Genomic DNA, 71,052 nt, shown 5'->3' with positions numbered 1-71,052 from the left:
TGGAAGCAGTACAAGACTGTTGTGTGCTGAACTCACCCAGCAACATGTAACACTAACTGGGGAGAAGGGCCCTTCGCCAGTGCTCTTTAAAGGTTCCTGTGCCAGTAGTTAGAGTCATTCTTAGCACAAAGGAAGATGATTGTGGTTGTTGGAGACCAATCACCTCAGCCCTAGGACATCACTGCAGGAGTTCCTCAGGGTAGTGTCCTAGGCCCAACCATCTTCAGCTGCTTCATCACTGACCTTCCCTCCATCATAAGGTCAGAAGTGGGGATGTTCACTGATGATTGCAGTGTTCATTCACAATTCCTCAGATAACAAAGACAACGCTTGGGTCTGAGAAGAGGTAGATTTGTGTACACAAATGCCATGCAATGACCATCCCAACAAGATTCTAATCGCCTCCCCTTGACCGTCAATGGCACTATCATTGTCGAATCCACTACTGGGCTCACTATTGATAAGGAACTGAACTGGAGCAGCTAATGAACATTAAGCAGGTTGGAAATGGGCCGTCCTGTGTCAAGTGATTTACGTCCTGACTTCCAACGCCTCCAATTAGGCACAACTCAGGAGTGGATGGGCACTAAGTGCTGGCCTAGCCAGTGAGGCCCACTTCCCATGAATGAATAAATATATTTTTTTTAAATTAGAGCTTAGCAACTGTTTTGCCATTTCAGTATGCTGGTTAACTGATTCTCTATTAGTTTCTGAGAGAAGTCACTGGACAGTAATCAGGAACACTAATCTTAGCTAATTCTCTTCTATAACTCAGGACCACTGCAACTTTGGTGAAAAGCAACTAACACAGCAAAGAAAAATGGTCAAATCTTTACTGTAAGTCATTGGATGCCACCCTCATTTTCATGCATTAAGTTATTGAGTATAAAATACACATTGCTACATCCAGCAAAGTGCTTCTTCTAAAGCTATTGTAACAACCTAGACAGTTCACTAGACCTTATCTGACGATCTGAGTTTAGACCTTAAGGCGCCTTTTCTGTAGTTACAGTTCATCTTTTTTTTAAAAAAAAAAGCTCACGAGTGCTTCTAGAAGAATCCCCTGATTTAAGAGCTCTTTAGGAGGCAGAAATGTTGAGGATGTGAAAAAACAAACCTATTTCCTGTGAAAGAGCTTTGCAATGGATGATACTAGTGTTTCACTTCCTTTTAATCTGCTTTCCCAATTTGTTTTCTTCTCTGATTCAGAGTTAGGAATGACGACTGGGAAATGACCAGATTGTTGTAAAATCCATTCGGTTCGCTGAAGGAAATCTGCCATCTTTATCCCACTTGACCTATATGTGATTTGGAGACCCGGCTGCAATGTTGGTTGACCCCTAACTGGCCTAAGTGGCCTCGCAGACTTATTGTAAATGAAGTTCTCGATCTGCGGCCTGCAACTGACGGGCAGAGTGAGCCATTTGCAAATTAGTTTCATGACGTCGCGAAACAGATTTTTGGCCTCTCTGCCATAATGTCCACTCATGCCCCCGGCGCCAGAGGGCATGGAAAATCCCTATGGGTGAATAGCTCCACTGCCTCGTGGATACCTTGGGAGAGTTGAGCACTGGGGGAGTGAACCCTGACAAAAAATCTGGTGTGGAACCCAAAGGATGACTGATGTCTAAATAAGTCATCTTTCCAGCAACATCTGCAACTAAGCCGGTGCCAAACATAGTGCTCTACGTTCCTTTGGATTCAACCGGGGAGGTGAAGAGGGGGGACCCTCACATCTGGGAAACCCAGGGTCACCATCAATTTTGCCCAGGCTTGTGTTCTGAAGAGAACAATCCAGTTTAGCTGCAGAGCGTTAACACAAGATGGGAGGTAGGAGTTATGAGTGGTAAGCCCAAATTGATTGGCATGGAGGGTGGGTGCAGTGGACCGTCTCTGATGGTGGGAAGGACCACTGTGTCCCACTAACCAGCCACTGCCCACCTCAAATCAGGCAGCCCCCAACTAGTAAAGATGCTGACTCGCCACAATCCATCCGCTTAGAATCATTGCTCAGTAAGTGGATAGAATCGGATCCACAACTGCTCGCGCCCACTCTCAGTCCGCCAACCTCCCACCATCACAACCTCCCCCCCCGCCACCAACCCCTCGCCCGCCAAATGGAAAATTCAGGCCATAGACGTTTACAGCACAGAAGGAGGCCATTCAGCCCATCATGTCCACTCTGGTCAACAAAGATCTGACAACACTAATCCCATTTTCTATTGCTTGACCTATAGCCCCAGAGGCTATGACAATGCAAATGAATGTCAAAAACTTTTTAAATGTTATGAGAGTTTCTTACTCAACCATCTTTTCAGGCAGTGAGTTCCAGACTCCCACCACCCTCTGGGTGCAATTATTTACAACATATATTAATGATTTGGATGAGGGAAATGAATGTACTATTACCAAGTTTGTGGTTAACACAAAAATCGGTGGGAAGGCAAGTGGTGAGGATAACACAGAGAGTGTACAGAGGGATAGAGGAAGGTTAAATGGGTGGGCAAAAACTTGGCAGATGGAATTGTTGACTCTGTCTTTGAGTACAATTGATGTACGGACCAACAAGTCTTATTACCGGTAGTTCATTTTAAGTCAACTTTATTACATCACACAGATTTACTTAAAAGCGCTTTACAAAAAATAACTCTAAAAGCATGCACAGTTTGGAGTGTAATGATACTACCCGTTCAAGGAGAGGTGATCAGTCTCCGCCTTGACCGTAGATCTTGTCGTGCCCCTGACTCAGGGTCCACTTTGCGAGGGTTTTTCCTGCAGCTCTTCGTTGTCAACGTCTCCGAAGTTCCTTCTTTTATAAAGTTGCACCCAGCATTGAGAACGTTCTTAATCACAAACTCGTGTCAGTCGTGGTCATCCGTTTAGTTAGTGATAAGTGTAACACAGGTTACATCTGTTAAATTGTTCCTTGTGATGAAGTTAGTTTCTCATTTGTTTTGATTCATCCAGTGGAGGGGTTGGTGGATACCTTCTGTCCCCTGCAATCAACTGCTCCTTCCCCTTTTGCTGATAGCACACATTCCATTCCTGTGCACTGCTCCTATGTTGACATCCTTTACCATCAAGCTCCATGAATGTTGCAGCTTGCTTAGTCTTTCCGGCTACAGAATATAATGTGGGAAAATGTGAGGTTCTGCACTTTGGCAGGAAGAATAGAGGAGCTGAATATTATTTACATAGAGAAAGCCTGCAGAAAGCTGCGGCACAGAGGGATTTGGGGGTCCTCGTGCATGAATCCCAAAAAGCTAACATACACGTTCAGCAGGTAATAGGGAAGGCAAATGGAATGTTGGCCTTTATTCCAAAGGGAATGGAGCATAAAAATAAGGAAGTCTTGCTAAAACTATACAAGGCACTAGTTAGACCACACCTAGAATACTGTGATCAGTTTTGGTCCCCTTATCTAAGGAAGGATATACTGGCATTGGAGGCAGTCCAGAGAAGGTTCACTAGGTTGATCCCGGGTGTGGAGGGATTTTCTTCTGAGAAGAGGTTGAGTAGGTTGGGCCTGTACTCTCTGGAGTTTAGAAGAATGAGAGGCAACCTTATTAAATCATATACAATTCTTAGGGGGCTTGACAGGGTAGATGCTGAGAGGTTGTTTCCCCTTGTGGGAGAGTCTAAGACTAGAGGGCATAATCTGGAGTAAGACGGTGCCCATTTAAGAGAGAGGTGAGGAGGGATTTCTTCTCTCAGAGGGTAGTGAATCTGTGGAATTCTTTACCGCAGAGGGCTGTAGAGGCTGGGACGTTAAGTATATTCAAGCTGAGAGAGACAGATTTTTAATCAGTAAGGGAATCAAGGGTTATGAGGAAAAGGCAGAAAAGTGGAGTTGAGGATTATCGCATCAGACATGATCTCATTGAATGGAGGAGCAGACTCGATGGGCCGAATGGCCTACTTCTGCTCTTACTTCTTATGGTCTTATGGTACTCTATGCCCCCATTAATAAGATACTGTATGCATTATTAACCGAGCTCTCAACCCATCCTGCCACCTTCAATGATTTATGCACATAGACACACATGTCCCTCTGCTCCTGCACCCACTTTAGAATTGTACCCTTTATTTTATATTGTCTCCCCATGTTTTTCCTACCAAAATGAATTACTTCACATTTCTCTGCATTGAACTTCATTTGCAACTTGTCCGCCCTTTCCACCAACCTGTGTGTGTTCTCTTAAAGTTCTTCGCAATCCTCCTCAGAGTTTACAATGCTTCCAAGTTTCATATCAACCACATCTCATAACATCTTCTCAGCCCATTGTCTTCCTCTGCAGTAAATGTGACAGTGACTGCCATGCCAGAGTGAAGCTCCTGAGCTAGACCAGAATCACAGAATCACACAGTGTAGAAGAGGCCCTTCGGCCCATCGAGTCTGCACCGACACGTGAGAAGCACCTGACCTACCTACCTAATCAGACGATGCTCAACACAGAGTTGGCCATCACGGTGTAAACTTACAAGGCAGAAGGCTGCCACAATCCTTAAAAATATCAAGAAAATGTGGCAAAGGCCTAGCTTCATTTGACAGGACTAATCCTGAGGACAAATAAAATGAGCAAGTCACAACCAAAGTTGTAAAGCAGTGGTTCCCAAACCGTGGATTATGTAGAAACAGCAAATGAGGTTGTAACTCCTCATTCTTCGAGACTACACCCTACACTAGCTCCGAGGCTCAGGCAGCCATGCCCTCATCCGACTCATCTCTCGGTCTCTTTCTCCGGGCCATGGGCTCCTGCTCATGGTCCCTTCACTGGGACTTCTGGAGAGCTTGGCTGAAACCTCAGTGGACATTAGCTCTTGCGCATTGTGTTCTAACCCTGTTTAGAAGCGCTCCGCTTTCTTCATTAATTCTGTTCCCGACCATGAACCTGGCTGCCATCCCTCTGCTGTTTCCGACCATGAACCTAGCTGCCATCTCTCTGCTGTTCCCGACCATGAACCCGGCTGCCATCCCTCTGCTGTTCCCGACCATGAACCCGGCTGCCATCCCTCTGCTGTTCCCGACCATGAACCTGGCTGCCATCCCTCTGCTGAGCTGCAGCCTGTCTGAGCCCTTTACCCTGGCTCTGCAGAACAAGCTGGGCTCCAACAGTAGCCTTCATAAGGCCTTCGGTCTGTGCTCCCATTACTTCCTGGCAAAGGTCCATGAGCTGGAGTGGCTCAGATGAAGTAATGGCCTGATGAGTACATAAAATAATAACATTGTTGCAAAGTATTTTAAGAACACAGATTTTCATATTTGTGTGATATTTGATATGTTGATCTACAATATGCAAACTTTAATAATTATATACTTCATGTTACTCTGCTGCTTTATTGCTGTTTTGTTTCGGTTGGTGTCTGGGGCCATGTTAATTTTCAAGTGTCAAAATGGGGTCGCGTTGGAAATCAATTTGGGAAGTGATGCTGCAACGTGTGGGAGATGAGAGAAGACTAGTCAAAAAATTGTGATCAGGGGAGATAAGGAGGTCTATAGTCTGGAAAAATACCTGTGAGAGAATGCAGGTGAATATTTGCATCATTGTGTAATAAAATTGTGAACACATCCTGCATAAATCTGTTTACAGTTTCCCTACACAGCAAGCACTCCTCCTAACTCTCCATGAATAGGTGAGAAAGAAGGTCTATGATTTGGCAACTCAAGGTGAGTGAGAGGGGAGAGCTCAGAGCAGGGATCAGGGTAGTGTAGGGAAAATAGAGGAACCAAAACGCACCTGAGAGAAGTTACAAATCAAACAGGGAAGATGGTTGTGTGGTGCTGTGAGGAAAGAGCATAGAGGTAACAGCCACAACAGCTGCAGCTTAGTTTGGGCATGAGTTGCACTTTGTACTGGAACAATATGACCTAAACTTTCCACAAACCAAAACCACTTCCCCACTCCAAAACTCTCTGATTTCAGTTCTGAAACTGGACCCTCGGATAAGCAGTGGCCCTTTCAGTGTGGCCTCTTCCATCCAGACTGTGCTTGATCAAACTATAGCAAACAATTAGCCAGTCTTTGTGGTCTTGTTGAACTATCTTCGCTGAGCCTTTTCGATGGCTCAAAGCAGCTGGGAGGAGAATGCCGGATTTGTTGGCAATGTCCGAATTCCCAGTCCCTTCCACCTGGCAGCCTGATTTCATTCCTGTGTGCTTCAGGTGGGAAGTGGGTTTGGAACTTGAAATGAAGCCAACAGGACAGTTTCCAATTGTGGGCTTTAGTGTGTTGGTTAGCTCCCCCTAACTAATGCCAGAATGCTTGCTAATGAAATCTCAGGGTTATCTTTAATTCAGGGGCGATCAGTACATGAGGTGGGGTGCTCAAAGCAAGGGGTGCAACTATGAGGAAGTGAAGTCTGGATGCTTTTAATGGACGGACCTCACTTTATACTTGTCTCCTGCCTTAAACGGGCAGGAATGGGACCAGGGCTGGAGCAGTAATGGGAAATTCAGGTGGGAGCCAGATATTATCAGGGACCTCAGGGAACGATCCCCAGTGTCATGCATGCTGGAGAGCTGAGGGTCAATAGACAAATGCTAGTGTGAGGATGGAGGTGGAGGGCAGTGAACAAAGAGGCCTAAGGATTCTTTCAGGGTCCCAGGGGAGTACCTCCTGCACCTCCTATCGCCCAAAGAAGCAAAGAATCGATCTGAGCTTGGCTTCTGCTGACAACTGTGCTGCCTCCTGCCAGGTTTCTCTGACAGTTCGGACCCAGCAGGCCTCACTCTGAGTCAGAGTTAAAATAGCGTCAAGGGATTGATTCAAAATGGGGCCCCCAACACTTTTAACAGGAACCAGCTCGAAAGTCAGGGGAAGTGACGATGAATGGAGACCAGGAAGGGAACTGCTGCAGGGCAATTGTTTTTCCTCGTGATATGAGCGTGACTGGTAAGGCCAGAATTCATCACCCATCCCTAATTGGCCCTTCTTGAACCACTCCAGTCCATGAAGCATTTTCTTCTCCAGCGGTTTGATATAACTGAGCGGCTTGCTAGGCCATTTCAGAGGGCAGTTAAGTGTCAACGACATTGTTGTGGGTCTGGAGTCACATGTAGGCCAGACCACGTAAGGGTGGCAGATTCCCTTCCCTAAAGGGCTTTAGTGTACTGCATGGGTTTTATAATAATTCGGTAGTTTCATGATCATTATTAATGAGACCAGCATTTTATTCCAGATTCACTAATTATTTGAATTTAAATTCTTGCACCCACTGTGGTGACATTTGAACTCATGTCTCCAAAGCGTTCATCCAGGCCTCTGGTTTACTAGTCCAGTTGACTGTGCTACTGTTCTTCCAAGTGGACTCATCCAATTTTAAACCCTCACTGTTCCTGCCCAGGTTTTGCTTCAGTCTAGCTCCCACAATCGTAAAGGCAACATGTAGCTGAGAAGTAGAGACCATGAAGGCCTCAGTTTGTGCTGAGTTAGTTGCCCTCACCAGGGGTAGCCGCAGAGATGCTATGACTGGCCTCAAGGCCCCAGCATTCGGAAGAAGAACGTCATTCAGACGGAGTTCCCATTCCTGTTTGCTGGCCAACAAAGTTGCCAAGGGGTGGGTTGAGTTGTTACCGTTCTGTGCGACCAGGATACAATGTCGGTGATGGTCCCTCCATGCCAGCTGACACTCACTATCTCAGATCACCCACGAGGCCATGAGGCAGGTTATACGTATAGAATCGAGCAAGATCACGCAAAGGCAGGAATTAATTCTGACGTAAAAACACAAAGTTTTAGGGGGTAAACCTTCTGACTTTGTGTTCCAAACCTCAGCCTCAACAAGCTGGGGATCAAACAGTTTTTGCATGGTTTACCAACCATTTACTTTATTGGTTGGATAATTAAGCACAGTGCATTCCAGAATTTCAGTCACATTATTTTATTCGTTATCATAGATGGATTATGTAAACCCTTCCAGCAATAAATTGCATATGTTTCCTCATTTCATGTTGTGAAATAACCTTTCATGTTGCATTCTGTTGAGCAGACACTAGAAAATGCACTTAAAACTTTTGTTTAGGAAAGGAGCAGTTTTTATAGCAGGCCTGAGTGATTGCTTTAAAGGGTGTAGGACCAGGTGTATGTGAATATTGAGCAAAGCAGGTCCAGTCATGAACTCTTTCGCCACCATTGACCCTGATTTTAACTCTTACAGAATTGGTTGGGTTGGGATTGAGCTGAATGAAAACCCCCCGACCTTGAAACCCAGCAGGTTTCAACTCACAGCCTTATCAGCATTGGCCCCAAAATGGATAGCCGCTGGGCAGGGGATACGGTGGGGCAGGAGGTTGGGTAAGAAGCTGGTGAAAGGATCCTGCCAGTTTCCTCCAGGCACGCAGGGTTAAAAACGCCACTGAAGATTTAGATGCTGCCTCCACATGCAATAAAAAACAGAAAATATTGTAAATATTCAGCAGCTCTGCTCGGACCTGTTATGGGAAAGGATAGGTTAAACCTGCAGGAACTCAGCAGTATGTGGAAATTTAACCTGTCCTTCCTCACTGTGGGATCTGATAGATGCGATGAGTTTTTCCAACGTTTCTATTTCCTTTTAGGAGTGTCAGCCCTGGCCTCTCGCCATTGAATCGCAAGGTTCCGGCTTATTTAAATGGTGAGGGATTGCAGAGCTCTGAGATGCAGAGGGATCTGGGTGTCCTAGTGCATGAATCACAAAAGGTTAGTATGCAGGTACAGCAGGAAATTAGGAAAGCTAATAGATTGTCATCATTTACTGTGAGAGGAACTGATTACAACAGGAAAGAGGTTTTGCTTCCGTTGTACAGGGCATTGGTGAGGTCACATTTGGAGTCTTGCATACAGTACTAGTTTCCTTATTTAAAGAAAGATGTAAATACATTACAAGTGGTTCAGAAGGTTTATTAAACTAATACCAAGAATGCGTGAGTTGTCTAATGAGGAAAGGCTGCACAGGTTAGGCTTGTACCTACTAGAATTTAGAAAAGTAAGAGGTGGCTTAATTGAAACCTTTAAGATCCTGAGGGGACTTGACAGGGTGGATGTGGAGAGAATGTTTCCTCTTGTGGGAGAATCTAGAACTAGGGGTCACTGTTTAAAAATAAGGTGTAACTCACTTAAGGCAGAGATGAGGAGAATTTTTTTCTCTGAGAGGGCAGTGAGTCTTTGGAACTCTCTTCATCAAAAGGTGGTGGAAGCAGAACCTTTAAATATTTTTAAGGCAGAGTGAGATAGATTCTTGATTAACAAGGGGATGAAAGGTTGTCAGGGGTAGGCAGGAATTTGGGGTTGAGGTTACATTCAGATCAGGCATGATCTTATTGAATGGCAGAGAAGGTTCAAGCAGCCTATTCTTGCTACTAATTCGTACGTGCGCATGTACAAGTTCCACTCCAGGGCTTGAACACAAAAATCAAGGCTGACACTCCAGTGCAGTACTGAAGGTGTGCTGCACTGTCAGAATTGCCAGCTTTCAGATGTGACAATAAACTGAGGGCCCCATCTGCCTGTTAGTGCGGATGTAAAAGATCCTATGGCACTACTTCAAAGAAGTGTAGATTTGAAAACAGGAATGAAAATCTCAGTGACCACAATGGGTGATAGGGGAACAGGACTTGGTGTGAGTTAAGACATGGGGGCAGAGTTTTGGATGAGCTCAAGTTCACAGAGGGTAAAACGTGGGAGACCAGCGAGGAGTGTGTTGGACTAGTCGAGTCTTGAGGTAACAAAGGCAGGGATGAGGGTTTCAGCAGCAGATGAGCTTGGATAAGGTCAGAGTCAGGCAATGTTACAGAAATGGAAATAGATGATCTTATTGATGGCACGGGAATGTGATCAGAAGCTCATCTCAAGGTCAAATGTGACAGCTGAGTCACAAACAGATACCGGGGAGAGGGATGGCATGACTGGGGAACAGAGATCATGGAGGCAACCATAGACAATGAATTTGGTCTTCTGAATATTCAATTGAAGGAGATTGCTGCTGGTGCAGCACTGGATGCCAGACAAGCAGTCAATGAAGGAGTCGAGAGGGATGGTGGTGAGTGGAGCTGGGTATCATCAACATACCTGTGAAAACTAACACTGCTCCTTTGGATGATGTCACCGAGAGTATGTAGGTGAGAAGCAGGTAGGGCCAAGGATAGATCCTTGGGGGACAGTACAGGCAACAGTGCGGGAGAAGGAAGAGAAGCCACCATAGGTGATTTTCTGGCTATGATTAGATAGATAAGAATAGAAGCAGGGGAGAAGAGTCCCACCAGCTGGACGACAGTGTAGAGGCATTGGAGGAGGACAGTGTAGTCAACCATGTCAAATGGCACAGAGAGGTGGAGGAGAAAGAGGAGGAATTTATTGTCGTCGCAGTCACATAGGATTTCATTTGTGACTTTGATAAAAGCGTTTTCAGTGCTGTGGAGCTGGGAGTGGGGTGGGGTGCAAAATCTGATTGGAGGATTCAAACATGGAGTTGTGTGACAGGAAACTGGTAGGTGACATCACATGCAAGGACATTGGAGATGAAAGGGAGGTTGGAGAGGGGATAGCAGCTTGTAAGGACAGAGAGGTCAAGATAAAAGCAAAATACTGCAGATGCTGGAATCTGAAACAAAAACAGAAAATGCTGGAAAAACTCATCCGATCTAACAGCATCTGCGGAGAGATAAACAGAGTTAACGTTTCGAGTCCGTATGACTCTTCTTCTTTCAACCAATGTGAATATATTTAGTTCCTTGACCATTCTTCACAAACCTAATCTCCTTTCCATTGCTTCCCTGTATCTTCAGCAATCTGGGGACACAAGAGTCAAGAATGAGGAAAGAACATTAAAAATTTTCTTCCAGATGAAATCTTTCCCCATGCCATCCAACACCAGAGACCTTGCCTCTCAATTTGTTTCACTTTATTTGTTCTTGGGATGTGAGCATCGCTGGCAAGCCCAGCATTTGTTGCCCATCCCTAATTGCCCTTGAACTGAGTGCCTTGCTAAGGCTACTTCAGAGAGAAGTTAAGAGTCAACCACATTGCTGTGTGTCTGGAGTCACATGTAGGCCAGACTGGGTAAGGACAACAGCTTTCCTTTCCTGAAGAGCATTGCTGATGGGTTTTTGTGACAATCTGGTAGTTTCACGATCATCATTAACAAGATTGGCATTTAATTCCAGATTTATTAATTAATTGAATTTAAATTTCCCCACCCCAGACCCCCGTCCCCCTCCCCCCAACTCCCATAGTGGGATTCAAACTCCTGACTCCTATCCTAGTAACATTACCACTATGCTACCATATCCACGGGTTATGTCATATGGACTATCCAGTCACTTATAAATAATAGATAATATCAGGCTAACCACGACTCTATGAACATTTACACAGGTTGGGATGAATTTACACATGAGCAGGGAACCCACAACAAGTGATATCGTATTGCTCTCCAGTTATAAACTTGTCGCAATATTCAATTCCACTGCCTGCTTTAGAAAACTGAAAACTGAATATAATGTGTGTCTTATAATGCTCATTAAATCCCAATTACCACAACTGCCCCCCAAACACCTGTCAATGTGTGATGCAACTGCTCACAGTGTGAGCTGAGAAAGCTTATTTTACATGAGCTTATTGAGCTCATAGCGAAATGGCATGCCTCAGTTTCCTGGGATCATTCTCTCAGGGTAAGAGAGGTCTGCATTGTTCACTCCGTCATCTCACTTAAAGGAAGTTAATACCACTGACCACTCTGTGCAAAGTTGAAACCAGGGCTGATTATTCTATACTGAGCCGGACAGTTGGATTACACAGGTGGGGACACCATGGTTTGCATTTTTGAAAGAACCATCCCTATTTGTACAAGAGGCCGGATATATTTCCAGTCCTTTGAAAGCACAAAACATTACCTCAGGGAATGTCATCTAACGCAAGAACACACAAAGCCCAGGAAGTGAGTCACTCCTTTTTTCTACCTGTGCAATTGTACTTTTAGCGTCTCATCTTTTGTCTCCAGGCTTAGGGTATCCGGAAGAAATGGGGAAGCATAAACTCATGGAATTGTACAACACAGAAGGAAGCCACTTGGCCCATTGTGCCTGTGTCTTTGGAAGAGTGATTCAATTGGTCCCACTCATCTACTCCTTCCCTCTAACCTTGACAATTTTGCCTTTCTTAAGTATTTATCCAATTGCCTTTTGAAAGATATTATTGAATCTGCTTCCACATATCTTACAGACAGTGCATTCCAGATCATGACTCACTGCGTTTATAAAAACAAAATCTCCTCATCTTTCCTCTGGTTCTGTTGCCAATTATCTTAAATCTCTGCCGTCCCTCCACATTATGGAGTATCAATCCTACCTTGGCCAATGCATGTTCATCCCTGGCATAGGTGGATTTGCAGCCCCTGAGATGACCTGAATTGAGAAACAGTCTACAGCTGTTCCCATGAGCGTGCTAAACATCAGCTGCTGCTGGAAGACCATCAACTCAGTGCAAGACGTTCTTTGATCTTCCTGAAACTTCATAGAATAGAAGTCACAGAAAGTTTACAGCACAGAAAGGGGCCACTCTGCCCGTCATGCCTGTGCTGGCCAAAAGCAACCCCCGCCACCCACCCCGCTCCCCTCCCCCAGCCTAATCCCACTTTCCAGCATTCAGTCTGTAGCCCTGCAGGTTACAACACTTGAGGTGCACATCCAGGCACCTTTTAAATGAGTTGCGCATTTCTGCCTTCACTTCCCTGTCAGGCAGTGAGTCCCTGACCCCCACCATCCCTCCAGGCGAAAAAGAGTTTCTTCATCCCCACTCTAATCTTTCTACCAATCACTTTAAATCTGACAGAGGCCCGAACAATCCCCATCCACCACTACTCTCCTCCATCTGGCTGAATTTGTTCTCTCACAGAACAATTTCTCCTTTAACTCCTCTCAATTCCTCCAAATAAAAGGTGTGGCTATGGGTACCCGCATGGGCCCCAGCTATGCCTGTCTCTTTATGGGGTATGTGGAACATTCCTTGTTCCAGTCCTACTCCAGCCCCCTTCCACAACTCTTTCTCCAGTACATTGATGATTACTTCGATGCTGATTCATGCTCTCGTTGGGACTTGGAAAAATTTATTAATTTTGCTTCCAATTTCCACCCCTCCATCATTTTCACGTGGTCCATCTCTGACACTTCCCTTCCCTTCCTTGACCTCTCTGTCTCAATCTCTGGTGATAAACTGTCCACCAATATCCATTACAAACCCACCGACTCCCAAAGCTACCTCGAATACAGCTCCTCACACCCTGCTTCCTGTAAGGACTCCATCCCATTCTCTCAGTTCCTTCGCCTCCATCGCATCTGTTCTGATGATGCTACTTTCAAAAACAGTTCCTCTGACATGTCCTCCTTCTTCCTTAACCGAGGTTTTCCACCCACGGTGGTTGACAGGGCCCTCAACCGTGTCTGGCCCATCTCCCGCACATCCACCCTCACGCCTTCTCCTCCCTCCCAGAAACATGATAGGGTCCCCCTTGTCCTCACTTATCACCCCATCAGCCTCCACATTCAAAGGATCATCCTCCGCCATTTCCACCAACTCCAGCATGATGCCACCACCAAACACATCTTCCCTTCACCACCGACAGCGTCATTCCGCAGGGATCGTTTCCCTCAGGGACACCCTGGTCCACTCCTCCATCACCCCCTACACCTCAACCCCCTACCACGGCACCTTCCCATGCAAAGGCAGAAGGTGCAACACCTGCCCCTTTACTTCCCCCTCCTCACCGTCCAAGGGCCTAAACACTCCATTCAGTGAAATTGCATTTCACTTGCATTTCCCTCAGCTTAGTCTACTGCATTTGTGGCTCTCAATGCGGTTTCCTCTACAGTGGAGACACCAAACGCAGACTGGGTGACCGCTTTGCAGAACACCTGCGGTCTGTCCTCAAGCATTACCCAAACCTCCCTGTCGCTTGCCATTTCAACACTCCACCCTGCTCTCATACCCACATGTCCGTCCTTGGCCTGCTGCATTGTTCCAGTGAAGCTCAACGCAAACTGGAGGAACAACACCTCATCTTCCGACTAGGCTCTTTACAGCCTTCCGGACTGAATATTGAGTTCAACAATTTTAGGTCATGAACTCTCTCCTCCATCCACACCCCCTTTCCGATGTTCCCACTCCTTTTTGTTTTTTCTAAAAATTTTATATAGATTATTCTTTTCCCATCTACTTCCATTATTTTTAAGTGTATTTCCATCCATTGTTTTATTTCTACCTTTTAGCTTTTTTCGATCCCTTCCCCCCACCCCACCCCCACTAGAGCTATCTGTACCTTGCTCGTCCTGCTTCCTCCCCATATTTAGCACATTCCATAGATAATATCACGACCTTCAACACCTCTTTGTCCTTTTGTCTGTGACATTTTTTGGTTGTCTTCACCTATCACTGGTCCTCTATCCAGCTCTACCTGTCCCACCCTCCCATCTTAAACCAGCTTATATTTCACCTCTATTCTATTTTTACTTAGTTCTGTTGCAGAGTCATACGGACTCAAAACGTTAACTGTGTTCCTCTCCGCAGATGCTGCCAGACCTGCTGTGTTTTTCCAGGTATTTTTGTTTTTACTTTAAATCTGTCCCCTAGTCTGCTTGCTGGTCTCCCAGTGCAAATGGCAGTCATCAAGTGTTGCAGGCTGACACATTCCAAGCTCCAGGACTATGTGCTGAGGAACACACTTGGGGCAGCCAGTACAAAGTTTCACTGGTGAAAGCACATGGTCTAAGGCCCCCCACCATAGTACAGCAAGGGGCTGGTACCTGTGTAAAACCTCTCGGGCTGTATGCAAGAGAGAATGTTTGACATGAGATGTAAATGTACATTGTAAATACAACTTGTAATGGCAAGTGTAGTGAGGTACCTCATGCACTAGATTGAAAGACACTGACCTGTATTGTATTTTATCTCGTGCTAAATGTGAAATGTCTTGTATTGAGGCTTCACAATTTTTGTTTCTAAAGTATATTTCTGAGGGGGAAAAATCTGAATTGAGAAACAGAAAGAAACATGCTACAGGTGCAAATGGAAATCTGTAAACTCATCGGTTGAAAATAAGATGTCCACCTTTCAGAAGGTGGGTTAGAGGAACATAGAACACACGGGACTAGGAATTGCAGAACAAAAATAAAAATACCTGGAAAAACTCAGCAGGTCTGACAGTATCTGTGGAGAGGAACATAGTTAACATTTCAAGTCCATGTGACTCTTCAAAAGAACTAAGGAAAAATAGAAAAGAGGTGAAATATAAGCTGGTTAAAGGGGGGAGTGGGACAGGTAGAGCTGGATAGAGGGCCAGTGATAGGTGGAGATAACCAAAAGATGTCACAGACAAAACGACAAAGGGTTGTTGAAGGTGGTGATATTATCTAAGGAATGTGCTAAAGGTGACATTGAGGATCGAAAGCAGGACAAGCAAGGTACAGATAGCCCTAGTGGGGGTGGAGTGGGGAGAAGGAATCAAACTAGGATAAAAGGTAGAGATAAAACAATGGTTGGAAAAGCATTTAAAAATAATGGAAATAGGTGGGAAAAGAAAAATCTACATAAATTATTGGAAAAAGGGGAGATCGTAATGGGGGTGGGGATGGAGGAGAGAGTCTGGGTCATGCCTGCGGACAGACCAAAGGTGTTCCAGTCTGCGTTTGGTCTCTCCAATGTACAGGAAACCGCATTGGGAGCAGCGAATGCAGTAGACTAAGCTGAGGGGAGTGCAAACGACATGCTGCTTCACTTGAAAGGAGTGTTTGGGCCCTTGGACAGTGAGGAGAGGGGAAGTAAAGGGGCAGGTGTTGCACCTCCTGGGGATACATGGGAAGGTGCATTGGGAAGGGTTTGAGGTGTAGGGGGTGATGAATTGCAGTGATCGTCCGTGGTCTGGCTGGTTTTCCAGGATTGTTACACTCAATACATTACACTGCGGGGTTAAAATGAGAGCGAGGTACCATCAAAAATAATGAGTTTTCGTTTTTAAATCTTCTCGATTTTCAACAATTAATTTGGGAATATGCGCTAAGCTGAGGAACTTTTCAGAACCCACCACGCAATCATAAAATTTCCAACCACAAAAAGGAAGGGCAAACTCAAAGGGGCGGAGCATGTGGAACACACACACTGTATAAAAGGAGGGCTGAGGGCTGGTTGTGTGTAGAACGACACAGCAAGATATAACTCAAACAACTGATAGGTTCAAACTTACCGTGGACATAAGAGAGATGAGAACTGAAGTTGGATCTGTGACCATTCCAATGGTTGAGAATGAATCTCGCAGGTAAGATGATGGATTTATTTAATGTTTATATGCAAACTGAGTGATCATAGTCTCTCTCCCTCTCTAACCTGGATATGTTTGCAGCTGCAAACTGCAGAATACTTTTCTGTGACTTTTTCTTATCACAGGGAAAGTTTGGAGAAATGATTTGATGTTAGCAGGGCTTGACTGACTTCATGTTAAAATTTTAAGGCATAGTTTATATTCCAGCCGTCGGGCTAAGAAATGGAGATGTGGGGAGTTCCACTGGGACGTTGATTCTCCATAACGTTAGCGGCAAAGCTTAGAGTTTTATGAAGAAACTGCAATAATTTCCGAAAACAAAAAAAAAACCTAGCCTCTCGTTTTATGAGAAACAGCCGTGAAAGGAATTCTTCCTGCCCACACCTACCCAGCACCTGTAAAATCCCAGTCTGGTTCTGTGATCACCACCAGCAGCAGCAGCAGTGTGCATGTGGTGCAGCGGTCACTGTCTCCCTTTCATCCCCTTCCTGTACAATACTCCTGGCCTTCACGGTCACACAGGTGGTTGAGGAGTGCAAGAGATAGTTAGTGCGGATTCTGCGTGTGCATGTGCCATCACACTGCTCTTAACACCACAATGCGATAAGTGTATATTTCAAACTACAGTACCAGACACCAACAGAAGAGTGTTTTATATTTACTGTTGAACCAGCTGGTTGCTGCTTTCCTGTGTAAATCAGCCACTGAAGCCAAATTTAGCTTCTTTCATATAAGCTGACTGTGATGTTTGCTCTATCCACAGAACCCTCAGTTACAAATGCAACAAGGATTCACGTCTGACTTCTCCGACTGCCTGTCCCCAGATCAAGGTAAGAATCTTTCACTGCAATTCCATCAGACTGATATTGGGAGGGGGAGAACATGCATTCGGCTAAAGTGAGAGTAAACTTGAGTCAGTAAATGTTCAGCTCCTCTGAAAGAGCAGAATTCACAAAGCAAACCAGGGCACAGCAACTTGACAGTGCAGGGTTTGAATTCCCAGGACAACAGCTCATCTTTCCTGGTGTAATCTTTCCTGTTGTAATCTTTCCTGGTGTAATCTTTCCTGTTGTAATCTTTCCTGGTGTAATCCTTCCTGGTGTAATCTTTCCTGGTGTAATCTTTCCTGGTGTAATCTTTCCTGGTGTAATCTTTCATTTCGAGGCCCTTTTACAAGTAAGTTTGGCTGACATGAAAGGAATCTGCAAGATCTGATCCCACTCTCTCATTTTCACAGAGCCCCTTTCAAGAGACTTCACTCAAGCTAATGGAGACCAGCAGCGCCAGTTGCCAAGCAGAGCCAGAGAGTTACCAGCTGGAAATCACCAGCACATGCTCAGCTATCAGCACAGTTGGCAATGCCAGCCTCTCACTGGAACAGGCTGTCATGTTAGTCCTGGCTGTTGAGAAATTCAAAAAGAAATTGAAGCAGGCGTCTGGTGATGGCTGGGAATACGATGGAGACTCTTTCATGGACACTGACTTGCTGGGGAACTTCAGGGCGATCATCGAGGGTAAGACGTGCTTTCCCCTTCAGTGTTGCCTTTCTGTTAATGCTGACCTCGGTGTGGGGGTAGGGTGGTGTGTGACTTGGCGGGGGGGTTGGGTGTGGGTGTGGGGGTAGGGCGGTGTGTGACTTGGCGGGGGTGGGGGTGTGGGTGTGGGGGTAGGGCGGTGTGTGACTTGGCGGGGGGATGGGGGTGTGGGTGTGGGGTAGGGTGGTGTGTGACTTGGTGGGGGGGTGGGGGTGTGGGGGTAGGGCGGTGTGTGACTTGGCGGGGGTGTGGGTGTGGGGGTAGGGTGGTGTGTGACTTGGCGGGGGGATGGGGGTGGGGGTGTGGGGGTAGGGTGGTGTGTGACTTGGCGGGGGGATGGGGGTGGGGGTGTGGGGGTAGGGCGGTGTGTGACTTGGCGGGGGTGTGGGTGTGGGGGTAGGGTGGTGTGTGACTTGGCGGGGGGATGGGGGTGGGGGTGTGGGGGTAGGGCGGTGTGTGACTTGGCGGGGGGATGGGGGTGGGGGTGTGGGGGTAGGGCGGTGTGTGACTTGGCGGGGGTGTGGGTGTGGGGGTGTGGGTGTGGGGGTAGGGCGGTGTGTGACTTGGCGGGGGGATGGGTGTGGGTGTGGGGGTAGGGCGGTGTGTGACTTGGCGGGGGGTGGGAGGGGGTGGGGTGTGGGGGAGGGTGGAGGAGGGCACAACTTCCACTCACCAACCTGGCATCTGGGACCATCGTCGCCTGCCACTGGTGACTTGAGTGTTTCTGTTGATGGTGATCCTGAGTCCCAGGGAGAAGCCATCTCCTGGTAACTCAGGCTGGACATCGGACATGTCCTTATGCTGCCCCGCCCAGCAACAAATAGTAAAGAAAAGCAGTGGCCTGAGGGTTATTTTATGCTGATTCGTCTCCGCTCCCCAGCACTGGTGAATAAACCATTTGGATTTGTGCCCACAGAAGCCACCACCTGCAGCAGCTATGATGATGCTGAAAATGTGAGCAGCACTTACAGATTCATGTCGAGCGAATGCCGCCAGGTGAAGGATGATCAAGACAGATCCCTGATCCTCTCGGAGAATCTCCGGCTCCTGGCCATGTCCTTGCAGCAGCCAAAGAATGCAGGTGGGTACATCTCAGCCCTTGTCCCTCTCTGCAGCAGTGAAAATAAGGGGAAAGTTGGTGGTGGGGGTGTGGGGAGGGTGCGGGCGGGGACAAAGGATACCGGAGCTTCCCTTGACACCCCCGTTGGGCAGGCGCTGACCCTTGGCTGGGATGCAGGGGTCATTTGAGCTCAGTATCTCACTCGAATGGGCCATTCGTAATGTGAGGCAAAAGTGTCATCAAGCCCTTGTGGCATTGTGTGGGCACGGCCATGCCTAACTAATGGGCATGCACAGCGAGTCCCTGACTCAGTTCCCTTGGCAGAGCAGGGCTGAGACCAATTGCAATGCTCCTGTGACTGGTTTGGTTAGCCTGGACCTGATGACCAGCTGGTCTGCAAAGCTCACAAATGCTGCGACGATGCATTTGCCCAGTTAAAACTGGAGAGCTGCACTTCTATTCACCTTGCTCGCAATGTGCATTGACTACTGTACTAAAATGGGGCTTCTTTGATTTCCAGTTCAATTGGATATGAGGTACTACAAGACAGCTGCAGGCAATGACGTTGAAGGTTTGCCTGTTGTTCTGAAAATCAGCAGCCAGAACCTGTACCTCTCATGCACAGGACCACAAGACAGACCCATCATGCAGCTGGAGGTAAGAGATCCCACAAGTGCACACAGTTAACTGACAGGTGGCAGTGGTGGTGAGACCCGGTACAGCCAGGGAGTCCAGTTGTTTTGGCAGGCATGTCATAGTCTAGAGCTATGGAAAGGAGAGGCTCCAGTTTTCTCTCCATCACCAGGAATCTCTCCTGCTCTTAACCACCTTGGTGGTACCACTATTAGTGTGTGTTGGAAGGATTTGCAGGTTGATATTTTATCTGTTAGGCCAAGCCATGAAAACAGCTTCTTTGGTCATCAAGGGCTGGGGTGGGAATTGAACCTGGAGCTTCTAGGCTCGAAGGCAGGGATATTACCCAATGCACCACGTGACCTTCTAGCTGACAAATAGACAGTCGCATATCATTGCTATCTTGAGGATCTGCCCGTTTGCCCTTGTTCATACCATACAAGCTGCATGTATCAGAGGACTCAGTCCCTGTTCCCTTCACTCTGGCTGTGAGCCCCTCCACGGCGTCCCTGTGAATTCTGGCTCTGCAGCCTTGGGAAGTCTCCCCACTGGGATATGGGTTCCACGGATGATGACCACAACTCATGTACTTCAAGGAGTCTGTCCAGAGCCCTAATATCAGGGCACCAGCCCTCGCATTCACGCGAGTTGACTGCCCCCAGGAAAAAAAAGGGATGGTAACAGGATTAGGGCTAAATTTGCTCATATACTGCAGGCTCAGAACCATCAGCCCTTGTTCAGGAATCAGGCCTGATATGAAACCAACCGCAGCTCCCTCTCTTCAGATTTAGAATGGCATTTAACTTTGTCATTTTCTTCTTGTTTCTCTTTGCACAGAAATGGGACCAGAATCTGCAGAATATCAACGGCGCCACTGACCTGCTTCGATTTGTGTTCTTTAAGAAGGTCTTCAGCTCTGGCCTGCACTTTGAGCTTGAATCAGCCAAGTACCACGGCTGGTACATCAGCACCTCCAGAAAGAACAGGCAGCCTGTCGAAATGGATGAGAAGGAGAACCACAAGCGAATCACAGTTTTCACAGCTGACTGAGACCATCCCAGTCTCAGGACAGTTCAGAACCCAAACCAGAAATAGTTGGTTTAGAGAGAGAGTGTGTATGTACTAAGTACAGAATTTTAAATCCATTTGGATCAGATTAGTCTAATGGGTAGCTGATAAAATTGTCATTTAATTATAACCTAACCAAAATAATTTATGTAAAAACATCAGTGAAGTACAGGTGGCAATATTTGCTATTGTTTTACACGTGTGTTATTTACATTTAAATGTGAGTGTGACTAAGTTCTCATGTTTTCTAACTTGAATGTAAGTTATTGTTTAATTATATAAATACTTATTATTATTATTATTTAAATTCTTCATTAATTTATTATTGTACTGGATACAGTCTCTTCCTTTCTTGATTAAATTAAGTTATTTTTCAAACACTTTGGGTTCCATGTATATTTTTACACATTTCCATGAAAGTTTTGTTGGTACAGAAGAAAATGTGGAAGATCACAGCATTTCTGAAGTGCAAAAAGCTGCCACATTCCCTTAGACTCTTTGGAATATCCGCTGTTTCTTCATTTCCCACTTCTCTCACACTCTGTTGGATAACTCGTGAATGTTTTTCATCCAGTCCTGGGGACAAGGTTCGTTAAGGCCTAAAAAACAGGCACAGTGACGGCAACCCACAATTAACGTGCTGCTTGCTCATCTAAACGATTGCAGCAGGTTACAAGTGCTGTCCGCATGTCTCAGCATCCCCCTCACACTGAGCAAAATTTCACACTGATAACCAACTGTCAATCACTCCTCCCTGACTCACTGATTTGTAAGAGTCCCGGGGTTGAGCCGATTAACCCTTTCACCCTCCAGTTCCAAAATGATGCCAAGTGGTAAGCCTTATTGGTGACAGTGGTTGGAATTTATTCAGTATAAGTAAGACTTGACACATGCTAATGCCTGAGCAGTGGAATGAAGACCTGACAATTACACAGCCCATTACGCCCTGCTTAGAAGTGTGATGTACACGTGACTACCTACTGGCCTGGCACCAATGGCCACGCCCGAGGTTCCATTGCCCCTCAGTATGGCATACGTACTCCCTCCACCCACGATCAACTGCAGAATGGCCCCAATTCCCAGCCAAATGCATCTACACCTGAAGTGCTTAGGGAATCTTTTCTTCACCTTACGCACACTGCAACGTCTATGGTGACAGACTGAATGCAATCATTGGTTTGATATTGTCCAATTATAAGATGTTTTCCTCAGAGAAGGGAAGGTTGTGAGGTGATTTGATCATGAGCGTTCTGGACAGAGTAGATAGGGAGAAACTGTTCCCATTGGTGGCAGGAGCGTGAATGAGAGGGCACAGATTTAAGATAATTAGGAAAAGTGTAATGAGGGAAGCACTATCATACAGCGAGTGGTTAAAGTCTGCAAAGCATTGCCTGAGATTGTGGTGGAGACAGGTTCAATCCATGGTATTCAATGGGGAATTGGATTGTTGAGTGAAAAGTAGGAGTGTGCAGGGTTACAGGGAGAAGGCCGGAGAATGGCACTCGGTGAATTGCTCATTCGATGAGCTGATGCAGGCACAATGGGCTGAATGGCCTCAGTCTGTGCTGTAACCAATCTGTAATTCTGTCATGTAGCCATCTACCAGTCCAGATCAGGTCAGTGTTCAGTCACTTGTTTTCCCACCCTCGACCCACGTCAGCCAGTAAACATACCAAAGAAGTTCAGTAAACTCACATGGGCAGTCAAGGTCAGTCAATTCCTTCTCAAAAGCCATATCATACCAACTGCACCAGCAGCCTCACACACTGCTCAATGGAGTACACCCACATCACTCACCTACCTACAATATCTATCACTCACAATGCATCACTCACATTCACAAGGCAGTGGACACGCTTTGGGGTGTCAGGAGGTGAGTACCTTGCTGCAGAATTCTCAGCCTTGCTGACCCGCTTTACTAGCCAGAGTATTTATATGGCTGGTCCAGTTCAGTTTCAATGGTAAGCCCCAAGGAAGTTGATAGCGGAGGATTTGGCTTTGATAATTCCATTGATTGTCAAGAGACAATGATTAGATTCTCTCTTGTTGAGATGGTCATTGCCTGTGTCATAAAAATATAATAATTTTCATAATATTATTGTGATCTATTATAAAACTGGGTTCATAGTGGGGTTTGGAGCATTTTCTCTGTGTCTATGTGTGTCGGGGATTTAACTGAATGAACACAGCTGGCCTGGAGGTTTTGAGTTATCAACAACCAGCTAGGCTTGAAATGCTAAATACGTAAACATGGCTGAAGTTTTATAATGTGAGGTGTGAGAATCATTTGCATTTTTAGATAAATTAGAGTAGTTTGAATTTCAAAGAGATGGTAAGGTGCTCCACCTGGTCAAAAGAAGCTACGCCAAACAGTGTCTCTATTTTTCCCAAAGGTTACTGATCATATTAGTACTATGACAGATTTATATTATGAGAAAAACAAAGATGCAAAGATACATTGGAACAATGCAATTTGCATTAAAAAGAGAGAAACTTGTATAAAGGAGATGAGGCTATGTGTAAGAGGAGAAGGCTTTCTAAGATCTAGCACAAGTGTTAAAAGCCTCCAGCCTCTGTGGATTAGGTTGCTGTCTACAGGAACCGTAGCTGAGAAAGCTCATTTTGAACGTGACTGTCCAGGGTATTGTGTTGCTTTACCTGGGTATTTTTAAATTTATTTGTTTTTACTGTTGCCTTAACAGAGGTCTAACTGGGAGTCAGATCAATTGGGGCTTTTAGAAGTTATTATAAGAGTAATTTATAGACTTATGTATGCGCTTGATATCTTTCCTTTTGTTAATAAATGTTTAATTTAGTTTTCTGAAACCTCTGAAGTCGTGGTAGTCTCATTACTTCTGATTTCAAGGCACACATCTTGAAATTAAATACAAATTGCAAAACAGTTGTGACCACGTGATCAAGTTTCTCTGGGGGATTTGACCAATGTGACACGCATCATAAGCCAAACCTGGCACGTGTGGCACTTGTTACTTGCAGCCCAAGCCTGAATGTTGTCCAGGTCTTGATGCATACGGGCACAAACTCCTTCAGCATCTGAGGAATGGTGAATGGTGCTGAACATTGTGCAATCATCAGAAGACATCCATACTTCTGACCTTATGATGGAGGGAAGGTGACTGATGAAGCAGCTGAAGATGGTTGAGTCTAGGACACTACCCTGAGGAACTCCTGCAATGATGTCCAAGGGCTGAGATGATTGGTCTCCAACAACCACAATTAACTTCCTTTGAGCTCAATTTGACTTCTTGCAAATACTCAGGAACTGCAACCTGCAGGAAGGGAGCTACATGTGATCAAGGAAGAACAGACTGATGATGATGAAACACCATCACTCACTCACATAATCACAGTGACCAGATCAAGGGCTAACACTTTGTGTGCTTTATAAGATAGCTTTGAAGTTGGGTGTGTATGTGGTGAACTTCATTGAATCACTGCCTAATGAAGTGTCCCAATGGGGCTCAATGCATGTTCGAGGAAGAGCACCTCGTCTTTTGATTGGGCACTTAACAGCCTTCTAGACTCAAAATTCAGTTCAACAATGGCAGACTTTATCCTCTGTGCACTCGCTTTGGTTACTTTTCTTTACATGTGTCAGCCTTAATCTTGTTGTTTCTTGCTTTTGCTTTTGTTCATCATTCTGCCATTGACACCTCCTCCAGAATCATCTTTTCTTAATTTGCTTGTTTCATTGACACTCCCTTTGGCTCTGCCCCAACAACTCTTTCATCAGTTGACATCTCCCATCTTCTGCCCTGTCACAGACAATGCTTTTTCTTTGTTAATCCACTCTTGTCCCAATTCACTTGTTGAAGATCTATTGCATCTCTAACTTTTCACACTTGACATGCAAGGCTGTTGGCCTGAAATGTTAACTCTGTTTTTTATCTAACAAGTGTTTACAATTTGAAATGCATTGTCGGCACAGGTGGTGGATTCAATATTAGAATTCAAAGGGAATTGGGTAAGTACTTTGTTAAGGGGAAGTAAAGGAACACAGTAAAGGTCAAGGGACTTGACTTAACATATCCCAGCATGCAAAAACCATAATTGCTAAGTAGTTAACATTTAAAGTTCAGGCTGTGACAGAGAGAATGTTGAATCTTGCACATTCTTAGGTCTTGCGAGCATCAGCAAGGCCAGATTGGGCAATGAAGAATGAAAATATGGAAGATTGGGAGTCTTGGGAGTTAGACTGGAATCAGAGAATGGTAATAATATAGATTAAGTGTGCTCTTCAACAGTTAGGGGAAGGACAGATGGTCCCAGCTTAAATAAGAAGGCAGGGCTCTGCCTGGGTGAATGTGGGGTCAGATGATGCATGTACCATTGTACCAAAGACTTGTCTGTTCAATGTAAACCTATATATTGAAGAGATAGAAATCTGGAAACTGTTCTTGTACGTGACCAATAATGTATAAATATGATGAACACTTGTAGTTTAGCAGAGTACTGTCTCAAGATGCATTGAGGTGGTGCCCTCCTTGCAATTGCTTGAATAAACGATTGTAACCTGTACCTGAGTCTCCTGTGGTCTGTTCATCAAAGACACCACAACAACTTAAAGTAGCAAAATATACAAGGACATGAGGGTAGGGGTTAAAAGCAAAATACTGCAGATGCTGGAAACCTGAAACAAAAACAGAAAATGCTGGGAAACCTCAGCCGATCTAACAGCATCTGTGGAGAGATAAAGAGAGTTAACGTTTCGAATCCGTATGACTCTTCTTCTTTCAACCGATGTGAATATATTTAGTGCCTTGACCTTCCTTCACAAACCTAATCTCCTTTCCATTGCTTCCCTGTATTTTCAGCAATTTGGGGACACAAGAGTCAAAATGAGGAAAGAACATTAAAAATTTTCTTCCAGAGGAAATCTTTCCCCATGCCATCCAACAACAGAGATCTTGCCTCTCAATTTGTTTCACTTTATTTGTTCTTGGGATGTGAGCATCGCTGGCAAGCCCAACATTTGTTGCCCATCCCTAATTGCCCTTGAACTGAGTGCCTTGCTAAGGCGACTTCAGAGAGAAGTTAAGAGTCAACCACATTGCTGTGTGTCTGGAGTCACATGTAGGCCACAACGGGTAAGTACAACAGCTTTCCTTTCCTGAAGAGCATTGCTGATGGGTTTTTGTGACAATCTGGTAGTTTCACGATCACTATTACCAAGACTGGCATTTAATTCCAGATTTATTAATTAATTCAATTTAAATTCCCCCACCCCACACCCCCCCCTCTCATAGTGGGATTCAAACTCCTGACTCCTATCCTAGTAACATTACCACTATGCTACCATCTCCATGGGTTATATCATATGGACTTTCCAGTTACCTATAAGTAATAGATAATATCAGGCTAACCACGACTCTATGAACATTTACACAGGTTGGGATGAATTTACACATGAGCAGGGAACCCACAACAAGTGATATCATATTGCTCTCCAGTTATAAACTTGGCGCAATATTCAATTCCACTGCCTGCTTTAGAAAACTGAAAACTGAATATAATGTGTGTCTTGTAAAGCTCATCAAAACCCAATTACCACATCTGCCCCCCAACACCTGTCAATGTGTGATGCAACTGCTCACAGTGTGAGCTAAGAAAGCTTATTTTACATGAGGTTACTGAGCTCATAGTGAAATGGCATGCCTCAGTTTCATGGGATCATTCTCTCAGGGTAAGTGAGGTCTGCATTGTTCACTCCGTCATCTCACTTAAAGGAAGTTAATACCACTGACCAATCTGTGCAAAGTTGAAACCAGGGCTGATTATTCAATACTGAGCCAGATACTATTACCTGGAAAAATTCAGCAGCATCTGAGGAAAAGAAAAGAGTTGACGTTTTGACGTTTTGAGTCCACATGACCCTTAAACAGAACTGGGTGAATCCAAGGAGGGGGTGAAATATAAGCTGGTTTAAAGCCGGGAGGGTTGGGGGGGGTGGTGGGGGGGGGTGGATGGGGGTGGTTGGGTGGGGGGAGAAAAGTGGAGGAGGGTGTGGTGTGGTTGTAGGGACAAGCAAGCAGTGATAGGAGCGGATAATCAAAAGATGTCACAGACAAAAGAACAAAAGAACACAGAGTTGTTGAAGGTGGTGATGTTATCTAAACGAATGTGCTAATTAAGAATGGATGGTAGGGCACTCAAGGTATAGCTCTAGTCGGGGTGGGGTGGGCATAAAAGATTTAAAAATAATGGAAATAGGTAGGAAAAGAAAAATCTATATAAATTATTGGAAAAAAGCAAAAGGAAGGGGAAAGAAACAGAAAGGGGGTGAGGATGGAGGAAGGAGTTCAAGATCTAAAGTTGTTGAATTCAATATTCAGTCCGGAAGGCTGTAAAGTGCCTAGTCGGAAGATGAGGTGCTGTTCCTCCAGTTTGCGTTGGGCGTCACTGGAACAATGCAGCAAGCCAAGGACAGACATTTGGGCAAGAGATCAGGGTGGAGTGTTAAAATGGCAAGCGACAGGGAGGTTTGGGTCATTCTTGCGAAGGTGTTCTGCAAAGTGGTCGCACAGTTTACGTTTGGTCTCTCCAATGTAGAGGAGACCACATTGGGAGCAACGAATGCAGTAGATAAACTTGGGGGAAATGCAAGTGAAATGTTGCTTCACTTGAAAGGAACGTTTAGGCCCTTGGATGGTGAAGAGAGAGGAAGTGAAGGGGCAGGTGTTGCACTTTTGCGTGGGCATGGGAAGGTGCCATAGGTGGGGGTTGAGGAGTAGGGGGTGATGGAGCAGTGGACCAGGGTGTCCCGGAAGGGAACGATCCCTACGGAATGTTGATAAGGGTGGTGAAGGGAAGATGTGTTGGTGGTGGCATCATGCTGGAGTTGGCGGAAAAGGCGGAGGATCATCCTTTGAATGCGGAGGCTGGTGGGGTGATAAGTGAGGACAAAGGGGACCTTATCACGTTTCTGGGAGGGAGGAGAAGGCGTGGGGGTGGATGCCCTAACCCTAACCCCCACCCAACTCACCCCCACACCTCCATCTTAACCCAGCTTATATTTCACTTATCTCCTTGGATTCTCCCAGTTCTGTTGAAGGGTCATGAGGACGCGAAAAGTCACTCTTTTCTTCTCCGCCGATGCTGCCAGACCTGTTGAGTTTTTCCAGGTAATTTGGTTTTTCTTTTGGATTTCCAGCATCTGCAGTTTTTTGGTTTTATCTCTTTGTTTAATTGACTGCCACTGCTCTTCAAGAAATGCCTACCTTGAAGAAGTTTTGTTCCTCTCTGCGACAAGATTTCCATAACTCTCTTTTGCCTTGTTCACCTTCATTGCTTTCCATTTCTCCTCTGGTGTATGACAAGGTGTTTACTAAAACCCGCTTTCACAGCCATATCTCCTTTCTCAGTGATTGTCTCCATCTCCGACTTACCCCACATGGATTTCAACTGAAATTCCATCCCTCTTGTTTCGAACCCAGCCAGGATTACAGGTATCTCCAGGACATAAAACGTTTCTCCGACTGCTGTTCCCGTCACATTCTGAGATCCACACTCAGTGCCATGCGCTGCCATATGAACACACTCGACCTCTCCCTCCAGCAGCACCGCCGTACCCTTTACCAAAGCTGCACGTGCCCCCAGTTTCATTTTGTTCTTCGTCTCATCCAACGCCTCAACAAGTAACTATTTCTCTTTCTCTCAAGTGCTAAGGAACGCAAGCTCCAACAACTCATCGACACCAACACCCATCTAGGACCCTCCACCCCTGCCTGACCCTTCATCCACACCCCATCTTCCAATCCCAGCCCCAGCCGTGTATTCACTATATCCCCTGACATTGCCCTTTCCAACGCTGAACGTTCAGTGCTCAGCAAAAGATGTAGTTTCATAACCTTACACGGTCAACTCAATGAATTTTGGGCTCGGCACGATGCTGAACTCTTCTTCCACTGCCTACGTCTCCGGGCTCACTTCTTTGGGCAGGAGTCCTCTCCCCCTTCAATGGATCCGTTCGTCCACCTCCAATATTCTCCCTCCAACTGGACCCCTCCCTCTGGATTCTTAAATTCTCTTGATCTTTTCATTGAGAACTGTCGGCGCGACATTAGTCGTCTCAATTTCTCTGCTCCTCTCACCCATTCTAATCTGTCTCTCCCTGAACTTACTGCACTCCGTTCTCTCAGGTCCAACCCCAACATTGTCATCAAACCCGCTGACAAGGGTGGTGCTGTTGTTGTCTGGCGCACTGACCTCTATCTCACGGAGGCTGAGCATCAACTCGCAGACACTTCCTCCTACTTCTCCCTGGAACATGACCCCACCACTGAACATCAACCCATTGTTTCCAGGACTGTCACTGACCTCATCTCCTCTGGAGATCTTCCTCCCACAGCTTCGATCCTGATAGTCGCCCAACCTCGGACGGCCGGCTTCCACCTCCTACCCAAAATCCACAAACAGAACTGCCCCGGTAGACCAATCATGTCAGCTTGCTCCTGCCCCATGGAACTCATTTCTCGTTATATTGACAACCTTCTCTCTCCCCTTGTCCAGTCCTTTCCCACCTACATCCGTGATTCTACTGACACCTTACTTCACATCAACAATTTCCAGTTCCCTGGCCCCAACCACTTCCTCTTCACCATGGACGTCCAATACCTCTACACCTCCAACCCCCACCAGGATGGTCTGAGGGCCCTTAGCTTCTTCCTCGAACAGAGGCCCGAACAATCCCCATCCACCACTACTCTCCTCCGTCTGGCTGAACTTGTTCTCACGCTGAACAATTTCTCCTTCAACTCCTCTCACTTCATCCAAATAAAAGGTGTGGCTATGGGTACCCGCATGGGCCCCAGCTATGCCTGTCTCTTCATGGGGTATGTGGAACATTCCTTGTTGCAGTCCTACTCCGGCCCCCTTCCACAACTCTTTCTCCGGTACATAGATGATTACTTCGGTGCTGCCTCATGCTCTCGTCAGGATTTGGAAAAATTTATTTATTTTGCTTCCAATGACCACCCCTCCATCATTTTCACGTGGTCCATCTCTGACACTTCCCTTCCCTTCCTTGACCTCTCTGTCTCAATCTCAGGTGATAGACTGTCCACCAATATCCATTACAAACCTACCGACTCCCAAAGCTACCTCGACTACAGCTCCTCACACATCGCTTCCTGTAAGAACTTCATCCCATTCTCTCAGTTCCTTCACCTCCGTTGTGCCTGTTCTGATGATGCTACCTTCAAAAACAGATCCTCTGACATGTCCTCCTTTTCCTTATCCGAGGTTTTCCACCCAGGGTCGTTGACAGGGCCCTCAACCATGTCCAGCCCATCTCCCACGCATCCGCCCTCACGCCTTCTCCTCCCTCCCAGAACCATGACAGCGTCCCCCTTGTCCTCATTTATCACCCCACCAGCCTCCTCATTCAAAGGATCATCCTCCGCCATTTCCACCAACTCCAGCATGAAGCCACCACCAAACACATCTTCCCTTCACCTCCCACCGGCAGCATTCCGCAGGGATCGTTTCCCTCCGGGACACCCTGGTCCATTCCTCCATCACCCCCTACTCCCCAACCCCCTACCACGGCACCTTCCCATGCATTCGCAGAAGGTGCAACACCTGCCCCTTTACTACCCCCTCCTCACTGTCCAAGGGCCCAAACACCGCTTTCAAGTGAAGCAGCATTTCATTCGCACGTCCCTCAGCTTAGACTACTGCTTTCGTTGCTCCCAATGTGGTTTCCTCTATATTGGAGAGACCAAACGCAGACTGGGTGACCGCTTTGCAGAACACCTGTGGTCTGTCCGCAAGCATTACCCAGACCTCCCTGTCACTTGCCATTTCAACACTCCACCCTGCTCTCATACCCACATGTCTGTCCTTGGCATGCTGCATTGTTCCAGTGAAGCCCAACGCAAACTGGAGGAACAGCACCTCAACTTCTGACTAGGCACTTTACAGCCTTCCGGACAATTTTCGATCATGAGCTCCCTCTTCCAATCCCCACCCGCTTTCCGATTTACCCACTCCTCTTTGTTTTTTCCAATAATTTATATAGATTTTTCATTTGGCACCTACTTCCATTATTTTTAAATGTATTTCCATCCAATGTTTTATCACTTGCTACTCTTAATTAGCTCATTCCATAGATAATATCACCACCTTCAACACCTCTTTGTCCTTCTGTCTGTGACATATTTTGGTTGTCTCCACCTATCACTGGCCCTCTATCCAGCTCTACGTGTCGCACCCTCCCCATTGAAACAAGTCTGTGATGTAACCATTCTGTGATTCTGTCATGTAGCCATCTACCAGTCCAGATCAGGTCAGTGTTCAGTCATCTGTTTTCCCACACTCGACCCTCGTCAGCTAGTAAACATACCAAAGAAGTTCAATAACCTCGCATGGGCAGACAGGGTCAGTCAATTCTTTCTCAAATGCCATATCATGCCAACTGCACCAGCAGCCTCACACACTGCTCAATGGAGTACACCCACATCACTCACCTAACTACAATATCTATCACTCACAATGCATCACTCACATTCACAAGGCAGCGGACAGGCTTTGGGGTGTCAGGAGTTGAGTATCTTGCTGCAGAATTCTCAGCCTTGCTGACCCACATTACTAGCCAGAGTATTTATATGGCTGGTCCAGTTCAGTTTCAATGGTAAGCCCCCAGGAAGTTGATGGTGGAGGATTTGGTAATGATAATTCCATTGAATGTCAAGAGGCGATGATTAGTTTCTCTCTTATTGAGATGGTCATGCCTGTGTCATAAAAATATAATAATTTTCTTAATATTATTGTGATCTATTATGAAACTGGGTTCATAGTGGGGTTTGGAGCACTTTCTCTGTGTCTATGTGTGTGGGGGATTTAATTGAATGGACACAGCTGGCCTGGAGGTTTTGAGTTATCAACAACCAGCTAGGCTTGAAATGCTAAATACGTAAACATGGCTGAAGTTTTATAATGTGACGTGTGAGGATCATTTGCATTTTTAGATAAATTAGAGTACTTTGAATTTCAAAGAGATGGTATGGTGTTCCACCTAATCAGAAGAAGCCAAACTGTGTGTTTATTTCTCCCAAACGTTACTGATAAAATTAGTACTATGAAAAATTTATATTATGAGAAAAGCAAAGATGCAAAGATACATTGGAACAATGGAATTTGCATTAAAAAGGGAGAAACATGTATAAAGGAGATCAGGCTATGTGTAAGAAGAGAAGGCTTTCTAAGATCTAGCACAAGTGTGAAAAGCCTCCAGCCTCTGTGGATCAAGTTGCTGTCTACAGGAACTGAAGCTGAGAAAGCTCATTTTGAACGTGACTGTCCAGGGTAATGTGTTGCTTTACCTGGGTCTTTTTAAATCTATTTGTTTTTACTGTTGCCTTAACGGAGGTCTAACTGGGAGTCAGATTAATTGGGGCTTTTAGAAGTTATTAGAAGACCATTTTATAGACATTTGCATGCGCTTGAAATCTTTGCTTTTGTTAATAAATGTTTAATTTCATTTTCTAAAAACCTCTGAATTCGTGGTAGTCTCATTACTTCTGAATTCAAGGCACACATCTTGTAATTAAATACAAATTGCAAAACAGTTGTGACCACGTGATCAAGTTTCTCTGGGGGATTTGACCAATGTGACATGCATCATAAGCCAAACCTGGCACTTGTGGCACTTGTTACTTGCAGCCCAAGCCTGAATGTTGTCCAGGTCTTGATGCATACGGGCACAAACTCCTTCAGCATCTGAGGAATGGTGAATGGTGCTGAACATTGTGCAATCATCAGAAAACATCCATACTTCTGACCTTATGATGGAGGGAAGGTGACTGATGAAGCAGCTGAAGGTGGTTGAGTCTAGGACACTACCCTGAGGAACTGCAGCAGTGATGTCCTAGGGCTGAGATGATTGGTCTCCAACAACCACAATTAACTTCCTTTGAGCTCAGTTTGACTTCTTGCAAATACTCAGGAACTGCAACCCGCAGGAGGGGAGCTACATGTGATCAAGGAAGAACAGACTGATGATGATGAAACACCGTCACTCAATCACACAATCACAGTGACCAGATCAATTGCTAACACTTTGTGTGCTTTATAAGATAGCTTAGAATTTGGGTGTGTATGTGGTGAGCTTCATTGAATCACTCTCTAATAAAGTGTCCCAAAGGGGCTCAATGCATGTTCGAGGAAGAGCACCTCGTCTTTTGATTGGGCACTTAACAGCCTTCTAGACTCAAAATTCAGTTCAACAATTGCAGACTGTATCCTCTGTGCACCCACTTTGGCTACTTTTCCTTGCATGTGTCAGCCATAATCTTGTTGTTTCTTGCTTTTGCTTTTGTTCATCATTCTGCCATTGACACCTCCTCCAGAATCATCTTTTCTTAATTTGCTTGTTTCATTGACACTCCCTTTGGCCCTGTCCCACCAATGCTTTCGTCAGTTGATATCTCCCATCTTCTGCCCTGTCCCAGACAATCCTTTTTCTTTTTTGATCTAGTCTTGTCCCATTTCACTTGTTGAAGATCGATTGCATCTCTAACTTCACACACTTCTCATGCAAGACTGTTGGCCTGAAATGTTAACTCTGTTTTTTACCTAACAGGTGTTTAGAATTTGAAATGCATTGTCGGCACAGGTGCTGGATTCAATAGTAGAATTCAAAGGGAATTGGGTAAGTACTTTGTTAAGGGGAAGTAAAGGAATACAGTAATGGTCAAGGGACTTGACTTAACATATCCCAGCATGCAAAAACCATAATTGCTAAGTAGTTAACATTTAAAGTTCAAGCTGTGACAGAGAGAATGTTGAACCTTGCACATTCTCAGGTCTTGCGAGCATCAGCAAGGCCATATTGGGCAATGAAGAATGAAAATATGGAAGATTGGTAGTCTTGGGAGTTAGACTGGAGTCAGAGAATGGTAATAATATAGATTAAGTGTGCTCTTCAACAGTTAGGGGAAGGACAGATGGTCCCAGCTTAGATAGGAAGGCAGGGCTCTGCTAGGGTGAATGTGGGGTCAGATGATGCATGTACCTTTGTACCAAAGACTTGTCTGTTCAATGTAAACCTATATGTTGAAGAGATCAAAATCTGGAAACAGTTCTTGTACGTGACCAATAATGTATAAATATGATGAACACTTGTAGTTTAGCAGAGTCCTATCTCAAGGTGCATTGAGATGGTGCCCTCCTTGCAATTGCTTGAATAAACGATTGTAACCTGTACCTGAGTCTCCTGTGGTCTGTTCATCAAAGACACCTCAACAACTTAAAGTAGCAAAATATACAAGGACATGAGGGTAGGGGTTAAAAGCAAAATACTGCGGATGCTGGAAATCTGAAACAAAAACAGAAAATGCTGCAAAACCTCAGCCGATCTAACAGCATCTGTGGAGAGATAAAGAGAGTTAACGTTTCGAATCCGTATGACTCTTCTTCTTTCAACCGATGTGAATAAATTTAGTGCCTTGACCTTTCTTCACAAACCTAATCTCCTTTCCATTGCTTCCCTGTATTTTCAGCAATTTGGGGACACAAGAGTCAAAATGAGGAAAGAACATTAAAAATTTTCTTCCAGAGGAAATCTTTCCCCATGCCATCCAACAACAGAGACCTTGCCTCTCAATTTGTTTCACTTTATTTGTTCTTGGGATGTGAGCATCTCTGGCAAGCCCAGCATTTGTTGCCCATCCCTAATTGCCCTTGAACTGAGTGCCTTGCTAAGGCGACTTCAGAGAGAAGTTAAGAGTCAACCACATTGCTGTGTGTCTGGAGTCACATGTAGGCCACAACGGGTAAGTACAACAGCTTTCCTTTCCTGAAGAGCATTGCTGATGGGTTTTTGTGACAATCTGGTAGTTTCACGATCACTATTACCAAGACTGGCATTTAATTCCAGATTTATTAATTAATTCAATTTAAATTCCCCCACCCCCCACTCCCATAGTGGGATTCAAACTCATGTCTCCTATCCAAGTAACATTTCCACTATGCTACCATCTCCATGGGTTATATCATATGGACTTTCCAGTTACCTATAAATAATAGATAATATCAGGCTAACCACGACTCTATGAACATTTACACAGGTTGGGATGAATTTACACATGAGCAGGGAACCCACAACAAGTGATATCGTATCGCTCTCCAGTTATAAACTTGGTGCAATATTCAATTCCACTGCCTGCTTTAGAAAACTGAAAACTGAATATAATGTGTATCTTCTAATACTCATCAAATGCCAATTACCACAACTGCCCCCAAAACACCTGAAAATGTGTGATGCAACTGCTCACAGTGTGAGCTGAGAAAGCTTATTTTACATGAGGTTACTGAGCTCATAGTGAAATGGCATGCCTCAGTTTCCTGGGATCATTCTCTCAGGGTAAGTGAGGTCTGCATTGTTCACTCCGTCATCTCACTTAAAGGAAGTTAATACCACTGACCACTCTGTGCAAAGTTGAAACCAGGGCTGATTATTCAATACTGAGCCAGACAGTGTTGGATTACACAGGTGGGGAAAGATCCATCCCTATTTGTACAAGAGACCGGATACATTTCCAGCCCTTTGAAAGCACGAAATATTACCTCAGGGAATGTCATCTAACGCAAGAACACACACAGCCCAGGAAGTGAGTCACTACTATTTCCTACTTGCGCAATTGTACTTTTAGTGTCTCATCTTTTGTCTCCAGGCTTAGTGTATCCGGAAGAAATGGGGAAGCATAAACTCATGGAATTGTACAACACAGAAGGAAGCCACTTGGCCCATTGTGCCTGTGTCTTTGGAAGAGTGATTCAGTTGGTCCCACTCCTCTACTCCTTCCCTCTAACCTTGAAAATTTTACCTTTTTTAAGTATTTATCCAATTGCCTTTTGAAAGGTATTATTGAATCTGCTTCCACATATCTTACAGACAGTGCATTCCAGATCATGTCTCACTGTGTTTATAAAAACAAAATCTCCTCATCTTTCCTCTGGTTCTGTTGCCAATTATCTTAAATCTCTGCCGTCCCTCCACATTATGGAGTATCAATCCTACCTTGGCCAATGCATGTTCATCCCTGGCATAGGTGGATTTGCAGCCCCTGAGATGACCTGAACTGAGAAACAGTCTACAGCTGTTCCCATGATCGTGCTAAACATCAGCTGCTGCTGGAAGTCCATCAACTCAGTGCAAGATGTTCTTTGATCTTCCTGAAACTTCATAAAGTAGATGTCACAGAAAGATTATAGCACAGAAAGGGGTCACTCTGCCCGTCATGCCTGTGCTGGCCAAAAGCAAGACCCCCCACCCACCCCGCTCCCCTCCCCCAGCCTAATCCCACTTTCCAGCATTCGGTCTGTAGCCCTGCAGGTTACAACACTTGAGGTGCACATCCAGGCACCTTTTAAATGAGTTGCGCATTTCTGCCTTCACTTCCCTTTCAGGCAGTGAGTCCAGGACCCCCACCATCCCTCTAGGTGAAAACAAGGTTCTTCATCCCCACTCTAATCTTTCTACCAATCATTTTAAATCTGACAGAGGCCCGAACAATCCCCATCCACCACTACTCTCCTCCGTCTGGCTGAACTTGTTCTCTCACAGAACAATTTCTCCTTTAATTCCTCTCACTTCCTCCAATTAAACGGTTTGGCTATGGGTACTCACATGGGCCCCAGCTATGTCTGTCTCTTTATAGAGTATGTGGAACATTCCTTGTTCCAGTCCTACTCCGGCCCCCTTCCACAACTCTTTCTCCGGTACATCGATGATTACTTTGGTGCTGCTTCATGCTCTCGTCGTGAACTGGAAAAATTTATTAATTTCAATTTCCACCCCTCCATCACTTTCACATGGTCCATGTCTGACGCTTCCCTTCCCTTCCTTGACCTCTCGGTCTGAATTTCTGGTGATAAATTTTCCACCAATATCCATTACAAACCTACCGACTCCCACAGCTACTTCGACTACAGCTCCTCACACCCACTGCCGGTAACGACTCCATCCCATTCTCGCAGTTCCTTCACCTCCATTGTATCTGTTCTGATGATGCTTCCTTCAAAAACAGTTCCTCTGACATGTCCTCCTTCTTCCTTAACCGAGGTTTTTCACCCACGGTCGTTGACAGGGCCCTCAACTGAGTCCGGTCCATCACCCGCGCATCCGCCTTCACACCTTCTCCAACCCTCCCAGAAACATGATAGGGTCCCCCTTGTCCTCACTTATCACCCCACCAGCCTCCGCATTCAAAGGATCATCCTCCGCCATTTCCACCAACTCCAGCATGATGACACCACCAAACACATCTTCCCTTCACCCCCTCGGCTGCATTCCGTAGGGATCGTTCCCTCTGGGACACTCTGGTCCACTCCTCCATCACCCCCTACACCTCAACCCCCTACCACGGCACCTTCCCATGCAAACGCAGAATGTGTAAAACCTGCCCCTTTACTTCCCCTCTCCTCATCGTCCAAGCGCCTAAACACTCCTTTCAAGTGATGCAGCATTTCACTCGCACTTCACTCAGCTCCCAATGCGGTTTCCTCCACATTGGAGAGACCAAACGCAGACTGGGTGATCACTTTGCAGAACACATTTGGTCTGTCCGCAAGCATCACCCAGACCTCCCTGTCCCTTGCCATTTTAACACTCCACCCTGCTCTCATACCCACATGTCTGTCCTTGGCCTGCTGCATTGTTCCTGTGAAGCTCAACGCAAACTGGAGGAACAGCACCTCATCTTCCGACTAGGCACTATACAGCCTTCCGGACTGAATATTGAGTTCAACAATTTTAGATCATGAACTCTCTCCTCCATCCCCACCCCCTTTCCGATTTTCCCACTCCTTTTTGTTTAATCAATAACTTATGTAGATTTTTCTTTCCCACCTGTTTCCATTATTTTTAAATGTATTTCCATCCATTGTTTTATCTCTACCTTTTAGCCTATTTCAATCCCTTCCCCCCCCCCCCACCACACCCCCACTGGAGCTATCTGTACCTTGCTCGTCCTGCTTCCTCCCCATATTTAGCACATTCCATAGATAATATCACCACCTTCAACACCTCTTTGTCCTTTTGTCTGTGACATCTTTTGGTTGTCTTCACCTATCACTGGCCCTCTATCCAGCTCTACCTGTCCCACCCTCCCACCTTAAACCAGCTTATATTTCATCTCTCTTCTATTTTTACTTAGTTCTGTTGAAGTGTCTTACGGACTCGAAACGTTAACTGTGTTTCTCTCCGCAGATGCTGCCAGACCTGCTGTGTTTTTCCAGGTATTTTTGTTTTTACATTAAATCTGTCCCCTAGTCTGCTTGCTGGTCTCCCAGTGCAAATGGCAGTCATCAAGTGTTGCAGGCTGACACATTCCAAGCTCCAGGACTATGTGCTGAGGAACACACTTGGGGCAGCCAGTACAAAGTTTCACTGGTGAAAGGACATGGTCTAAGGCCCCCCACCATAGTACAGCAAGGGGCTGGTACCTGTGTAAAACCTCTCGGGCTGTATGCAAGAGAGAAAGTTTGACATGAGATGTAACTCTTATACAGTCAAAACAATTAAACCAAATTAACAAAATTGGGATAAATCAGGCATAGCCCCTAATTCAGGTCAGCTGTAAAATCCAAGAGCAAAGTTTAAAGGAAACTTACGAACATTAAACCAAAATGTGATTAAAGGGGTCAATAAAGCACGCCAGTCCCTTGACATGAGATGTAAATGTACATTATAAATACAACTTGTAATGGAAAGTGTAGTGAGGTACCTCATGCACTGGATTGAAAGACACTGACCTGTTTTGTAGTTTATCTCGTGCTAAATGTGAAATGTCTTGTATTGAGGCTTCACAATTTTTGTGACTAAAGTATATTTCTGAGGGGAAAAAATCTGAATCGAGAACCAGAAAGAAACATGCTACAGGTGCAGATGGAAAACTGTAAACTCGTCGGGTGAAAATAAGATGTCCAACTTTCAGCAGGAGGGTTACAGGAACATAGAGCAAGGGGACTAGGAATTGCAGTACAAAAATAAAAATACCTGGAAAAACTCAGCAGGTCTGGGAGTATCTGTGGAGAGGAACATAGTTAACATTTCGAGTCCAAATGACTCTTCAACAGAACTAAGGAAAAATAGAAAAGAGGTGAAATATAAGCTGGTTTAAGGGGGGTTGAGACAGGTAGAGCTGGATAGAGGGCCAGTGATAGGTGGGGATAACCAAAAGATGTCACAGACAAAAAGATAAAGAGGTGTTGAAGGTGGTGGTATTATCTAAGGAATGTGCTAAAGGTGACATTGAGGATCGAAAGCAGTACAAAGCAATGTACAGATAGCCCTAGTGGGGTAGGTGTGGGGGTGGGGTGAAGGTACAGATAGCCCTAGTGGGGGTGGGGTGGGGAAAAACTCAGCAGGTCTGGCAGCATCGGCGGAGAAGAAAAGAGTTGATGTTTAGAGTCCTTATCACCCTTCAACAGAACCTGTGCCTAGTTGGAAGTTCAGGTGCTGTTCCTCCAGTTTGCATTGAGCTTCACTGGAACAATGCAGCAGGCCAAGGACTGACATGTGTGTACGAGAGCGGGGTGGAGTGTTGAATTGTCAAGCGACAGGGAGGTCTGGGACATGCTTGCGGACAGACCGAAGGTGTTCCAGTCTGCGTTTGGTCTCTCCAATGTACAGGAAACCGCATTGGGAGCAGCGAATGCAGTAGACTAAGCTGAGGGGAGTGCAAATGAAATGCTGCTTCACTAGAAAGGAGGGTTTGGGCCCTTGGACAGTGAGGAGAGGGGAAGTAAAGGGGCAGGTGTTGCACCTCCTGGGGATACATGGGAATTTGCATTGGGAAGGGTTTGAGGTGTAGGGGGTGATGAATTGCAGTGATCGTCCGTGGTCTGGCTGGTTTTCCAGCATTGTTACACTCAATACATTACACTGCGGTGTTAAAATGAGAGCCAGGTACCATCAAAAATACCTGAGCTTTGTTTTTTAAATCTTCTCGATTTTCAAACTTTGGGTGGGTACAACAATTAATTTGGGAATATGCGCTAAGCTGAGGAACTTTTCAGAACCAACCACGCAATCATAAAATTTCCAACCACAAAAGGGAAGGGCAAACTCAAAGGGGCGGAGCATGTGGAACACACACACTGTATAAAAGGAGCGCTGAGGGCTGGTTGTGTGTAGAACGACACAGCAAGATATAACTCAAACAACTGATACGTTCAAACTGACCATGGACATAAGAGAGATGAGAACTGAAGTTGGATCTGTGACCATTCCAATGGTTGAGAATGAATCTCGCAGGTGAGATGATGGATTTATTTAATGTTTATATGCAAACTGAGTGATCATAGTCTCTCTCCCTCTCTAACCTGGATATGTTTGCAGCTGCAAACTGCAGAATACTTTTCTGTGATTTTTTCTTATCACAGGGAAAGTTTGGAGAAATGATTTGATGTTAGCAGGGCTTGACTGACCTCATGTTAAAATTTTTAATTGCATAGTTTATATTCCAGCCGTCGGGCTAAGAAATGGAGATGTGGGGAGTTCCACTGGTACGTTGATTCTCCATAATGTTAGTGGCAAAGCTTAGAGATTTATGAAGAAACTGCAATAATTTCCGAAAACAGAAAAAAACTAGCCTCTCGTTTTATGAGAAACAGCCGTGAAAGGAATTCTTCCTGCCCACACCTACCCAGCACCTGTAAAATCCCAGTCTGGTTCTGTGATCACCACCAGCAGCAGCAGCAGTGTGCATGTGGTGCAGCGGTCACTGTCTCCCTTTCATCCCCTTCCTGTACAATACTCCTGGCCTTCACGGTCACACAGGTGGTTGAGGAGTGCAAGAGATAGTTAGTGCGGATTCTGCGTGTGTATGTGCCATCACACTGCTCTTAACACCACAATGCGATAAGTGTATATTTCAAACTACAGTACCAGACACCAACAGAAGAGTGTTTTATATTTACTGTTGAACCAGCTGGTTGCTGCTTTCCTGTGTAAATCAGCCACTGAAGCCAAATTTAGCTTCTTTCATATAAGCTGACTGTGATGTTTGCTCTATCCACAGAACCCTCAGTTACAAATGCAACAAGGATTCACGTCTGACTTCTCCGACTGCCTGTCCCCAGATCAAGGTAAGAATCTTTCACTGCAATTCCATCAGACTGATATTGGGAGGGGGAGAACATGCATTCGGCTAAAGTGAGAGTAAACTTGAGTCAGTAAATGTTCAGCTCCTCTGAAAGAGCAGAATTCACAAAGCAAACCAGGGCACAGCAACTTGACAGTGCAGGGTTTGAATTCCCAGGACAACAGCTCATCTTTCCTGGTGTAATCTTTCCTGGTGTAATCTTTCCTGGTGTAATCTTTCCTGGTGTAATCTTTCCTGTTGTAATCTTTCCTGGTGTAATCCTTCCTGTTGTAATCTTTCCTGGTGTAATCCTTCCTGTTGTAATCTTTCCTGGTGTAATCCTTCCTGGTGTAATCTTTCCTGGTGTAATCCTTCCTGGTGTAATCTTTCCTGGTGTAATCTTTCATTTCGAGGCCCTTTTACAAGTAAGTTTGGCTGACATGAAAGGAATCTGCAAGATCTGATCCCACTCTCTCATTTTCACAGAGCCCCTTTCAAGAGACTTCACCCAAGCTAATGGAGACCAGCAGCGCCAGTTGCCAAGCAGAGCCAGAGAGTTACCAGCTGGAAATCACCAGCACATGCTCAGCTATCAGCACAGTTGGCAATGCCAGCCTCTCACTGGAACAGGCTGTCATGTTAGTCCTGGCTGTTGAGAAATTCAAAAAGAAATTGAAGCAGGCGTCTGGTGATGGCTGGGAATACGATGGAGACTCTTTCATGGACACTGACTTGCTGGGGAACTTCAGGGCGATCATCGAGGGTAAGACGTGCTTTCCCCTTCAGTGTTGCCTTTCTGTTAATGCTGACCTCGGTGTGGGGGTAGGGCGGTGTGTGACTTGGCGGGGGGATGGGTGTGGGTGTGGGGGTAGGGTGGTGTGTGACTTGGCGGGGGGATGGGTGTGGGTGTGGGGTTAGGGTGGTGTGTGACTTGGCGGGGGGGTGGGGGTGTGGGGGTAGGGCGGTGTGTGACTTGGCGGGGGGGTGTGGGTGTGGGTGTGGGGGTAGAGTGGTGTGTGACTTGGCGGGGGGGTGGGTGTGGGTGTGGGGGTAGGGCGGTGTGTGACTTGGCGGGGGTGTGGGTGTGGGGGTAGGGCGGTGTGTGACTTGGCGGGGGGATGGGGGTGGGGGTGTGGGGGTAGGGCGGTGTGTGACTTGGCGGGGGTGTGGGTGTGGGGGTAGGGCGGTGTGTGACTTGGCGGGGGGATGGGGGTGGGGGTGTGGGGGTAGGGCGGTGTGTGACTTGGCGGGGGTGTGGGTGTGGGGGTGTGGGTGTGGGGGTAGGGCGGTGTGTGACTTGGCGGGGGGATGGGTGTGGGTGTGGGGGTAGGGCGGTGTGTGACTTGGCGGGGGGTTGGAGGGGGTGGGGTGTGGGGGAGGGTGGAGGAGGGCACAACTTCCACTCACCAACCTGGCATCTGGGACCATCGTCGCCTGCCACTGGTGACTTGAGTGTTTCTGTTGATGGTGATCCTGAGTCCCAGGGAGAAGCCATCTCCTGGTAACTCAGGCTGGACATCGGACATGTCCTTATGCTGCCCCGCCCAGCAACAAATAGTAAAGAAAAGCAGTGGCCTGAGGGTTATTTTATGCTGATTCGTCTCCGCTCCCCAGCACTGGTGAATAAACCATTTAGATTTGTGCCCACAGAAGCCACCACCTGCAGCAGCTATGATGATGCTGAAAATGTGAGCAGCACTTACAGATTCATGTCGAGCGAACGCCGCCAGGTGAAGGATGATCAAGACAGATCCCTGATCCTCTCGGAGAATCTCCAGCTCCTGGCCATGACCTTGCAGCAGCCAAAGAATGCAGGTGGGTACATCTCAGCCCTTGTCCCTCTCTGCAGAAGTGAAAATAAGGGGAAAGTTGGTGGTGGGGATGTGGGGAGGGTGCGGGCGGGGACAAAGGATACCGGAGCTTCTCTTGACTCCCCCATTGGGCAGGCGCTGACCCTTGGCTGGGATGCAGGGATCATTTGAGCTCAGTATCTCACTCGAATGGGCCATTCGTAATGTGAGGCAAAAGTGTCATCAAGCCCTTGTGGCATTGTGTGGGCATGGCCATGCCTAACTAATGGGCATGCACAGCGAGTCCCTGACTCAGTTCCCTTGGCAGAGCAGGACTGAGACCAATTGCAATGCTCCTGTGACTGGTTTGGTTAGCCTGGACCTGATGACCAGCTGGTCTGCAAAGCTCACAAATGCTGCGACGATGCATTTGCCCAGTTAAAACTGGAGAGCTGCACTTCTATTCACCTTGCTCGCAATGTGCATTGACTACTGTACTAAAATGGGGCCTCTTTGATTTCCAGTTCAATTGGATATGAGGTACTACAAGACAGCTGCAGGCAATGACGTTGAAGGTTTGCCTGTTGTTCTGAAAATCAGCAGCCAGAACCTGTACCTCTCATGCACAGGACCACAAGACAGACCCATCATGCAGCTGGAGGTAAGAGATCCCACAAGTGCACACAGTTAACTGACAGGTGACAGTGGTGGTGAGACCCGGTACAGCCAGGGAGTCCAGTTGTTTTGGCAGGCATGTCATAGTCTAGAGCTATGGAAAGGAGAGGCTCCAGTTTTCTCTCCATCACCAGGAATCTCTCCTGCTCTTAACCACCTTGGTGGTACCACTATTAGTGTGTGTTGGAAGGATTTGCAGGTTGATACTTTATCTGTTAGGCCAAGCCATGAAAACAGCTTCTTTGGTCATCAAGGGCTGGGGTGGGAATTGAACCTGGAGCTTCTAGGCTCGGAGGCAGGGATATTACCCAATGCACCACGTGACCTTCTAGCTGACAAATAGACAGTCGCATATCATTGCTATCTTGAGGATCTGCCCGTTTGCCCTTGTTCATACCATACAAGCTGCATGTATCAGAGGACTCAGTCCCTGTTCCCTTCACTCTGGCTGTGAGCCCCTCCACGGGGTCCCTGGGAATTCTGGCTCTGCAGCCTTGGGAAGTCTCCTCCCACTGGGATATGGGTTCCACGGATGATGACCACAACTCATGTACTTCAAGGAGTCTGTCCAGAGCCCTAATATCAGGGCACCAGCCCTCACATTCACGCGAGTTGACTGCCCCCAGGAAAAAAAAGGGATGGTAACAGGATTAGGGCTAAATTCGCTCATATACTGCAGGCTCAGAACCATCAGCCCTTGTTCAGGAATCAGGCCTGATATGAAACCAACCGCAGCTCCCTCTCGTCAGAAATAGAATGGCATTTAACTTTGTCCTTTTCTTCTTGTTTCTCTTTGCACAGAAATGGGACCAGAATCTGCAGAATATCAGCAGCGCCACTGACCTGCTTCGATTTGTGTTCTTTAAGAAGGTCTTCAGCTCTGGCCTGCACTTTGAGCTTGAATCAGCCAAGTACCACGGCTGGTACATCAGCACCTCCAGAAAGAACAGGCAGCCTGTCGAAATGGATGAGAAGGAGAACCACAAGCGAATCACAGTTTTCACAGCTGACTGAGACCATCCCAGTCTCAGGACAGTTCAGAACCCAAACCAGAAATAGTTGGTTTAGAGAGAGAGTGTGTATGTACTAAGTACAGAATTTTAAATCCATTTGGATCAGATTAGTCTAATGGGTAGCTGATAAAATTGTCATTTCATTAAAACCTAACCAAAATAATTTATGTAAAAACATCAGTGAAGTACAGGTGGCAATATTTCCTACTGTTTTACACGTGTGTTATTTACATTTAAACTTGAGTGTGACTAAGTTGTCATGTTTTGTAACTTGAATGTAAGTAGTTGTTTATTTTTTAAAATATTTATTATTATTATTATTTAAATTCTTCATTAATTTATTACTGTACTGGATACAGTCTCTTCCTTTCTTGAATAAATTAAGTTATTTTTCAAACACTTTGGGTTCCATGTATATTTTTACACATTTCCATGAAAGTTTTGTTGGTACAGAAGAAAATGTGGAAGATCACAGCATCTCTGAATTGTAAAAAGCTGCCCCATTCCCTTAGACTCTTTGGAATATCCGCTGTTTCTTCATCTCCCACTTCTCTCACACTCTGTTGGATAACTCGTGAATGTTTTTCATCCAGTCCTGGGGACAAGGTTCGTTAAGGCCCAAAAAATAGGCACAGTGACGGGAATACACAATGAAGGTGCTGCTTGCTCATCTAAACGATTGCAGCAGGTTACAAGTGCTGTCCGCATGTCTCAGCATCCCCCTCACACTGAGCAAAATTTCACACTGATAACCAACTGTCAATCACTCCTCCCTGACTCACTGATTTGTAAGAGTCCCAGGGTTGAGCCGATTAACCCTTTCACCCTCCAGTTCCAAAATGATGCCAAGTGGTAATCCTTATTGGTGACAGTGGTTGGAATTTATTCAGTATAAGTAAGATTTGACACATGCTAATGCCTGAGCAGTGGAATGAAGACCCGACAATTACACAGCCCATTACGCCCTGCTTAGAAGTGTGATGTACACGTGACTACCTACCGGCCTGGCACCAATGGCCATGCCCGAGGTTCCATTGCCCCTCAGTATGGCATAAGTACTCACTCCACCTGGGACCCTCCACCCGGGATCAACTGCAGAATGGCCCCAATCCCCCAGCCAAATGCATCTACACCTGAAGTGCTTAGGGAATCTTTTCTTCACCTTACCTACACTGCAACGTCTATGGTGACAGACTGAATGCAATCAATGGTTTGATATTGTCCAATTATAAGACATGTTTTCCTCAGAGAAGGCAAGGTTGTGAGGTGATTTGATCATGAGCGGTCTGGATAGAGTAGATAGGGAGAAACTGTTCCGATTGGTGGCAGGAGCATGAATGAGAGGGCACAGATTTAAGAAAGGGGTGAAATATAAGCTGGTTTAAGGTGTGTGGGGGTGGGGGGGGAGGGCGGTTGGGTGGGGGGAGAGAAGTGGAGGGGGGGGTGTGGTTGTAGGGACAAACAAGCAGTGATAGAAGCAGATCATCAAAAGATGTCACAGACAACAGAACAAAAGAACACATAGGTGTTCAAGTTGGCGATATTATCTTAACGAATGTGTTAATTAAGAATGGATGGTAGTGCACTCAATGTATAGTTCTAGTGGGGGTGGGGCAGCATAAAAGATTTAAAAATATTTAAAAATAATGGAAATAGTTCGGAAAAGAAAAATCTATATAATTTGTTGGAAAAAACAAAAGGAAGGGGGAAGAAAGAGAAAGGGGGTGGGGATGGAGGAGGGAGCTCACGACCTAAAGTTGTTGAATTCAATATTCAGTCCGGAAGGCTGTAAAGTGCCTAGTCGGAAGATGAGGTGTTGTTCCTCCAGTTTGCGTTGGGCTTCACTGGAACAATGCAGCAAGCCAAGGACAGACATGTGGGCAAGAGAGCAGGGTGGAGTGTTAAAATGGCAAGCGACAGGGAGGTTTGGGTCATTCTTGCGGACAGACCGCAGGTGTTCTGCAAAGCGGTCGCCCAGTTTATGTTTGGTCTCTCCAATGTAGAGGAGACCACATTGGGAGCAATGAATGCAGTAGACTAAGTTGGGGGAAATGCAAGTGAAATGCTGCTTCACTTGAAAGGAGTGTTTGGGCCCTTGGACGGTGCGGAGAGAGGAAGTGAAGGGGCAGGTGTTTCATCTTTTGCGTGGGCATGGGGACGTGCCATAGGAGGGGTTTGAGGAGTAGGGGGTGATGGAGGAGTGGACCAGGGTGTCACGGAGGGAGCGATCCCTACGGAATGCCGATAGGGGGGCTGAAGGTAAGATGTGTTTGGTGGTGGCATCATGCTGGATTTGGTGGAAATTGCGGAGGATGGTCCTTTGAATGCGGAGCCTGGTGGGGTGATAAGTGAGGACAAGGGGGACCCTATCATGTTTCTGGGACGGAGGAGAAGGCATGAGGGCGGATGCGCAGGAGATGGGCTGGACACGGTTAAGGGCCCTGTCAACGACGTGGGTGGAAAACCTCGGTTAAGGCAGAAGGAGGACATATCAGAGGAACTGTTTTTGAAGGTAGCATCATCGGAACAGATGCGCCAGAGGCGAAGGAACTGAGAGAATGGGATGGAGTCCTTACAGGAAGCGGGGTGTGAGGAGCTGTAGTCGAGATAGCTCTGGGAGTCAGTGGGTTTGTAATGGATATTGGAGGACATTCTATCACCAGAGATTGAGACCAAGAGGTCAAGGAAGGGAAGGGAAGAGTCAGAGATGGACCATGTGAAAATGATGGAGTGGTGGAGATTGGAAGCAAAATTAATACATTTTTCCAAGTCCCAACGAGAGCATGAAGCAGCACCGAAGTAATCATCGATGTACCGGAGAAAGAGTTGTTGGAAGGAGGCCGGAGTAGGACTGGAACTAGGAATGTTCCACATATCCCATAAAGAGACAGGCATAGCTGGGGCCCATGCGGGTACCCATAGCCACACCTTTTATTTGGAGGAAGTGAGAGGAGTTAAAGGAGAAATTGTTCAGTGTGAGAACAACTTCAGCCAGACGGAGGAGAGTAGTGGTGGATGGGGATTGTTTGGGCCTCTGTTCGAGGAAGAAGCTAAGGGCCCTCAGACCATCCTGGTGGGGGATGGAGGTGTAGAGGGATTGGACGTCCATGGTGAAGAGGAAGTGGTTGGGGCCAGGGAACTGGAAATTGTTGATGTGACGTAAGGTGTCAGAGGAATCACGGATGTAGGTGGGAAAGGACTGGACAAGGGGAGAGAGAAGGGAGTCAAGATAACGAGAAATGAGTTCTGTTGTGCAGGAGCGATCTGAGACGATCAGTCTACCGGGACAGTTCTGTTTGTGGATTTTGGGTAGGAGGTAGAAGCGGGCCGTCTGAGGTTGGGCAACTATCAGGTTGGAAGCTGTGGGAGGAAGATCCCCAGAGGAGATGAGGTCAGTGACAGTCCTGGAAACAATGGCTTGATGTTCAGTGGTGGGGTCATGGTCCAGGGAGAGGTAGGAGGAAGTGTCTCCGAGTTGACGCTCAACCTCCGTGAGGTAGAGGTCAGTGCGTCAGACGACAACAGCACCGCCCTTGTCAGCGGGTTTGATGATGATGTCAGGGTTGGACCTGAGAGAATGGAGTGCAGTAAGTTCAGAGAGAGACAGATTAGAATGGGTGAGAGGACCAAAGAAATTGAGACGACTAATGTCACGCCGACAGTTCTCAATGAAAAGATCGAGAGAAGGTAAGAATCCAGAGGGAGGGGTCCATTGGAGGGAGAATATTGGACGTGTGTGAAAGGATCCGTTGAACTGGGAGAGGACTCCTGCCCAAAGAAGCGAGCACGGAGACGAAGACGGCAGAAGAAGAGTTCAGCATCGTGCCGACACCAAAATTCATTGAGATGAGGGTGTAAGGGTATGAAACTAAGTCCTTTGCTGAGCACTGAACGTTCAGCATCGGAGAGGGGAAGGTCAGGGGGTATAGTGAATACACGGCTGGGGCTGTGATTGGAAGATGGGGTGGGGACGGAGGGACAGGCAGGGGTGGAGGGTCCTAGATGGGTGTTGATGTCGATGAGTTGTTGGAGCTTGCGTTCCTTAGCACTTGAGAGAAAGAGAAAAAGTTTCTTGCTGAGGCGTCGGATGAGACGAAGAGTAAAATGAAACAGGGGGCACGTGCAGCTTTGAAAAAGGGTACGGCGGTGCTGCTGGAGGGAGAGGTCGAGTGTGTTCATATGGCGGCGCATGGCACTGAGAGTGGATTTCAGAATGTGACGGGAACAGCAGTCCGAGAAACGTTTTATGTCCCGGAGATACCTGTAATCCTGGCTGGGTTCGAAACATGAGGGGTGGAATTTCAGTTGAAATCCACGTGGGGTAAGTCAGAGATGGAGACAGTCACTGAGAAAGGAGATATGGCTGTGAAAGCGGGTTTTAGTAAACACCTTGTCAAACACCAGGAGAGAAATGGAAAGCAATGAAGGTGAGCAAGGCAAAAGAGAATAACGGAAATCTTGTCGCAGAGACGAACAGAACTTCTTCAATGAGGTAGGCATTTCTTGAAGAGCAGTGGTAGTCAATTAAACAAAGAGATAAAAACAAAAAAACTGCGGAAGCTGGACATCCAAAACAAAAACAAAAACAGAATTACCGGGAAAAACTCAGCAGGTCTGGCAGCATCGGCGGAGAAGAAAAGAGTTGACATTTCGAGTCCCCATGACCCTTCAACAGAACTTGAGTGAATCCAAGAAAGGGGTGAAATATAAGCTGGTTTAAGGTGTGCGGGGGTGGTGGGGGGGGTGGGTGGGGGGAGAGATAGAGAAGTGGAGGGCGTTGGTGTGGTTGCAGGCAAAAGCAGTGATAGAAGCAGAACATCAAAAGATGTCACAGACAACAGAACAAAAGAACACATAGGTGTTCAAGTTGGCGATATTATCTTAAAGAATGTGTTAATTAAGAATGGATGGTAGTGCACTCAGGGTATAGCTCTAGTGGGGGTGGGGTAGCATAAAAGATTTAAAACTATTTAAAAATAACGGAAATAGATCGGAAAAGAAAAATCTATATAATTTATTGGAAAAAACAAAAGGAAGGGGGAAGAAACAGAAAGGGGGTGGGGATGGGGGAGGGAGCTCAAGACCTAAAGTTGTTGAATTCAATATTCAGTCCGGAAGGCTGTAAAGTGCCTAGTCAGAAGATGAGGTGTTGTTCCTCCAGTTTGCGTTGGGCTTCACTGGAACAATGCAGCAAGCCAAGGACAGACATGTGGGCAAGAGAGCAGGATGGAGTGTTAAAATGGCAAGCGACAGGGAGGTTTGGGTCATTCTTGCGGACAGACCGCAGGTGTTCTGCAAAGCGGTCGCCCAGTTTACGTTTGGTCTCTCCAATGTAGAGGAGACCACATTGGGAGCAACGAATGCAGTAGACTAAGTTGGGGGAAATGCAAGTGAAATGCTGCTTCACTTGAAAGGAGTGTTTGGGCCCTTGGACGGTGAGGAGAGAGGAAGTAAAGGGGCAGGTGTTACATCTTTTGCGTAGGCATGGGGTGGTGTCATAGGTGGGGGTTGAGGATTAAGGGGTGATGGAGGAGTGGAGAAGGGTGTCCCAGAGGGAACGATCCCTACGGAATGCCGATATGTGGGGTGAAGGGAAGATGTGTTTGGTGGTGGTATCATGATGGAGTTGGCGGAAATGGTGGAGGATGATCCTTTGAATGCGGAGGCTGGTGGGGTGATAAATGAGGACAAGAGGGACCTTATCATGTTTCTGGGAGGGAGGAGAAGGCGTGAGGGCGGATGCGATGTTGATGGGGCCGGACACGGTTGAGGGCCCTGTTAACAACCGTGGGTGGAAAACCTCGGTTAAGGAAGAAGGAGGACATGTCAGAGGAACTGTTTTTGAAGGTAGCATCATCGGAACAGATGCGACGGAGGCGAAGGAACTGAGAGAATGGGATGCAGTCCTTACAGGAAGCGGGGTGTGAGGAGCTGTAGTTGATGTAGCTGTGGGAGTCGGTAGGTTTGTAATGGATATTGATGGACATTCTATCGCCAGAGATTGAGACAGAGTGGTCAAGGAAGGGAAGGGAAGTGTCAGAGATGGAACATGTGAAAATGATGGAGGGGTGGAGATTGGAAGCAAAATTAATAATTTTTTCGAAGTTCCGACGAGAGCATGAAGCAGCACCGAAGTAATCATCGATGTACCGGAGAAAGAATTGCGTGTGCAGGGTTACAGGGAGAAGGTGGGAGAATGGCACTCGGTGAATTGCTCATTCAAAGAGCTGATGCAGGCACAATTAGCTGAATGGCCTCGGTCAGTGATGTAAACATTCTGTGATTCTGTCATGTAGCCATCTACCAGTCCAGATCAGGTCAGTGTTCAGTCATCTGTTTTCCCACACTCGACCCTCGTCAGCTAGTAAACATACCAAAGAAGTTCAATAATCTCACATGGGCAGTCAAGGTCAGTCAATTCCTTCACAAAAGCCATATCATACCAACTGCACCAGCAGCCTCACACACTGCTCAATACCTACCTACAATATCTATCACTCACAATGCATCACTCACATTCACAAGGCAGCGGACAGGCTTTGGGGTGTCAGGAGGTGAGTACCTTGCTGCAGAATACTCAGGCTTGCTGACCCGCTTTACTAGCCAGAGTATTTATATGGCTGGTCCAGTTCAGTTTCAATGGTAAGCCCCCAGGAAGTTGATGGTGGAGGATTTGGCAATGATAATTCCATTGAATGTCAAGAGACGATGATTAGATTCTCTCTTGTTGAGATGGTCATTGCCTGTGTCATAAAAATATGATGATTTTCATTATATTATTGTGATCTATTATAAAACTGGGTTCATAGTGGGGTTTGGAGCACTTTCTCTGTGTCGATGTGTGTGGGGGATTTAATTGAATGGACACAGCTGGCCTGGAGGTTTTGAGTTATCAACAACCAGCTAGGCTTGAAATGCTAAATACGTAAACATGGCTGAAGTTTTATAATGTGAGGTGTGAGGATCATTTGCATTTTTAGATAAATTAGAGTACTTTGAATTTCAAAGAGATGGTAAGGTGTTCCACCCAATCAGAAGAAGCTAAGCCAAACACTGTGTTTATTTCTCCCAAAGGTTACTGATAAAATTAGTACTATGACAGATTTATATTATGAGAAAAGCAAAGATGCAAAGATACATTGGAACAATGGAATTTGCATTAAAAAGGGAGAAACATGTATAAAGGAGATCAGGCTATGCGTAAGAGGAGAAGGCCTTCTAAGATCTAGCACAAGTGTGAAAAGCCTCCAGCCTCTGGGATCAAGTTGCTGTCTACAGGAACTGAAGCTGAGAAAGCTCATTTTGAACGTGACTGTCCAGGGTATTGTGTTGCTTTACCTGGGTCTTTTTAAATCTATTTGTTTTTACTGTTGCCTTAACGGAGGTTGAACTGGGAGTCAGATTAATTGGGGCTTTTAGAAGTTATTAAAAGAGCAATTTATAGACTTATGTATGAGCTTGAAAACTTTGCTTTTGTTAATAAATGTTTAATTTAGTTTTCTGAAAACCTCTGAATTCATGGTAGACTCATTACTTCTGAATTCAAGGCACAAATCTTGTAATTAAATACAAATTGCAAAACAGTTGTGACCACGTGATCAAGTTTCTCTGGGGGATTTGACCAATGTGACACGCATCATAAGCCAAACCTGGCACTTGTGGCACTTGTTACTTGCAGCCCAAGCCTGAATGTTGTCCAGGTCTTGATGCATACGGGCACAAACTCCTTCAGCATCTGAGGAGTGGTGAATGGTGCTGAACATTGTGCATTCATCAGAAAACATCCATACTTCTGACATTGTGCATTCATCAGAAAACATCCCTACTTCTGACCTTATGATGGTGGGAAGGTGACTGATGAAGCAGCTGAAGATGGTTGAGTCTAGGACACTACCCTGAGGAACTCCTGCAATGATGTCCAAGGGCTGAGATGATTGGTCTCTAACAACCACAATTAACTTCCTTTGAGCTCAATTTGACTTCTTGCAAATACTCAGGAAATGCAACCTGCAGGTGGGGAGCTACATGTGATCAAGGAAGAACAGACTGATGATGATGAAACACCATCACTCACTCACACAATCACAGTGACCAGATCAAGTGCTAACACTTTGTGTGTTTTATAAGATAGCTTTGAAGTTGGGTGTGTATGTGGTGAACTTCATTGAATCACTGCCTAATGAAGTGTCCCAATGGGGCTCAATGCATGTTCGAGGAAGAGCACTTCGTCTTTTGATTGGGCACTTAACAGCCTTCTAGACTCAAAATTCAGTTCAACAATGGCAGACTGTATCCTCTGTGCACCCGCTTTGGTTAATTTTCCTTACATGTGTCAGCCTTAATCTTGCTGTTTCTTGCTTTTGCTTTTGTTGATCATTCTGCCATTGACACCTCCTCCAGAATCATCTTTTCTTAATTTGCTTGTTTCATTGACACTCCCTTTGGCCCTGCCACAACAACTCTTTCATGAGTTGATATCTCCCATCTTCTGCCCTGTCACAGACAATCCTTTTTCTTTGTTAATCCACTCTTGTCCCAATTCACTTGTTGAAGATCTATTGCATCTCTAACTTTTCACAATTCTCATGCAAGGCTGTTGGCCTGAAATGTTACCTCTGTTTTTTACCTAACAGGTGTTTAGAATTTGAAATGCATTGTCGGCACAGGTGATGGATTCAGTTGTAGAATTCAAAGGGAATTGGGTAAGTACTTTGTTAAGGGGAAGTAAAGGAATACAGTAGTGGTCAAGGGACTTGACTTAACATATCCCAGCATGCAAAAACCATAACTGCTAAGTAGTTAACATTTAAAGTTCAAGCTGTGACAGAGAGAATGTTGAATCTTGCACATTCTCAGGAATTGCAAGCATCAGCAAGGCCAGATTGGGCGATGAAGAATGAAAATATGGAAGATTGGGAGTCTTGGGAGTTAGACTGCAGTCAGAGAATGGTAATAATATAGATTAAGTGTGCTCTTCAACAGTTAGGGGAAGGACAGATGGTCCCAGCTTAAATAAGAAGGCAGTGCTCTGCCTGGGTGAAGGTGGGGTCAGATGCTGCATGTACCTTTGTACCAACGACTTGTCTGTTCAATGTAAACCTATATGTTGAAGAGATAGAAATCTGGAAACTGTTCTTGTACGTGACCAATAATGTATAAATATGATGAACACTTGTAGTTTAGCAGAGTACTGTCTCAAGCTGCATTGAGATGGTGCCCTCCTTGCAATTGCTTGAATAAACGATTGTAACCTGTACCTGAGTCTCCTGTGGTCTGTTCATCAAAGACACCACAACAACTTAAAGTAGCAAAATTTAAAAGGATATGGGGGTAGGGGTTAAAAGCAAAATACTGCGGATGCTGGAAATCTGAAACAAAAACAGAAAATGCTGCAAAACCTCAGTCGATCTAACAGCATCTGTGGAGAGATGAAGAGAGTTAACGTTTCGAATCCGTATGACTCTCCTTTCAACCGATGTGAATAAATTTAGTGCCTTGACCTTTCTTCACAAACCTAATCTCCTTTCCATTGCTTCCCCGTATTTTCAGCAATTTGGGGACACAAGAGTCAAAATGAGGAAAGAACATTAAAAATTTTCTTCCAGAGGAAATCTTTCCCCATGCCATCCAACAACAGAGTCTTTGCCTCTCAATTTGTTTCACTTTATTTGTTCTTGGGATGTGAGCATCTCTGGCAAGCCCAGCATTTGTTGCCCATCCCTAATTGCCCTTGAACTGAGTGCCTTGCTAAGGCGACTTCAGAGAGAAGTTAAGAGTCAACCACATTGCTGTGTGTCTGGAGTCACATGTAGGCCACAACGGGTAAGTACAACAGCTTTCCTTTCCTGAAGAGCATTGCTGATGAGTTTTTGTGACACTCTGGTAGTTTCACGATCATCGTTACCAAGATTGGCATTTAATTCCAGATTTATTAATTAATTCAATTTAAATTCCCCCACCCTGCACCCCCCCCTCTCATAGTGGGATTCAAACTCCTGATTCCTATCCAAATAACATTACCACTATGCTACCATCTCCATGGGTTATATCATATGGACTTTCCAGTCACCTATAAATAATAGATAATATCAGGCTAACCACGACTCTATGAACATTTACACAGGTTGGGATGAATTTACACATGAGCAGGGAACCCACAACAAGTGATATCATATCGCTCTCAAGTTATAAACTTGGCGCAATATTCAATTCAACTGCCTGCTTTAGAAAACTGAAAACTGAATATAATGTGTGTCTTGTAATGCTCATCAAAACCCAATTACCGCAACTGCACCCCAAACACCTGTCAATGTGTGATGCAACTGCTCACAGTGTGAGCTGAGAAAGCTTATTTTACATGAGGTTACTGAGCTCATAGTGAAATGGCATGCCTCAGTTTCATGGGATCATTCTCTCAGGGTAAGTGAGGTCTGCATTGTTCACTCCGTCAACTCACTTAAAGGAAATTAATACCACTGACCACTCTGTGCAAAGTTGAAACCAGGGCTGATTATTCAATACTGAGCCAGATACTATTACCTGGAAAAACTCAGCAGCATCTGAGGAAAAGAAAAGAGTTTACGTTTCGAGTCCTCATGACCCTTCAACAGAACTGGGTGAATCCAAGGAGGGGGTGAAATATAAGCTGGTTTAAAGCCGGGAGGGTTGGGCGGGGTGGTGGGGGGGGTGGATGGGGGTGGTTGGGTGGGGGGAGAAAAGTGGAGGAGGGTGTGGTGTGGTTGTAGGGACAAGCAAGCAGTGATAGGAGCGGATAATCAAAAGATGTCACAGACAAAAGAACAAAAGAACACAGAGTTGTTGAAGGTGGTGATGTTATCTAAATGAATGTGCTAATTAAGAATGAATAGTAGGGCACTCAATGTATAGCTCTAGTGGGGGTGGGGTGGGCATAAAAGCTTTAAAAATAATGGAAATAGGTAGGAAAAGAAAAATCTATATAAATAATTGGAAAAAAACAAAAGGAAGGGGAAAGAAACAGAAAGGGGGTGGGGATGGAGGAGGGAGTTCAAGATCTAAAGTTGTTGAATTCAATATTCAGTCTGGAAGGCTGTAATGTCCCTAGTCGGAAGATGAGGTGCTGTTCCTCCAGTTTGCGTTGGGCTTCACTGGAACAATGCAGCAAGCCAAGGACAGACATTTGGGCAAGAGAGCAGGGTGGAGTGTTAAAATGGCAAGCGACAGGGAGGTTTGGGTCATTCTTGCGGACAGACCGCAGGTGTTCTGCAAAGTGGTCACCCAGTTTACGTTTGGTCTCTCCAATGTAGAGGAAACCGCATTGGGAACAACGAATGCAGTAGACTAAGTTGGGGGAAATGCATGTGAAATGCTGCTTCACTTGAAAGGAGTGTTTGGGTCCTTGGACGGTGAGGAGAGAGGAAGTGAAGGGGCAGGTGTTGCATCTTTTGCGTGGGTATGGGGAGGTGCCATAGGCGGGGGTTAAGGAGTAGAGGTTGATGGAGGAGTGGACCAGGGTGTCCCGGAGGGAGCGATCCCTATGGAATACCGCCGCGGGGGTGAGGGGAAGATGTGTTTGGCGGTGGCATCATGCTGCAGTTGGCGGAAATGGCGGAGGATGATCCTTTGAATGCGGAGGCTGGTTGGGTGATAAGTGAGGACAAGGGGGACCTTATCATGTTTCTGGGAGGGAGGTGAAGGCGTGAGGGTGGATTCCCTAACCCTAACCCCCACCCAACTCACCCCCACCCCTCCATCTTAACCCAGCTTTTATTTTACTCCTCTCCTTGGATTCTCCCAGTTCTGTTGAAGGCTCATGAGGACTCGAAAAGTCACTCTTTTCTTCTCCACCGATGCTGCCAGACCTGTTGAGTTTTTCCAGGTAATTTGGTTTTTCTTTTGGATTTCCAGCATCTGCAGTTTTTTGGTTTTATCTCTTTGTTTAATTGACTGTCACTGCTCTTCAAGAAATGCCTACCTTGAAGAAGTTTTGTTCCTCTCTGCGACAAGATTTCCATAACTCTCTTTTGCCTTGTTCACCTTCATTGCTTTCCATTTCTCTCCTGGTGTTTGACAAGGTGTTTACTAAAACCCGCTTTCACAGCCATATCTCCTTTCTCAGTGACTTTCTTCGTCTCCGACTTACCCCACATGGATTTCAACTGAAATTCCATTCCTCTTGTTTCGAACCCAGCCAGGATTACAGGTATCTCCGGGACATAAAACGTTTCTCGGACTGCTGTTCCCGTCACATTCTGAGATCCACACTCAGTGCCATGCGCCGCCATATGAACACACTCGACCTCTCCCTCCAGCAGCACCACCGTACCCTTTTTCAAAGCTGCGCGTGCCCCTAGTTTCATTTTATTCTTCATCTCATCCGACGCCTCAGCAAGAAACTTTTTCTCTTTCTCTCAAGTGCTAAGGAACGCAAGCTCCAACAACTCATCGACACCAACACCCATCTAGGACCCTCCACCCCTGCCTGTCCCTCCGTCCCCACCCCATCTTCCAATCCCAGCCCCAGCCGTGTATTCACTATACCCCCTGACCTTCCCCTCTCCGATGCTGAACGTTCAGTGCTCAGCAAAAGACTTAGTTTCATAACCTTCCACCCTCATCTCAATGAATTTCGGGCTCGGCACGATGCTGCACTCTTCTTCCGTCGTCTTCGTCTCCGTGCTCACTTCTTTGGGCAGCAGTCCTCTCCCCCTTCAATGGATCCTTTCGTCCACCTCCAATATTCCACCTCCACCTGGACCCCTCCCTCTGGATTCTTACCTTTTCTTGATCTTTACAATGAGAACTGTCGGCGCGACATTAGTCGTCTCAATTTCATTGCGCCTCTCAAACATTCCAATCGGTCTCTCTCTGAACTTACTGCGCTCCGTTCTCTCAGGTCCAACCCTGACATTGTCATCAAACCCGCTGACAAGGGTGGTGCTGTTGTTGTCTGGCGCACTGACCTCTACCTCGCGGAGGCTGATCATCAACTCACAGACACTTCCTCCTACCTCTCCCTGGACCATGACCCCACCACTGAACATCAAGCCATTGTTTCCAGGACTGTCACTGACTTCATCTCCTCTGGAGATCTTCCTCCCACAGCTTCCAACCTGATAGTCGCCCAACCTCAGACGGCCCGTTTCTACCTTCTACCCAAAATCCACAAACAGAACTGTCCCGGTAGACCGATCGTCTCAGCTTGCTCCTGCCCCACAGAACTCATTTCTCGTTATCTTGACTCCCTTCTCCCTCCCCTTGTCCAGTCCCTTCCCACCTACATCCGTGATTCCTCTGACACCTTACGTCACATCAACAATTTCCAGTTCCCTGGCCCCAACCACTTCCTCTTCACCATGGACGTCCAATCCCTCTACACCTCCATCCCCCACCAGGATGGTCTGAGAGCCCTTAGCTTCTTCCTCGAACAAAGGCCCGAGCAATCCCTATCCACCACTACTCTCCTCCGTCTGGCTGAACTTGTTCTCACGCTGAACAATTTCTCCTTCAACTCCTCTCACTTCCTCCAAATAAAAGGTGTGGCTATGGGTACCCGCATGGGCCCCAGCTATGCCTGTCTCTTTATGGGATATGTGGAACATTCCTTGTTCCAGTCCTACTCCGGTCCCCTTCCACAACTCTTTCTCCGGTACATCGATGATTACTGCGGTGCTGCTTCTTGCTCTCGTCGGGACTTGGAAAAATGTATTAATTTTGCTTCCAATCTCCACCCCTCCATCATTTTCACATGGTCCATCTCTGTCACTTCCCTTCCCTTCCTTGACCTCTCTGTCTCAATCTCTGGTGATAGACTGTCCTCCAATATCCATTACAAGCCTACCGACTCCCACAGCTACCTCGACTACAGCTCCTCACACCCCGATTCCTGTAAGGACTTCATCCCATTCTCAGTTCCTTCACCTCCGTTGTGCCTGTTCTGATGATGCTACCTTCAAAAACAGATCCTCTGACATGTCCTCCTTTTCCTTAACCGAGTTTTTCCACCCACGGTCGTTGACAGGGCCCTCAACCGTCTCCGGCCCATCTCCCGCACATCCGCCCTCATGCCTTCTCCTCCATCCCAGAAACATGATAGGGTCCCCCTTGAACTCACTCATCACCCCACCATCCTCCACATTCAAAGGATCATCCTCCACCATTTCCGCCAACTCCAGCATGATGCCACCACCAAACACTTCTTCCCTTCACCCCACCAATATCGGCATTCCATAGGGATCACTCCCACCGGGACACCCTGGTCCACTCCTCCATCACCCCCTACTCCCCAACCCCCACCTCTGGCACCTCCCCATGCCCACGCAAAAGATGCAACACCTGCCCCTTCACTTCCTCTCTCCGCACCGTCCAATGGCCCAAACACTCCTTTCAAGTGAAGCAGCATTTCACTTGCATTTCCCCCAACTTAGTCTACTGCATTCGTTGCTCCCAATGTGGTCTCCTCTACATTGGAGAGACCAAATGCAAACTGGGCGACTGCTTTGCAGAACACCTGCGGTCTGACCTCAAGAATGACCCACACCTCCCTGTCGCTTGCCATTTTAACACTCCACCCTGCTCTCTTGCTCACATGTCTGTTCTTGGCCTGCTGCATTGTTCCAGTGAAGCCCAACGCAAACTGGAGGAACAACACCTCATCTTCCGACTAGGCACTTTACAGCCTTCCAGACTGAATATTGAATTCAACAACTTTAGATCTGGAACTCCCTCCTCCATCCCCACCTCCTTTCTGTTTCTTTCCCCTTCCTTTTGTTTCTTCCAATAATTTATAAAGATTTTTCTTTACCCACCTATTTCCATTATTTTTAAATCTTTCATGCCCTCCCCACCCCCACTAGAGCTATACCTTGAGTGCCCTACCATCCATTCTTAATTAGCACATTTGTTTGGATAATATCACCAAATTCAACAACTCTGTGTTCTTTTGTTCTTTTGTCTGTGACATCTTTTGATTATCTGCACCGATCACTGCTTGCTTGTCCCTACAACCACACCAACCCCCTCCATTTATCTCCCCCCCCCCCCAACGCCGCACCTTAAACCAGCTTATATTTCACCCCTCTCCTAGATTCATCTAGTTCTGCTGAAGGGTCATGAGGGCTCGAAACTTCAAATCTTTTCTTCTCCGCCGATGCTGCCAGACCTGCTGAGTTTTTCTAGGTAATTCTGTTTTTGATTTGGATTTCCAGCATCTGTAGATTTTTGTTTTTATCTCTGAGCCATATAATGTTGGATTGCACAGGTGGGGACACCATGGTTTGCATTTTTGAAAGATCCATCCTTATTTGTACAAGAGACCGGATACATTTCCAGTCCTTTGAAAGCACGAAACATTACCTCAGGGAATGTCATCTAACGCAAGAACACACACAGCCCAGGAAGTGAATCACTCCTTTTTTCTACTTGTGCAATTGTACTTTTAACGTCTCATCTTTTGTCTCCAGGCTTAGTGTATCCGGAAGAAATGGGGAAGCATAAACTCATGGAATTGTACAACACAGAAGGAAGCCACTTGGCCCATTGTGCCTGTGTCTTTGGAAGAGTGATTCAGTTGGTCCCACTCATCTACTCCTTCCCTCAAACTTTGAAAATTTTACCTTTTTTGAGTATTTATCCAATTGCCTTTTGAAAGATATTATTGAATCTGCTTCCACATATCTTACAGACAGTGCATTCCAGATCATGACTCACTGCGTTTATAAAAACAAAATCTCCTCATCTTTCCTCCGATTCTGTTGCCAATTATCTTAAATCTCTGCCGTCCCTCCACATTATGGAGTATCAATCCTACCTTGGCCAATGCATGTTCATCCCTGGCATAGGTGGATTTGCAGCCCCTGAGATGACCTGAATTGAGAAACAGACTACAGCTGTTCCCATGAGCGTGCTAAACATCAGCTGCTGCTGAAAGACCATCAACTCAGTGCAAGACGTTCTTTCATTTTCCTGAATCTTCGTATAATAGAAGTCACAGAAAGATTACAGCACAGAAAGGGGCCACTCGGCCCGTCAAGCCTGTGCGGGCCAAAAGCAAGCCCCCCACCCACCCCGCTCCCCTCCCCCAGCCTAATCCCACTTTCCAGCATTCGGTCTGTAGCCCTGCAGGTTACAACACTTGAGGTGCACATCCAGGCACCTTTTAAATGAGTTGAGCGTTTCTGCCTTCACTTCCCTTTCAGGCAGTGAGTCCCGGACCCCCACCATCCCTCCAGACGAAAAAAAGTTTCTTCATCCCCACTCTAATCTTTCTACCAATCACTTTAAATCTGACAGAGGCCCGAACAATCCCCATCCACCACTACTCTCTCTCACAGAACAATTTCTCCTTTAAATCCTCTCACTTCCTCCAAATAAAAGGTGTGGCTATGGATATTCACATGGGCCCCAGCTATGCCTGTCTCTTTATGGGATATGTGGAACATTCCTTGTTCCATTCCTACTCTGGCCCCTTCAAACAACTCTTTCTCCGGTACATCGATGATTACTTCGTTCCTGCTTCATGCTTTCATCGGGACTTGGAAAAATTTATTAATTTTGCTTCCAGTTTCCACCCCTCAATCATTTTCACAAGGTCTATCTCTGACATTTCCCTTCCCTTCCCTTCCTTGACCTCTCTGTCTCAATTTCTGGTGATAGACTGTCCACCAATATTCATTACAAGCCTACCGACTCCCACAGCTACCTCGACTACAGCGCCTGTAAGGACTCCATCCCATTCTCTCAGTTCCATCGCCTCCATCACATCTGTTCTGATGATCTACTTGCAAAAACAGTTCCTCTGACATGTCCTCCTTTTCCTTAACCGAGGTTTTCCACCCACGGTCGTTGACAGGGCCCTCAACCATGTCCAGCCCATCTCCCGTGCATCCGCCCTCATGCCTTCTCCTCCCTCCCAGAAACATGATAAGGTCCCCCTTGTCCTCACTTATCACCCCACCAGCCTCCGCATTCAAAGGATCATCATCTGTCATTTCCGCCAACTCCAGCATGAAGCCACCACCAAACACATCTTCCCTTCACCCCCCACTGGTGGAATTCCGCAGGGATTGTTTCCCTCAGGGACACCCTGGTCCACTCCTCCATCACCCCCTGCACCTCAACCCTCTCCCATGGCACCTTCCCTTGCAACGGTAGAATGTGCAACACCTGCCCCTTTGCTTGCCCTCTCCTCACCATCCAAGGGCCCAAACACTCCTTTCAAGTGAAGCAGCATTTCACTTGCGCTTCCCTCAGCTTAGACTACTGCATTCGTTGCTCCCAATGCGGTTTCCTCTACATTGGAGAGACCAAACGCAGACTGGGTGACCACTTTGCAGAACACCTGCGGTCTGTCCTCAAGCATTACCCAGACCTCCCTGTCACTTGCCATTTCAACACTCCACCCTGCTCTCATACCCACATGTCTGTCCTTGGCCTGCTGCATTGTTCCAGTGAAGCTCAACGCAAACAAGAGGAACAGGACCTTATCTTCCAACTAGGCACTTTACAGCCTTCCGGACAATTTTCGATCATGAACTCCCTCCTCCATCCCCACCCCCTTTCCGATTTACCCACTCCTTTTTGTTTTTTCCAATAATTTATATAGATTTTTCATTTCCCACCTACTTCCATTATTTTTAAATGTATTTCCATCCAATGTTTTATCACTTGCTACTCTTAATTAGCTCATTCCATAGATAATATCACCACCTTCAACACCTCTTTGTCCTTTTGTCTGTGACATCTTTTGGTTGTCTCCACCTATCACTGGCCCTCTATCCAGCTCTGCGTGTCGCACCCTCCCCGTTGAAACAAGCTTATATTTCATCTCTCTTCTATTTTTAAGTCGTTCTGTTGAAGGGTCATTTGGACTCAAAACATTAACTGTGTTCCTCTCCGCAGATGCTGCCAGACCTGCTGAGTTTTTCCAGGTATTTTTGCTTTTACATTAAATCTGTCCCCTAGTCTGCTTGCTGGTCTCCCAGTGCAAATGGCAGTCATCAAGTGTTGCAGGCTGACACATTCCAAGCTCCAGGACTATGTGCTGAGGAACACACTTGGGGCAGCCAGTACAAAGTTTCACTGGTGAAAGCACATGGTCTAAGGCCCCCCACCATAGTACAGCAAGGGGCTGGTACCTGTGTAAAACCTCTCGGGCTGTATGCAAGAGAGAATGTTTGACATGAGATGTAAATGTACATTGTAAATACAACTTGTAATGGCAAGTGTAGTGAGGTACCTCATGCACTGGATTGAAAGACACTGACCTGTATTGTATTTTATCTCGTGCTAAATGTGAAATGTCTTGTATTGAGGCTTCACAATTTTTGTGACTAAAGTATATTTCTGAGGGGAAAACATCTGAATTGAGAAACAGAACGAAACATGCTACAGGTGCAAATGGAAATCTGTAAACTCATCGGTTGAAAATAAGATGTCCAACTTTCAGCAGGTGGGTTAGAGGAACATAGAGCACACGGGACTAGGAATTGCAGTACAAAAATAAAAATACCTGGAAAAACTCAGCAGGTCTGACAGCATCTGCGGAGAGGAACATAGTTAACATTTCGAGTCCATGTGACTCTACAACAGAACTAAGGAAAAATAGAAAAGAGTTGAAATACAAGCTGGTTTGTGGGGGGGGGGGGGTGTGGTGGGACAGGTAGAGCTGGATAGAGGGCGAGTTATAGATGGAGATAACCAAAAGATGTCATAGACAAAAAGACAAAAAGGTGCTGAAGGTGGTGATAGTACCTAAAAAATGCGCTAAAAGGTGACATTGAGGATAGGAAATTGGACAAGCAAGGTACAGATAGCCCTAGCGGGGGTGGGGTGCGGGGGGCAAGGGATTGAAATAGGCTAAAAGGTAGAGATAAAACAATGGATGGAAATACTTTTAAAAATAATGGAAATCGGTGGGAAAAGAAAAATCCATATAATTTATTAGAAAAAAGGGGGATCGGAAAGGGGGTGGGGATGGAGGAGAGAGTTCATGATCTAAAGTTGTTGAACTCAATATTCAGTCTGGAAGGCTGTAAAGTGCCTAGTCGGAAGATGAGGTGCTGTTCCTCCAGTTTGCGTTGAGCTTCACTGGAACAATGCAGCAGGCCAAGGACAGACATGTGGGTATGAGAGCAGGGCGGAGTGTTGAAATGGCAAGCGACAGGGAGGTCTGGGTCATGCTTGCGGACAGACCGAAAGTGTTCCAGTCTGGGTTTGGTCTCTCCAATGTACAGGAAAACGCATTGGGAGCCGTGAATGCAGAAGACTAAATTGAGGGGATTGCAAATGAAATGCTGCTTCACTTGAAAAGGAGTGTTTGGGCCCTTGGACAGTGAGGAGAGGGGAAGTAAAGGGGCAGGTGATGCACCTTCTGCAGTTACATGGGAAGATGTGGTGGGAGGGTTTGAGGTGTAGGGGGTGATGAATTGCAGTGATCGTCCGTGGTCTGGCTGGTTTTCCAGCATTGTTACACTCAATACATTACACTGCGGTGTTAAATTGAGAGCCAGGTACCATCAAAAATACCTGAGCTTTGTTTTTTAAATCTTCTCGATTTTCAAACTTTGGGTGGGTCCAACAATTAATCTGGGAATATGCGCTAAGCTGAGGAACTTTTCAGAACCCACTACGCAATCATAAAATTTCCAACCACAAAAAGGAAGGGCAAACTCAAAGGGGCGGAGCATGTGGAACACACACACTGTATAAAAGGAGGGCTGAGGGCTGGTTGTGTGTAGAACGACACAGCAAGATATAACTCAAACAACTGATAGGTTCAAACTTACCGTGGACATAAGAGAGATGAGAACTGAAGTTGGATCTGTGACCATTCCAATGGTTGAGAATGAATCTCGCAGGTAAGATGATGGATTTATTTAATGTTTATATGCAAACTGAGTGATCATAGTCTCTCTCCCTCTCTAACCTGGATATGTTTGCAGCTGCAAACTGCAGAATACTTTTCTGTGATTTTTTCTTATCACAGGGAAAGTTTGGAGAAATGATTTGATGTTAGCAGGGCTTGACTGACCTCATGTTAAAATCTTTAATTGCATAGTTTATATTCCAGCCGTCGGGCTAAGAAATGGAGATGTGGGGAGTTCCACTGGGACGTTGATTCTCCATAACGTTAGCGGCAAAGCTTAGAGTTTTATGAAGAAACTGCAATAATTTCCGAAAACTAAACAAAAACCAGCCTCGCGTTTTATGAGAAACAGCCGTGAAAGGAATTCTTCCTGCCCACACCTACCCAGCACCTGTAAAATCCCAGTCTGGTTCTGTGATCACCACCAGCAGCAGCAGCAGTGTGCATTTGGTGCAGCGGTCACTGTCTCCCTTTCATCCCCTTCCTGTACAATACTCCTGGCCTTCACGGTCACACAGGTGGTTGAGGAGTGCAAGAGATAGTTAGTGCGGATTCTGCGTGTGCATGTGCCATCACACTGCTCTTAACACCACAATGCGATAAGTGTATATTTCAAACTACAGTACCAGACACCAACAGAAGAGTGTTTTATATTTACTGTTGAACCAGCTGGTTGCTGCTTTCCTGTGTAAATCAGCCACTGAAGCCAAATTTAGCTTCTTTCATATCAGCTGACTGTGATGTTTGCTCTATCCACAGAACCCTCAGTTACAAATGCAACAAGGATTCACGTCTGACTTCTCCGACTGCCTGTCCCCAGATCAAGGTAAGAATCTTTCACTGCAATTCCATCAGACTGATATTGGGAGGGGGAGAACATGCATTCGGCTAAAGTGAGAGTAAACTTGAGTCAGTAAATGTTCAGCTCCTCTGAAAGAGCAGAATTCACAAAGCAAACCAGGGCACAGCAACTTGACAGTGCAGGGTTTGAATTCCCAGGACAACAGCTCATCTTTCCTGGTGTAATCTTTCCTGGTGTAATCTTTCCTGTTGTAATCTTTCCTGGTGTAATCTTTCCTGGTGTAATCCTTCCTGGTGTAATCTTTCCTGGTGTAATCCTTCCTGTTGTAATCTTTCCTGGTGTAATCCTTCCTGGTGTAATCTTTCCTGGTGTAATCTTTCCTGGTGTAATCTTTCCTGGTGTAATCCTTCCTGTGTAATCTTTCCTGGTGTAATCTTTCCTGGTGTAATCCTTCCTGTTGTAATCTTTCCTGGTGTAATCCTTCCTGGTGTAATCTTTCCTGGTGTAATCTTTCCTGGTGTAATCTTTCCTGGTGTAATCCTTCCTGGTGTAATCTTTCCTGGTGTAATCTTTCCTGGTGTAATCTTTCCTGGTGTAATCCTTCCTGTTGTAATCTTTCCTGGTGTAATCCTTCCTGGTGTAATCTTTCCTGGTGTAATCTTTCATTTCGAGGCCCTTTTACAAGTAAGTTTGGCTGACATGAAAGGAATCTGCAAGATCTGATCCCACTCTCTCATTTTCACAGAGCCCCTTTCAAGAGACTTCACCCAAGCTAATGGAGACCAGCAGCGCCAGTTGCCAAGCAGAGCCAGAGAGTTACCAGCTGGAAATCACCAGCACATGCTCAGCTATCAGCACAGTTGGCAATGCCAGCCTCTCACTGGAACAGGCTGTCATGTTAGTCCTGGCTGTTGAGAAATTCAAAAAGAAATTGAAGCAGGCGTCTGGTGATGGCTGGGAATACGATGGAGACTCTTTCATGGACACTGACTTGCTGGGGAACTTCAGGGCGATCATCGAGGGTAAGACATGCTTTCCCCTTCAGTGTTGCCTTTCTGTTAATGCTGACCTCGGTGTGGGGGTAGGGCGGTGTGTGACTTGGCGGGGATGGGGGTGTGGGTGTGGGGGTAGGGCGGTGTGTGACTTGGCGGGGGGGTGGGGGTGTGGGTGTGGGGGTAGGGCGGTGTGTGACTTGGCGGGGGGGGTGGGGGTGTGGGTGTGGGGGTAGGGTGGTGTGTGACTTGGCGGGGGGGTGGGGGTGTGGGTGTGGGGGTAGGGCGGTGTGTGACTTGGCGGGGGGGGTGGGGGTGTGGGGGTAGGGCGGTGTGTGACTTGGCGGGGGGGTGTGTGTGTGGGGGTAGGGCGGTGTGTGACTTGGCAGGGGGGTGGGGGTGTGGGTGTGGGGGTAGGGCGGTGTGTGACTTGGCGGGGGAGTGTGGGTGGGGGTGTGGGGGGTAGGGCGGTGTGTGACTTGGCGGGGGGGGTGGGGGTGGGGGTGTGGGGGTAGGGCGGTGTGTGACTTGGCGGGGGGATGGGGGTGTGGGTGTGGGGTAGGGTGGTGTGTGACTTGGTGGGGGGGTGGGGGTGTGGGGGTAGGGCGGTGTGTGACTTGGCGGGGGTGTGGGTGTGGGGGTAGGGCGGTGTGTGACTTGGCGGGGGGGGTGGGGGTGGGGGTGTGGGGGTAGGGCGGTGTGTGACTTGGCGGGGGGGTGTGGGTGGGGGTGTGGGGGTAGGGCGGTGTGTGACTTGGCGGGGGGGGTGGGGGTGGGGGTGTGGGGGTAGGGCGGTGTGTGACTTGGCGGGGGGTTGTGGGTGGGGGTGTGGGGGTAGGGCGGTGTGTGACTTGGCGGGGGGGTGTGGGTGGGGGTGTGGGGGTAGGTCGGTGTGTGACTTGGCGGGGATGGGGGTGTGGGTGTGGGGGTAGGGCGGTGTGTGACTTGGCGGGGGGTATGGGTGTGGGGGTGTGGGTGTGGGGGTAGGGCGGTGTGTGACTTGGCGGGGGGGTGTGTGTGTGGGGGTAGGGCGGTGTGTGACTTGGCGGGGGGGTGGGGGTATGGGGGTAGGGCGGTGTGTGACTTGGCGGGGGGATGGGGGTGGGGGTGTGGGGGTAGGGCGGTGTGTGACTTGGCTGGGGGGGTTGGAGGGGGTGGGGTGTGGGGGTAGGGCGGTGTGTGACTTGGCGGGGGGTGTGGGTGTGGGGGTGTGGGTGTGGGGGTAGGGCGGTGTGTGACTTGGCGGGGGGGTGTGTGTGTGGGGGTAGGGCGGTGTGTGACTTGGCGGGGGTGTGGGTGTGGGGGTAGGGCGGTGTGTGACTTGGCGGGGGGATGGGGGTGGGGGTGTGGTGGTAGGGCGGTGTGTGACTTGGCTGGGGGGGTTGGAGGGGGTGGGGTGTGGGGGTAGGGCGGTGTGTGACTTGGCGGGGGTGTGGGTGTGGGGGTAGGGCGGTGTGTGACTTGGCGGGGGGATGGGGGTGGGGGTGTGGGGGTAGGGCGGTGTGTGACTTGGCGGGTGGGTGGGTGTGGGTGTGGGGGTAGGGCGGTGTGTGACTTGGCGGGGGTGTGGGTGTGGGGGTAGGGCGGTGTGTGACTTGGCGGGGGGATGGGGGTGGGGGTGTGGGGGTAGGGCGGTGTGTGACTTGGCGGGGGGATGGGGGTGGGGGTGTGGGGGTAGGGCGGTGTGTGACTTGGCTGGGGGGGTTGGAGGGGGTGGGGTGTGGGGGAGGGTGGAGGAGGGCACAACTTCCACTCACCAACGTGGCATCTGGGACCATCGCCGCCTGCCACTGGTGACTTGAGTGTTTCTGTTGATGGTGATCCTGAGTCCCAGGGAGAAGCCATCTCCTGGTAACTCAGGCTGGACATCGGACATGTCCTTATGCTGCCCCGCCCAGCAACAAATAGTAAAGAAAAGCAGTGGCCTGAGGGTTATTTTATGCTGATTCGTCTCCGCTCCCCAGCACTGGTGAATAAACCATTTGGATTTGTGCCCACAGAAGCCACCACCTGCAGCAGCTATGATGATGCTGAAAATCTGAGCAGCACTTACAGATTCATGTCGAGCGAATGCCGCCAGGTGAAGGATGATCAAGACAGATCCCTGATCCTCTCGGAGAATCTCCAGCTCCTGGCCATGACCTTGCAGCAGCCAAAGAATGCAGGTGGGTACATCTCAGCCCTTGTCCCTCTCTGCAGAAGTGAAAATAAGGGGAAAGTTGGTGGTGGGGATGTGGGGAGGGTGCGGGCGGGGACAAAGGATCCGGAGCTTCCCTTGACTCCCCCATTGGGCAGGCGCTGACCCTTGGCTGGGATGCAGGGATCATTTGAGCTCAGTATCTCACTCGAATGGGCCATTCGTAATGTGAGGCAAAAGTGTCATCAAGCCCTTGTGGCATTGTGTGGGCACGGCCATGCCTAACTAATGGGCATGCACAGGGAGCCCCTGACTCAGTTCCCTTGGCAGAGCAGGGCTGAGACCAATTGCAATGCTCCTGTGACTGGTTTGGTTAGCCTGAACCTGATGACCAGCTGGTCTGCAAAGCTCACAAATGCTGCAACGAAGCATTTGCCCAGTTAAAACTGGAGAGCTGCCCTTCTATTCACCTTGCTTGCAATGTGCATTGACTACTGTACTAAAATGGGGCCTCTTTGATTTCCAGTTCAATTGGATATGAGGTACTACAAGACAGCTGCAGGCAATGACGTTGAAGGTTTGCCTGTTGTTCTGAAAATCAGCAGCCAGAACCTGTACCTCTCATGCACAGGACCACAAGACAGACCCATCATGCAGCTGGAGGTAAGAGATCCCACAAGTGCACACAGTTAACTGACAGGTGGCAGTGGTGGTGAGACCCGGTACAGCCAGGGAGTCCAGTTGTTTTGGCAGGCATGTCATAGTCTAGAGCTATGGAAAGGAGAGGCTCCAGTTTTCTCTCCATCACCAGGAATCTCTCCTGCTCTTAACCACCTTGGTGGTACCACTATTAGTGTGTGTTGGAAGGATTTGCAGGTTGATATTTTATCTGTTAGGCCAAGCCATGAAAACAGCTTCTTTGGTCATCAAGGGCTGGGGTGGGAATTGAACCTGGAGCTTCTAGGCTCGGAGGCAGGGATATTACCCAATGCACCACGTGACCTTCTAGCTGACAAATAGACAGTCGCATATCATTGCTATCTTGAGGATCTGCCCGTTTGCCCTTGTTCATACCATACAAGCTGCATGTATCAGAGGACTCAGTCCCTGTTCCCTTCACTCTGGCTGTGAGCCCCTCCACGGGGTGCCTGTGAATTCTGGCTCTGCAGCCTTGGGAAGCCTCCTCCCACTGGGATATGGGTTCCACGGATGATGACCACAACTCATGTACTTCAAGGAGTCTGTCCAGAGCCCTAATATCAGGGCACCAGCCCTCGCATTCACGCGAGTTGACTGCCCCCAGGAAAGAAAAGGGATGGTAACAGGATTAGGGCTAAATTCGCTCATATACTGCAGGCTCAGAACCATCAGCCCTTGTTCAGGAATCAGGCCTGATATGAAACCAACCGCAGCTCCCTCTCGTCAGATTTAGAATGGCATTTAACTTTGTCATTTTCTTCTTGATTCTCTTTGCACAGAAATGGGACCAGAATCTGCAGAATATCAACAGCGCCACTGACCTGCTTCGATTTGTGTTCTTTAAGAAGGTCTTCAGCTCTGGCCTGCACTTTGAGCTTGAATCAGCCAAGTACCACGGCTGGTACATCAGCACCTCCAGAAAGAACAGGCAGCCTGTCGAAATGGATGAGAAGGAGAACCACAAGCGAATCACAGTTTTCACAGCTGACTGAGACCATCCCAGTCTCAGGACAGTTCAGAACCCAAACCAGAAATAGTTGGTTTAGAGAGAGAGTGTGTATGTACTAAGTACAGAATTTTAAATCCATTTGGATCAGATTAGTCTAATGGGTAGCTGATAAAATTGTCATTTCATTAAAACCTAACCAAAATAATTTATGTAAAAACATCAGTGAAGTACAGGTGGCAATATTTGCTACTGTTTTACACGTGTGTTATTTACATTTAAACTTGAGTGTGACTAAGTTGTCATGTTTTGTAACTTGAATATTAGTAATTGTTTAATTTTTAAAATATTTATTGTTATTATTATTATTTAAATTCTTCACTAATTTATTACTGTACTGGATACAGTCTCTTCCTTTCTTGATTAAATTAAGTTATTTTTCAAACACATTGGGTTCCATATACATTTTTACACATTTCCAAGAAAGTTTTGTTGGTACAGAAGAAAATATGGAAGATCACATCCTCTCTGCAGTGTAAGAAGCTGCCTCATTCCCTTAGACTCTTTGGAATATCCGCTGTTTCTTCATTTCCCACTTCTCTCACACTCTGTTGGATAACTCATGAATGTTTTTCATCCAGTCCTGGGGACAAGGTTCGTTAAGGCCTAAAAAACAGGCACAGTGATGGCGACCCACAATTAACGTGCTGCTTGCTCATCTAAACGATTGCATCAGGTTACAAGTGCTGTCCGCATGTCTCAGCATCCCCCTCACACTGAGCAAAATTTCACACTGATAACCAACTGTCAATCACTCTTCCCTGACTCACTGATTTGTAAGAGTCCCAGGGTTGAGCCGATTAACCCTTTCACCCTCCAGTTCCAAAATGATGCCAAGTGGTAATCCTTATTGGTGACAGTGGTTGGATTTTATTCAGTATAAGTAAGATTTGACACATGCTAATGCCTGAGCAGTGGAATGAAGACCCGACAATTACACAGCCCATTACGCCCTGCTTAGAAGTGTGATGTACACGTGACTACCTACCTGCCCGGCACCAATAGCCATGCCCGAGGTTCCATTGCCCCTCAGTATGGCATACGTACTCACTCCACCTGGGTCCCTCCACCCGGCATCAACTGCAGAATGGCCCCAATCCCCCAGCCAAATGCATCTACACCTGAAGTGCTTAGGGAATCTTTTCTTCACTTTACCTACACTGCAACGACTATGGTGACAGACTGAATGCAATCATTGGTTTGATATTGTCCAATTATAAGACATGTTTTCCTCAGAGAAGGGAAGGTTGCGAGGTGATTTGATCATGAGCGTTCTGGACAGAGTAGATAGGGAGAAACTGTTCCCATTGGTGGCAGGAGCGTGAATGAGAGGGCACAGATTTAAGATAATTAGCAAAAGTGATACGAGGAATGCTTTATCACACAGCGAGTGGTTAAAGTCAGCAA

The 71,052-nt window shown here is 46.7% G+C and overlaps 3 protein-coding genes across 3 annotated transcripts; all 3 read left to right on the top strand.

The window, feature by feature from the left end:
• Positions 1 to 16,163: 16,163 nt before the first annotated feature.
• LOC121289570 (interleukin-1 beta-like) lies at positions 16,164 to 20,960 on the top strand. Its single transcript, XM_041209097.1, has 6 exons — positions 16,164 to 16,281; positions 17,048 to 17,114; positions 17,522 to 17,798; positions 18,736 to 18,900; positions 19,400 to 19,536; positions 20,350 to 20,960. Exons 1-6 carry the CDS (start codon positions 16,226 to 16,228, stop codon positions 20,560 to 20,562), a joined length of 915 nt encoding a protein of 304 aa, XP_041065031.1. The 5' UTR covers positions 16,164 to 16,225; the 3' UTR covers positions 20,563 to 20,960.
• Positions 20,961 to 39,701: 18,741 nt separating this feature from the next.
• LOC121289937 (interleukin-1 beta-like) lies at positions 39,702 to 44,498 on the top strand. Its single transcript, XM_041209937.1, has 6 exons — positions 39,702 to 39,859; positions 40,626 to 40,692; positions 41,175 to 41,451; positions 42,339 to 42,503; positions 43,003 to 43,139; positions 43,955 to 44,498. Exons 1-6 carry the CDS (start codon positions 39,789 to 39,791, stop codon positions 44,165 to 44,167), a joined length of 930 nt encoding a protein of 309 aa, XP_041065871.1. The 5' UTR covers positions 39,702 to 39,788; the 3' UTR covers positions 44,168 to 44,498.
• A 19,385-nt stretch (positions 44,499 to 63,883) lies between these two features.
• On the top strand, positions 63,884 to 70,030 carry LOC121289932 (interleukin-1 beta-like). Its single transcript, XM_041209928.1, has 6 exons — positions 63,884 to 64,001; positions 64,769 to 64,835; positions 65,557 to 65,833; positions 67,804 to 67,968; positions 68,467 to 68,603; positions 69,419 to 70,030. The coding sequence occupies exons 1-6, from the start codon at positions 63,946 to 63,948 to the stop codon at positions 69,629 to 69,631; spliced, it is 915 nt and encodes a 304-aa protein (XP_041065862.1). The 5' UTR covers positions 63,884 to 63,945; the 3' UTR covers positions 69,632 to 70,030.
• The last annotated feature ends 1,022 nt before the right edge of the window (positions 70,031 to 71,052 follow it).

The sequence above is a fragment of the Carcharodon carcharias genome, chromosome 17, assembly GCF_017639515.1.
Source record: "Carcharodon carcharias isolate sCarCar2 chromosome 17, sCarCar2.pri, whole genome shotgun sequence".
Taxonomy (NCBI): Eukaryota; Metazoa; Chordata; class Chondrichthyes; order Lamniformes; family Lamnidae; genus Carcharodon; species Carcharodon carcharias.
The sequence above is the reverse complement of the archived record's forward strand: the minus strand, read 5'-3'. Positions and strand labels throughout refer to the sequence as shown.

Coding starts and splice junctions, on each gene's coding strand:
- LOC121289570 (XM_041209097.1), top strand. CDS start 16,226: ATGAGAACTGAAGTTGGATCTGTGACCATTCCAATGGTTGAGAATGAA. Junction 18,901..19,399: donor GCAGCAGCCAAAGAATGCAG/GTGGGTACATCT, acceptor TTTGATTTCCAG/TTCAATTGGATATGAGGTAC. Junction 19,537..20,349: donor GACCCATCATGCAGCTGGAG/GTAAGAGATCCC, acceptor CTCTTTGCACAG/AAATGGGACCAGAATCTGCA.
- LOC121289937 (XM_041209937.1), top strand. CDS start 39,789: ATGGACATAAGAGAGATGAGAACTGAAGTTGGATCTGTGACCATTCCA. Junction 39,860..40,625: donor GTTGAGAATGAATCTCGCAG/GTGAGATGATGG, acceptor CTCTATCCACAG/AACCCTCAGTTACAAATGCA. Junction 41,452..42,338: donor CTTCAGGGCGATCATCGAGG/GTAAGACGTGCT, acceptor TTGTGCCCACAG/AAGCCACCACCTGCAGCAGC.
- LOC121289932 (XM_041209928.1), top strand. CDS start 63,946: ATGAGAACTGAAGTTGGATCTGTGACCATTCCAATGGTTGAGAATGAA. Junction 64,002..64,768: donor GTTGAGAATGAATCTCGCAG/GTAAGATGATGG, acceptor CTCTATCCACAG/AACCCTCAGTTACAAATGCA. Junction 68,604..69,418: donor GACCCATCATGCAGCTGGAG/GTAAGAGATCCC, acceptor CTCTTTGCACAG/AAATGGGACCAGAATCTGCA.